Source organism: Silene latifolia, chromosome 5 (genome assembly GCF_048544455.1).
Source record: "Silene latifolia isolate original U9 population chromosome 5, ASM4854445v1, whole genome shotgun sequence".
Lineage (NCBI taxonomy): Eukaryota > Viridiplantae > Streptophyta > Magnoliopsida > Caryophyllales > Caryophyllaceae > Silene > Silene latifolia.
Window position 1 is genome coordinate 40,279,515 of NC_133530.1, and position 56,107 is coordinate 40,335,621.

Genomic DNA, 56,107 nt, shown 5'->3' on the forward strand with positions numbered 1-56,107 from the left:
ATTGTATCTTTACTCGATGAAATTATTGTTTAAGGAAACAATTGAAATTGAATGAATAAATTATAAATACAAGTTGTTGTGATTTATAATTGGTAAAATGTTTTGGTACAAGTAATTATGAATTACTAAGTCAATTTTTGTATATGACGTATTTTTATTAATACGTTGATTTTTAATATGTTAAAAATACATAACAATTTTATGTGACATGTGACATGTAACATATTGACAAATTGACAAAAATAATATGGAATCCATATTATCATATAAACCAAACATAGAAGAGAATAAACTCTTCCTCTTCCTCTTTATTTGCACGGTCCAAAGGGAGGTGAAGGGGTGTGCTTTTCTCTTACTTTTGCCTAATGTTTGCCTATAAATATACATGCTATCATTCATTCAATAATATGCTGAAAATAAGAAGTTTTAGTAAGCAAAAACTCTTCCTCTTTCTCTCCTCCAAAACCGTGCCATATAGAGCATAAGGAGACCATATTTTTGGTTCAATTTTCTCACAAAATTAATATTATCTAGTCTTCATAATATTGGTTTTAATTAAGAGAAAGCTTTGGGTATAAAGCCTTGGGAGAGATCCTACACTTGGGTCTTTGTTCTTCCATTAAGGATAGCTCAAGAACAAAACAGAAGGAGAACTCTTTTGTGCCCATATATACCGAATATCAATGTAAGAACATGATTTCTCCTCTATTTTATCTTTTGTTTGCATGCATAAGATCATTAGTTAATTTTATGACAAATTAATTTAAGCATATATGAGTATGTTGTTAAGGATATAGAACCACCTTTCCTTCAATTGGTATCAGAGCAATGGTTGTTTGCATGCAAATCGGTTATAGTTTTTCCGAGTTATACGATTAACATATAAAACTTGTGAATTTGTGTTATTATGATATATCACAAAATTAATTCATGCATGATAAGTTTCTGGTCCTAAAATGATTTTTAGGATTTTTGGTTAATTTACGGATTTTACTGTTCATATTATATAATATTGGCATTAAAATGTGATTTTTATGATAAAAATGCCATTTTTGGACGAAAATTAGCTAAACTTCGATTTTTCCAGTTCTTTTTGGATATGTTTTCACATATATTATTATTAGATGATCTGGAAATTTTCATAATTTTATGAGTTGTTATGCTCGAAAAATGATTTTTTCATTATTAAATTCGGATTTAGGTGAAAAATAGGTTAATATGAGATAAATTTCGAATCTGGTCATAACAAATTTAGTATGTTGTCACATGCAATTTTACAAGATGTGTGTAAAATAATTGGCTATATTGAAGTCTTTATGCATGATTTATGGATTTTTGATGAAAAATAGCATAAATAGTGACTTAATTAGTGAAAATTGCTAAAACATACTTCATGACTAAGGAAAAACGTCACATGTTGCTTTTTATTATCTTTTTCAGATCTAAAATTGAAAAGTTGGTGAAAATAATTTTTCTCATATTTTTATGATTATTTTAGTTAAAACCGATAAACCGCAACATTGTTTTTCCGGATAAAATTTCGAAATTTTTAACCTAAGTTTTTGAACATTATGAGTGTCATGGTATTTTTCCAGAATGTTCAAGAGTTTAAATTTCAAATTTTGAATTTATTTGAAATTTTATGATTTATTTGAAGGTTATAGCATTTTATTATAATTTTAAGTCCATTATGAACAATTATGAGTTAATTATGGTCAAATTATTAGTGAAGACTAAATTTTGAGTCCTAAGAGGTTAGGGTAATTAACTTATACATAAATATGAATTTATGTATTTTTGGTGATTGTAAAATGTTGAATCACGCAAATCCGTAAAAACCAAGTAATATATGATATTGGCAAATTTAAAGGCGATTTAGCATAAAATTGGGCATGTTCATACATATTATAATGCTGCATATTTCAATTGTTGAATGTCTTTTATTTATATAATTTTTGAATTATGTAATTTTGCTTAGTATGGCCTTAGTTTTAATTGGTATTACCCGAAATGAATGGGAATATCGATTCGGTTGTAATTTTAATGTGATCTCGTATCACCGTCTTGTTATTTAATAGATTTATTTTATTATAGTTACAAATGTATAATAGGAATTATGTAATTCATTATGTAATTTTATTCATTTCGGAGTTCCTAAAGACGGAGTTCCTAAAGATGGCGATACATAAAGACGGTGTTACCTCGAGATGCGTGCCACAACCGAAGTTCAAGGGACCAATGGAGTTGGTTTCCGAATATGTAATAGTTAAAAAGTTTTCTATTTTAGGAAGGCCATACTAGGATTTTTTATGTTTTGCATTTTATTTATGTCGCATGCATCGCTAAATCGCCATAACTAAAACATGCATCATCGTTCTAATCGAGTCCATCGACCGTGTCAATTACAATTATCGTAGTTCACCGCTTTAGTTCACTTAAAACGTGATAGATAATAAATTGACATGACCTCTCGCTAAAACAATCAATTGAGATATAGCCTTACCAAATAGTAGAAACCATGAAAACCTATTTCGTGAGGGAGTGCACTGCCACACCGGTACAAACCTTGTTACGTAGGGGAAGTGGGTGATAAATGTCTATCCACCGAATTCATGTTGATGAGGGTTTCATCGGCCACACCGTGCCCAAGTTAATGTGGGTTTGGATCATGGACACATTTATTCGAAATTTGGATTGAACTCAACAAAGTTTTTCGATAAGGGTTTCATCGGCCACACCGTCCCCTTGTTGAATGTGTTTTGGGCTAAAGATAATTATTAGAGTAATTTTATCGACCAAGAGTTCTAAAAGTAGAATCGATTAAAACGTTAATCCACCGAGTTATATCGACGAAGGTTTCATCGGCCACACCGTGCCTAAGTCGATATGAATTTGGATCTTGGAATCATTTCATATAGTTGGGTAGAGGTCACTATATAAATGCTCATATCTTGCTAATTAATTTACAAGTATGATTTAAAAAGACAAATGTTAATATTTCCTTTTACTCCGTACTTGTAGTGCATTACAATGAATCCACCGATGCTACCGCACCGATAACTATTGAGTCATACCATAATGTTTTTGACGACGTTTGCTCCAAAAATGATTTCGACACAACTAGAGAAATTCATTTTGGGATAGGTTCGGATGGAAACCTTAACTTCATCACTTCTTCTAAACCACCCACTACTATCAGATCTCGTATGAGCACGTCTCAGAAGACTACTCACACAATCTGTAGGATCTTTGTCTCGGGAAGATAAAGATGCCAAACCTAGTGGGAGCTCAAGCAATCAAGCTCTTGATTCAAAGGGCAAAAGGTTCAAAAAGAAGGGAAGGAAAATCAAAAACTTCAAGCAAGTTAATGATGAGTGACATTATTGCTATGGCATGGGACATTGGCTTAGGAATTGTCCCGTATATTTGCGAAAATATAAGGAAGGAGTTATCACTCCAAAAGGTAAAATTCCTAAGGAAATTTATGTTATTGATATAAATTATACTTCCACTACGACATGGGTACTGGATACCGGTTGTGGTTCTCACCTTTGTAATCATTTACAGGGTTTAAGAGATGTGGAAAGGCTTAGCAAGGGAGATGTGGATCTTCGCCTTGGAAATGGAGCTCAAGTAGCGGCCGAATCCAAAGGAACTTATGTTCTAGCTCTGCCTAATGGATTTGAGTTGTATTTGCATAATTGTTATTATGTGCCTACACTCTCTAAAAACATTATCTCAATCGCCATGCTGGACATGGACGGTTTTTGTTTTGTCATTAAGAACAATCGTTGTACTATATCGAGGAACGACTTGGTTATAGGCCAAGCTTCCTCTATAAATGGCATTTACATTTTAGAGACCTCAAATCCGACTAATGATATTTATAACATTCAGTCAAAGAAACTCAAATCAAGTGACCCAAGTGAAGCGTTCATTTGGCATTGTCGATTAGGTCACATAAACGAGAATCGCATCAAAAGATTAATTTCGAGTAATGTGATTACACCATTTGATTATCAATCATATGGTACATGCGAATATTGCCCTCGGGCAAAATGACTCGTAATCCTTTTAGTGGTAAGGGACACGAGCTAGTGAACTATTGGGACTCATACACACCGATGTATGTGGACCAATGAGTATCACGTCGTGGCAATTATGACTACTTTATAACCTTCACCGATGACTTGAGTAGATATGGGTATATCTATTTAATGAAGCATAAGAGTGAAGCGTTTGAGAAATTTAAAGAATTTCAAAACGAAGTAGAGAACCAATTGAACAAAAGGATTAAGGCACTACGGTCCGACCGTGGTGGAGAATACCTTAGCCTTGAATTTTATTCACACTTGAAAAGTCGTGGTATTATATCACAACTCACTCCACCCGGAACACCACAACTCAATGGTGTTTCCGAAAGGAGAAATCGAACCTTACTTGTTATGGTTCGATCAATGATGAGTCAAACCGAGTTACCGAATTCGTTTTGGGGATTTGCGATTCAAACCGCAATTAGATCTTTGAACAATAGTCCCACTAAATCCACCGAAAAGACTCCATATGAGATGTGGACGGAAAAGGTTCCCAATATATCCTATATGAGGATTTGGGGATGTGATGCTTATGCAAAGCTAAGAATGACAACAAGCTTGCCCCAAGATCCGTAAAATGCATCTTTGTAGGTTACCCTTTGACCTCTCGAGGTTACTACTTCTACAAACCTCAAGAAAACAAAGTGTTTGTGTCTTGCGAGGCTGTCTTCTTAGAAAGTCAATTCATTTCTAAGAGACAGAGTGGGAGAGATTTTGAACTTGACGAAGTTCAAGAGCCACAAACCGATATAGAGACGCAAGAAGATGTTCCTTCGTCGTCTAACACGGTTGTCTCTCCTCCACTAAGAAGAACGAGTCGTGTTATACGCCATCCCGATCGATATGTGGGACTTATCGAAGAAGATGGAACGCTCGATGTGTTGCTTTTAGAAAGTGACGAGCCCGCCACTTACAAAGCCGCAATCTCTAGTCCTAATTCTTCCTTATGGCTAGGAGCCATGAAATCCGAAATGGATTCTATGCTAGAAAACCAAGTTTGGGACTTGGTAGATTTGCCTAAAGGGGAAAGACCCCTTCAATGCAAATGGATATTCAAAGTCAAGAATGGCATAGAAGGACATGACGATGTCTACAAAGCTAGGCTAGTGGCAAAAGGATTTACCCAAGTCCAAGGTCTCCATTATGATGAGACCTTCGCCCCCGTAGCCATGCTAAGATCCATACGGATTTTGTTAGCGATTGCCGCATTTCATGATTATGAAATATGGCAAATGGATGTCAAAACCGCTTTTATAAATGGGCATTTAGAAGAGGAGGTGTACATGATACAACCCGAAGGTTTTGTCGATTCTAAAAATCCTAACAAGGTGTGCAAGCTTAAGAGATCCATTTATGGTCTTAAGCAAGCATCAAGAAGTTGGAATCATCGATTTAATCATGTGATAAAAGAGAATGGTTTCACTCGAAGTGTTGAGGAACCATGTTTATACATGAAATTCAGTGGGAGCAATGTTGTGTTCCTAATCTTGTATGTAGATGACATACTACTCATTGGAAATGATATTCCAATGTTGTCTTCAGTTAAGAAGTGGTTAGGTAACCACTTCCAAATGAAGGATTTAGAGAGGCACAACGCATATTAGGTATCCGGATCCATAGAGATAGATCCAAGAGGATATTGGCACTAAGTCAAGAGTCTTATGTTGATAAGATCCTTCGACGATTCAGCATGGAAAATTCCAAAAGGGGTTTGGTACCTATGGTAACCGGGACGATATTGAGCAAGACTCAATCTCCCTCCAAACCCCATGATGTTGAACGCATGAATGAGATCCCTTATGCTTCCGCCGTAGGATCTATCATGTATGCCATGATATGCACACGTCCTGATGTCTCGTATGCTTTGAGTATGACGAGTAGATATCAAGGAAATCCAGGTGAGAGTCACTGGATTGCCGTCAAAAACATCCTTAAGTACTTGAGAAGAACTAAGGACTCTATCCTAGTGTTTGGAGGAGACACTGAGTTACGTGTTACTGGATACACGGACTCAAGTTTTCAAACAGATAGAGATGACATGAAATCACAAGCTGGTTTCGTTTTCATGCTCAATGGTGGTGCCGTAAGCTGGAGAAGCTTCAAGGAAGCTGTAACCGCGGATTCTACAACGGAGGCTGAGTACATTGCAAAGATCGGAGGTCGCTAAGGAAGTCGTATGGATCGTGCAATTCATGGAAGGTCTAAAAGTAGTACCTACCGCCAATGATCCGATCACTCTCTATTGTGATAATAGTGGGACAATCTTCCAGGCTAAAGAGCCAAAGTCTAGCAATAAATCTAGACACGTACTTAGAAAATTTCATGTAATAAGAGATTTCATAGAAAGAAAGGAAATTGCGATTTGTAAGGTTGGGACGGATGACAACATATCCGATCCGCTCACCAAGCCTTTATCGCAGGCTAAACATGATGGACATATGACGTCCATGGGACTTAAACGTGTACCAAGTCTATGTTAGATTTTTAAATGAAATAGAAGTGTTGTTCATGTTCATAATCACATTTGTCTTTTATCTTAATTATACTTTGTTACATCCAAATGGGTTGTAGTGACAATTGAACCCCGTTAAAGTGAACACGGATTAACATAGTATTTGCCCATAGTCACTTGTATGAGGTGACGTCTCGAAGTGACTAGAGTGTGATGCGATTGATGGCAAGTTCAAGTGCCATGAGGTCATGTGAGATGACTAGTCGATCACATAGGCAGATCGTTAAGAACATTTTGTCGGGCCTTATGACCGCTTATAGAGTTTTGGCAAATTTATATAGCCTGGTCGTGGTAGAGAGCGCTATAGTATTCAAATGAGTCGATTCTTTTGACTAAAGACTATTCTCCTAAGATGGCACAGTTTCAGATTAACTTTGATTTGTGTTACTACGACCTTCGTAAATGGGGTCAAATGGGCATATTTTGGGTTATGATGGTTGTGGCTAGTCAAAGGGAATGAGTGCGATAGGAATTGTCCACCCCTTTGTCTTGGTTATAACAATATCTCAGGGCCACTCGAGGAGTAATGAACTCGAAATGCGTGGCCACGCTCGGAATGTATCCATGGTGGATAAATCCGGTCAATCAGTTATTCTCCAGATCGAGGAAACCACTCTTGATATGATCACTTGCAAGTACGACCTGAAAGACACCTTGCATTGAGTGGGAGATAGTAATAGGACAAGAGAATTGGTGACGCACACTTGTCGAGGACAAGTGGGAGATTGTTGGGAAATGTGTCCTCAACAATAGTGCGATCATATGATTTAAATATCATTATTAAATCTCATTTTAAAGAATACATTTGGGAAGTATTTTTTCGTCAATGGTCCACACATATCGGTAATGATTGGCCGACTAGAGTTTGACATTATCGTCGTGCGACGGTGGTGATCGTTGATCCCCTAGGTCATACCTATAGGGCAACACTCTTAATTGATTATTTAATTAATCGTATAATGTTACGAGTTAATTAAATTACTTGAAAATTGACGGACGATTTTGGAAGTAAAATTTACGTATCGCATTGGAATTTGATTAAATGAGATACTGATCGAGTAATCGAATGTATCTTTACTCAGATGAAATTATTGTTTAAGGAAACAATTGAAATTGAATGAATAAATTATAAATACAAGTTGTTGTGATTTATAATTGGTAAAATGTTTTGGTACAAGTAATTATGAATTACTAAGTCAATTTTTGTATATGACGTATTTTTATTAATACGTTGATTTTTAATATGTTAAAAATACATAACAATTTTATGTGACATGTGACATGTAACATATTGACAAATTGACAAAAATAATATGGAATCCATATTATCATATAAACCAAACATAGAAGAGAATAAACTCTTCCTCTTCCTCTTTATTTGCACGGTCCAAAGGGAGGTGAAGGGGTGTGCTTTTCTCTTACTTTTGCCTAATGTTTGCCTATAAATATACATGCTATCATTCATTCAATAATATGCTGAAAATAAGAAGTTTTAGTAAGCAAAAACTCTTCCTCTTTCTCTCCTCCAAAACCGTGCCATATAGAGCATAAGGAGACCATATTTTTGGTTCAATTTTCTCACAAAATTAATATTATCTAGTCTTCATAATATTGGTTTTAATTAAGAGAAAGCTTTGGGTATAAAGCCTTGGGAGAGATCCTACACTTGGGTCTTTGTTCTTCCATTAAGGATAGCTCAAGAACAAAACAGAAGGAGAACTCTTTTGTGCCCATATATACCGAATATCAATGTAAGAACATGATTTCTCCTCTATTTTATCTTTTGTTTGCATGCATAAGATCATTAGTTAATTTTATGACAAATTAATTTAAGCATATATGAGTATGTTGTTAAGGATATAGAACCACCTTTCCTTCACTCACATGGCAACATAGGACACCCCTTCCTCAAACATGACTTTAAATTCATCGCTGCAATCATCTTTACCTTTGGTTTTGTAACATGATCGAGTCCATTTCGTTTCACAAATTAAGCATATGTGGTCGTTGGTCAATGGTCGATACAAAACACAATTTATACTTCACAAACAACTCTACAATTAGTAAAGAGGCAAGTAAAGGTCGGATCCCAAGGGACGGGTATTGAAATGAGAATTCTATTGTAACTAGTAGTGTCTAAGGGGTGTCACAAATTGGGTTGATGTAGAAGGTTACTAAACTAAAATAGCAATGAAAATAAACTAGCAAGATGAATAAAATAAGGGGTGTAAACAATTGATTAAAGGCACTAGGGTGTCATGGGTTCATAGGGGAATCATGGGATATGATCATACAAACATGTTCTCAAATTATAAGCAAGCAATTATTGTTGTGATGGATTGAGTTGGGTTATATCTTACAATCCTAGGAAAGTTTGGGTCCCGGCTTAGAATCGATTAGATTGTACAACACCTACAAGTCGACTTAATCTTTCCTACTCAACACATGCATGGTCTAACAAGACTCGAGTTGGGTTATGTCTTACAAGTCAAGTTGAAAGGATAGAAGATGATAGTAAATGCAAGGATTCATAGGCTTAGCATTTCATCAAATATAACATGTGCATGTATTAAGATCAAAACAAGCAAGCAAATAAGATATGAAAGCATATTAATTTAAGCATGAATCATTCCCCATGTTGGTTTCCCTAATCACCCATTAAACCCTAGCTAAGAGACTACTCACTCATTATCATATTGATCATGCTAGAAAGGTTGTCAATCATACTAACATAATGAAACATGATGAATAAATGAAAGTAATTAGCAATAATTAAAAAGGGATTAAGAGATTATACTCCTAATGATTCCAATAATGAAGCAAGAATAATAGAAGTACTTGAATCCTAGATTGAGAGGTTGTCAATCTCCCAATAATAACCCAAATAATCTTCAATTACCCAAAATAAAGTAAGAACAAGAGAGATATTAAAGAACTAAAACTTGGATTAAAACTTGATTAATATTTGATTACAATATTGAAGAGAGATTTGATTGATATTAACTACACTAATTATTGATAAGAAGAACATGCTCCTCTAATTAGACTAATGGGGTATTTATAGTGAAAATTAGGGAGGATGCATTAGGGTTAACTAAGGGCTAAACTAGTAATTACACTTTTAAGTTGAGCAAGGAGACTCCGGTATTCTCCGAGAGAAGGGCTTCTCTAATCGTAGCTTGAAGAATGAAAACGTGCTGTACTGAAATCCGTGCGGATGGGAGTCGGGACGGCCGGATCTGGGCTGGAGAATCCGAGCGGATCCTTGGGCAAGACGCTCGGATTGGCGAGGGGGAATCCGAGCGGATTCCTTTGAGGGACGCTCGGATTGGGCTTGGGTGGACGGACGGATTGTGTACAATCCGTTCGGATTGTCTGGCAAAGATCTTTTCTTCTTCTTTTCTTCCCTTTTCTTCATGAATTCCTTGGGGATTTCCTTGGGGACTCAAGGATCCTTTTCTCAACATTGCTCTTCTACTATGCTATGTACAAAGGCCTTCTAGTCTTGTCTCTCCTTGATGCTTGGTCATTGAATATGATCAATTTAGCCTTGTTTTGCCATGAAAATGCAAGATTCTTACTCCTTTCCTACCAAGGGATCAAAATCTCAAAGAATATGCAAAACAAAGAACTAAAGATAAGAAATGACCCAAATAGGTACTAAAAAGCATGGAAACAATGGTAATTCGGGGGCTAAATATGCGCCAATTATGGTCACATCAAATATCCCCAAACCGAACCTTTGCTCGTCCCGAGTAAAGAGGTGACAAAGACTAGGACCAATACTAACCTAACCTAATAATAATAGCCGATATGAGACAATTAGCGGGTCTCACTCCGCCCCTTCAACTCACAACAAGACAACCATGAGGTAGGATGCCTTCTTGCAAGGCAAGGTGGGTCTTGCCAAAATGGCGACACATCCAAACATTAAGCACAAAAACACATAATGGATGCATCTACAAAAAGAATAGCCACTTTCCTCATCTAAGTGGCGGAAATTATCTACAAGGGAAGCAATTCAAGGGTACACAATCCTTCATAGATGCAATTTGTTCAAACTACTAAGCCTAGAAGGATACCAATAAATCACCTCCAAAATGTGTCAAGCTAGGGTACCTTTGTCCTCAATCGTTAAATGCTTTTGTCAAGAGTAGACTCCCTATGGTGTTAGAAACACTGGAGGATCGCGGAATTCCCCCTCTTGCCTAGACAAGAAGAAGGGTCGTCCCCTCTCTACCATGCACAAAAATGGATATGATGGATAAAGGGATCGATAGATATTTGAGTTTCACTTTGGGAGTTTGCTTTTATTTTTGTTTTCCCCCCAATTTCATTGGCATTTGACATTTGAGAACACTTTCTTTGCCATTTCTTTTGATTTTTGGCATTTCAATACTTGACAACTTTTTGAATTTCTTTTTGAACATTTTCAAAGTCACCCCAATTAGTAACGAGGGTGCCTTGTATTTGAAGCTTTAGGAGTCTATTTTTGCTCCTCTTTTCTTTTGATGCATTTTTGCAAACTTTCTTTCATTTTTCATTTCATTGAATTCAAATTGATTTCTTTTTGTGCCCATTCCCTTTGATGACAAAAATGTATGGTAGAACATGGATGAATGATAGAAGTATGCATGGTTTCAAGGGTCACCTTGGAATAAACGGATGAATGCCAAGGAGTTATCACACCACAAGGTACTCTTGAATAGGTAAACAGAAAATAAGTTAGCACCATGGTCACACCACAGGTACTCTTGACTAGGCCTTAAACCATGGGTCAAAGGATACTAGCATGACACATCCTAGGGTGTTTTACAAGTATTCTAACAAGCAAAGTCTTAAGAATAAAAAGCATCTACTAGGGCCTATATACACTTGTCAAGCTTCCCAAATAGACGGTTTCGCAAAATTTTTCTAACATGCAACTACATGCCATGATGCAACTAACATATAAACATCCTAATGCAAATGATTCTACCAACTAATATGACATATAAACTAAATGCAAGTCCTAAGTTCACATTGTTTTTACCGCATCAATCAAAATAAAGCCACATAGTCATTAACATAAAGAGGAAAAAGGAGATTGGAAAGATCATACCATGCGGTCTTCAATATCCTCATGTCTCGGATGTGGCGTAGTCAATCAAAGTGAACAAGGATAAACAAACACAACATATACAAGACAATATATACAAAGGAAATGAACTTGTTTTTGGTTTTTCAATTTTTCAAATTTTTATGATTTTTGAAATTTTTCAATTTTTATGGTTTTTGAATAAAAGTTAAGTGTTAGAATTCCCATCCCCACACTAATATGGGCATTGTCCTCAATGGCCAAAATGATGGAAATTATGCAAAAATGATGCATGATTTCTATACTAAATGCAATTCTACACTAAGCTATACTACATGATGCATGGTTTTTGTTATGACGGAGAGGATAATTTAGATTACCTCCCGTTGTGTATGCATTAACTTCCCCAAACCGAATAAGACACTATTGCTAATGTCAAAGCATGGGGGAGTTCATGCACACACTATGCTATGCATGAAACTAGATTGTCATTTTGGATTTTCAAAAATGGGAACAATAAAGAACACCTCGAAGGAACCGAGGTGTGAGTCCTTTGATGTTGCTAGGACTAAACCAACAATGATCAAAATGAAATAAAATACAAAGAGATATAGACAAACCATGGGAGTGTAGGAGTCTCCAAGGCTAGTCTTCCATCATGCTATTATCATCACCACTTCCCTCATGAGAAGCGGTCACATTGCCACTTTCCTTGGCACTTTCTTCATCACTTTCTCCATCATCTTGCTCATCATTATCTTCACCATCTCTTTCTTCATCTCCACTTGCTTCTTCCTCAATATTATCATCAATTTCTTCACCATTTCCAACAACCTCATTGTCTTCCACCACGTCCCTTGATGCACCCGGAAATAAGGCTTCTCTATCCGCCCAACTAGGCAAAGGACAAGATGGATCAAGGAGTCCTTGCCTAGCTAGATGTAGGAGGGGAGGATATTGAGCCAAATATGCATTCTTCCGATCTTCATAAGCTTGCTTGTGCATGGCTTGCATAAGAAGAGTGACATAGTCTTTTCCAATTTCAACTCCTTGCGGTTTGAACTCTTCATACACAAAGGGGTAAGGTGGTATAACAATGGAAGAGGAGGGATTTTCATGATCACCCTTTTGTTGTTGAATGATGTACTCGGCTTCTTCGGATAGGGGAAGTAAATAGTTGGTCCGGTGGACACTAAGACGACAAATCTTTGCGGGTAAAGTGAATGATCGAGCCTCACTAGTAAGCCACCCATACTTGGTATCAAGGGGATTGTGAGCAACCCACTTAAACTTGTTAATCAAGATGGACATATCAATAAGATGGCCACCATCCTTAGCCTTGTACTTGCTATCCTTATTGAAATTAGGATCAAAGTGCTTGGCTAGGACCGTGACAAGGCCGCCATTAACAATAACGGTTTGACCCTTCTTCCCACTATCTACATGGAGCCATCTATCAACCAATAGCCTCAAAGAATTGTAAGGCTTGGTGTGAATTCTTCCAATATTCAAAGTTGATTCAAGGAGAATAAAATCGAGTCCCGTGAAATGATTGGTGTCTTTCCTAGCAATTATGGTATTTCCCACAACTTTGTGCCATATTCTTATGCCCGGATGATGGACCAAAAGAGCACGACAAGCATGAAAATCTTCGAATTTCTTCCCGGAGATTGCCTCCCAAAGAGGCTCGGGATCATACTTCCCATATTGCTTATAAAATTTATGTTCATCGCTAAGACCCAAAATTTCACCCAATTCCGGAAAGGTAATGCGTCTACTAGTGTTAGCTAGACGAAACTCAATATTTTCCCTATTCTCAACTTTTGTCACTTTTAAAGAACTTAAGAATTCCAAGACAAGGGAGGGGTATGTTACTTCCTTCATTTCAAACAATTTCTTCAAACCCATGGCATTGAAAAAGACTCTTGTTTGCTCAAGAACACCCAACTTCTCTAAGGCATCTTGACATATGAATTTGGTGGATTGGATTTGTTTCATAGCAAACTTGACAAATTTATTTCTATGGGTATCGGAAATGAATGTTACCTCCGGAAAATGCAAGAGTTGATCGATTATCGGAGTAGAAGGTGATGCTTCCATATGAATTTGTTGTTGTTGTTGCACTACCAAGTTTGGTGTTGATACCACCATTGCCAAAGCTTTCTTTGCTTGTAGAGCTTTTTGCCTTTGAGAGAGAGCCTTTGCTTTTGGTGCCTTTGTTGCCCTTGTTGCTCCCTTTGTTCTTGCCATTTGATGAACTAACCAAGTAAAGAGTCAAAAATCTTCAATTTGTAGAATGCCCAAATCGATTTGAAGGTGAAAGGCCTTGCCTTTATAAAAACAAAAATCGATTCAAAGGTTGAAGAATTTGTTCTTGGTTTTGATTGTTAATGAAGATGGAGTGATTGATTTGTTGTTTGAAAGATGGTTTGATTTGATTTTGGTGGGTTTTGTTGAGGGTTTTTGTTTTTGAGATGGAGAGGATGAGGGTTTTGATGTTATGGGTAGTGTTTATGAATGAATGAATGAATGAGTGAAGGTGGGGTGGGTATTTAAAGAACTCGACAATTTTAGGACGCAGGGACAATCCGTGCGGATTTGGGCGCAATCCGTGCGGATTCTACTGCCTTCAAAATTTTCAAAATCCGTCTAGAGACGGGCGGATCTCGGGAATCCGCTCGGATTCTTCCGAGATGGGACGGGCGGATTTCGTGCAGACGGACGGATTTCAGTCCGCAGATTTTTCTTTGTTTTTCTTGACTTTGAGACGGGCGTCTTTTTCAAAAGACGGACGGATTCTGTGAGACGGGCGTCTTTCCATAAATCCGCTCGGATTCTTTGTGATCAAGAAAATTTGTAATTTCAAAGACAGCCCAAGACGGGCGTCTTCGGCAGACGCCGGATTTGCCGCAGACGGCGATTCTCGTGAATCCGCTCGGATTGGTCCCTGTGTACACGGATTCGATTCCATCCGTGCACCAACGCATTCCCTTATCATTCTTTCTTTCTTTCTTTCAAATCTTGTGTTCTTCATTGTGGGGGCACTACTAAGGCATGAATAGCCTAGGCAATTTCCATCCCCACACTAAGGTAAAGCACTACACATCAATTAAAATCATTAGTCCCTCCCTCACTTCTCTCTTACATGACAATTATTTTGATCAAAGTAAATAAAATCCAAAAATGACAAAAATGCAATACAAAAATTGAAATGTAAGTTAGGGAGTTAGAAATATTTACAAGTGGTGGTTTAGGGAGGACTCCACCAAACTCTCATTCTTGATGAGATGTCAAGGGGGCATGTTCAAGGTGTTGTTGATGTTGCTCAACACCTTGAAGAAGTAATCAAAAGCTTGTTCATTGTTATGGTAGAGGTCCTCAATAGACCGTGGCCCTTGTTGTTGATCATGATCGATGGCATGCCCAATGTAGGGATTAAAGATCCCTTCAAATTCGTCGTCCGAAAGACCACAAACTTCATTGAGTTGATCATTGAAAATCTCTTGCTTAGATGGAGACAACTCTCCCAATTTCTTCTCTTGGCCAATGAGGCCATTATCTTCTTCCTTGGTTGATTTTGATGAGCTTTGCAAGCTCTCCTTGTCACAATTCACTTGCTCTTTGAATGGAGCATCTTCAACTTTCTTCCTCCATTGGAGTTCCGATTTCTTCCTTTCATCTTTCCGGCTATAATGATCAATCATGAAACATGGCTCATGCAATCGAGGAGCTCTCATGGTTTTGTCAAGATTAAAAGTTATGCTTTCATCTCCCACTTCTAGAGTGAGCTCTCCATGTTTCACATCAATCACCGCACCCACGGTGTGTAGGAAAGGTCTTCCTAAGATGATTGGAATGTTGGAATCTTCCTCCATATCAACAATGACAAAGTCCACCGGGATGAAAACTTCCCACCCGCACGGGGACATCTTCCCATATCCCCAATGGTGTCTTCGTCGATCTATCGGCCATTTGAAGAGTGATATTGGTGCATTTAAGCTCTCCCATTCCCAACCTTTTACTTACCGAGTACGGCATGACACTCACACTAGCCCCTAGATCACATAAGGCTTTGTTGATTGTTGTGTCGCCAATGGTACACGGTATTGAGAAGCTTCCCGGATCCTTTAACTTTGGAGGTGAACTCCCTTGAAGTATTGCACTACTCACCTTAGTGAAGGCGATAGTCTCAAGTTTCCGGATCGACTTCTTCTTTGTGAGGATATCTTTCATGTACTTTGCATAGGCCGGAACGTGATTGATTAATTCCGTGAAAGGAATTGAGACTTCTAAGTTCTTCACAATCTCCATGAACTTCCCAAGTTGATCATCAAATTTAGGCTTGGCTTGACGACTTGGAAAAGGAAGTCTAATCACAATGGGCTCCTTTTCTTTGGCTTTGTCTTCATTTTTCTTTGAACTTTCTTCCTTTGATGATTCCCCTTCTTTGGGACTTTGCACCACAACTTCATTCTCACTAGCTCTCACAACTTCATCCTCAACTTGCTTCTTCGGTGCTTCATATCTTGTACCACTTCTTAAGTGAATGGCACTAACCGTTTCATGTCTAGGGGGATTACTTTGAGGTGGTAATTGCCCCTTTTGTCTTTGTGAGCTTGAAGATGCTAGTTGGGTCAATTGTGTTTCCAACATCTTGGTGTGAGCTAGAATGTTGTTGATGGTGGTGTCTTTTGCTTGGCTATCTTTTTGCATTTGGGTGAAAAATTCTTGTTGATTCTTTTGCATTTGGAGGACCGCTTTTTGGACATCAAAACCTTGGTCATTTTGGTGATTGTATGGATTTTGATTTTGGTAACCTTGGTTTTGATTGTAAAAGGGTCTTTGATTTTTATTTCTCATGGGTGGTGGAGTGTATGTTGTTTGAGGGTTTTGAACATTTTGGCTTTTGTATGAGAGATTTGGATGGAACTTGGTGTTTTCATTGTAAAAGTTGGAATAAGGGGTACCACTTTTGTAAGCTTGGAAAGCATTAACTTGTTCGGTTGTTCCCCTACATTCACTTGAGTCATGACCCAAGGTTCCACAATTCTCACATATCCCGCTTGGGATTGATGAGGATGCCGTCATGGCATTGACATGATGCTTTGATGATTTTGAGTTTTCCTCAAGTCTAGCCATAGCTTGTTCAAACTTCAAGTTGATTGTGTCAATGTGAGCACTAAGTTGAGCACCCAATTGAGTAACGGTGTCCACTTCATACTTTCCTCCTCTAGTAGCCTTGCGAGGCCTACTATATTGTGAATTATGGACCGCCATTTCCTCAATCTTGTTCCATGTTTGATTGTCATCAACTTCGGTGAACATTCCATTTGATCCCATATTGAGAATGTTCCTTGAATCTTCATATAAACCATTCCAAAATTGTTGCACTAAAAACCATTCGCTAAGTCCATGGTGAGGACATGAGCGACAAATACCTTTGAACCGTTCCCAAGCTTCATACAAAGATTCTTCATCCCTTTGCTTAAAACCCGTAATTTGAGCTCTTAGCATATTGGTCTTTTCCGGCGGGTAGAATTTTTTGTAGAAAGCTAGAGCTAGCTTCTTCCAAGAATCTATTCCAAGGGTGGCCTTATCAAGGCCCTTCAACCATTGCTTTGCGGTGCCGATTAACGAAAAAGGAAATAAGACCCATCTTATTTGGTCTTGAGTCACGCCCGTTTGAGAGATAGCTTCACAATAATCGCAAAAGGTTTCCATATGAGAATGAGGGTCCTCACTAGGCATTCCCCCGAATTGGCTCCTCTCAACTAGTTGGATGAAGGCGGACTTGGCAATAAAGTTTCCGGTAAGATTGTAACACCCCCATACTCCGAGTGCCTTACCAGGACCACTCAGGTATGAAGACATCACCATCTCGGTTGCCCGAGGTATGATAATCAAATAGACAAAACAGAAACAACATTTATTATAAGTAATTTAATGAATAAGTACAATCCTCGAAACCAAACTGAAAATACAATACATTATTCCAAACTATCTGTTCTCAACTGAAATGTAAATAAATACTAAACTACAGCGGAAGACTCTATCGTCATGTCGTGGCCATCCCAGCTATCCCAGTATCATCTCTATACCTGTTCAATATCTGCTCACCATCCCCGAATGGATCACCGCAGGTTTTACAAAACAACACCGGGGTCAGTACTAATCACACAATCAATATAGATAACAATAATAAGACAAACAGACAAATTGAATCACACACACACATACACCACCAACTCCCATCATCTCAATCGACCGTCCCTTTGGACCACCTACGCGATGGGGGACCGCAGCCGTTCCCACCTAAGCCCCGCTCATCGTACGAGCGATAACCCTGTCCATTAATGTGCACATCCCCTTTCGTGGCGGGTTCCACGAAGGGCGAAACTAGGGCGTGAGATCACTCCCGCAAGTGACCCCACTCAGCCGAGAACGCATCTCGAGAGCCACAGAAACCAATCACAATCACAATCACAATCATCATATCAAACAACTAATTACAGCACCTCACCAATATCCCATTATGGGACTAATACTGAGTAGGAAATCCTACCTGGAAAGCACAACACGCAGACGGTATCTACAGCTGTCTCAAAACGCCTCTTCTACGAATTCTCCTCCTAACATATAACACATAAAGACTACCAATTACTTACTATTCATAAAACCCCCAAATCCTAAATTAGGGTTTGACCAAACCTAGCAAAACATTATATAAATTATATTAAAAGCTTACCCTCGACGCAAGGAATCCAACGACACGAACTACAACACGAATCGACCGTCCGAACTCCGGAATTGTTAAGGATGCGATTAGGAAGATGATCGATCGCTTTCTCTCTTAAACAGGTTTTAGGTTTTGGTAAAAGTGAATTAAAACAACGACGATTATGTTTAAATACCCTAATCGCATAATTTAACAAAACCCGCGAAAAACTCCCCGTAAACCGGACACTCGATCGAGTACCCAAGGTACTCGATCGAGTACCCAGCTACTCGATCGAGTGCCCAACAGGTCAGAAACTATTTTGCTTCGCCACTTACCCTTACTCGACAGAGTAAGGCCTACTCGATAGAGTACCCCCAAGACTATAAATACGGAGTATTACAGTCTTCCCTCCTTAAAAGGAACTTCGTCCCCGAAGTTCAAACCACCACTAAACAAAGGTACTCCCATAGGCCTCCCGACTCGAAGGTCAAACAAAACACGACCTAAAACATGATACTAACCCCAACCTATCCCGACAATCATACCGACACAACATATAAGAGGTGTATATAGAACTCTTGAAAACTCTCGCGATCATCTCCTACCCCTCTAAAAGAAACAAGGTTACGTCCCCGTAACCATACATACCTGATCAAAAAGGAACGGGTAACGCTCTTTCATGATATCCTCTGCCTCCCATGTAGCTTCCTCAGTCTCGTGGTTAGACCAAAGGATCTTAAGCAGAACTGTCTCACCACTCCTGGTCTTTCTAACCTTTCGGTCAGGATCCGCTTAGGCACCTCCGGATATGATAAAGACTCATCCAGATTCTAAGCTCTCTCGCCTCCAACACATGTGACGGGTCACTCACATACTTCCGCAGCTGCGATACATGAAACACATTATGCACTCTCTCCAACGCAGCCGGTAAAGCCAAACGATAAGCCACTTCCCCAACTCGCTCTAAGACCTCATAAGGCCCTATAAACTTCTGACTTAGCTTGCCTTTCTTCCCAAACCTCATAACCCCACGCATAGGAGACACTTTCAGAAGAACCTTGTCCCCAACCTGAAACTCTATGTCCCGACGATGTAGATCTGCATAACTCTTCTGTCGATCCCGGGCTGCTCTCATCCGTTCTCGATCATCTTAACTGTTCCACCATCTCATGTACCATCTCTGGTCCTAAAACCACTTTGCCTCAAAGACTATCGTCCCAACAGATCGGACTCCTACATCTCCTCCCATACAAAGCCTCAAACGGTGCCATACCAATACCGGTGTGATAGTCGTTGTTGTAGGAAAACTCTATCAAGTCCAACCCTCGCTCCCGCCTACCACCAAAATCCATCACACAAGCTCGCAACATATCCTCAAGAGTCTTGATTGTTCTCTCTCATCGCCCGTCTCTGCATTTGCGGGTTGAAATGTCGTACTCATCTTCAAAGTCGTTCCCAACGATTCCCGCAACTCCTTCCAAAACCTTGATATAAACCTCGCATCTCTGTCGGACACTATGTCCTTAGGGACTCCATGTAACTTAAGCACGTTCTTTCGATAGGCCATAGCCAATTGTGCCTTAGTCCATGTATCTTTCATTGGAACAAAGTGAGCTGACTTGGTCAGACGATCCACTATCACCCAAATCATGTTGTTACCTTGTTGACTCTTCGGCAAACCCACAATGAAATCCATGGAAATGGATTCCCACTTCCACTCCGGCACCTCCAAAGACTGAACCTTACCTTGTGGTCTTCTCTGTTCCCCTTTAACTCTCTGGCATGTCAAACAACGGGACACAAACTCAGCTGTCTCTTTCTTCATCCAGTGCCACCAAAACGTTTTCTTCAAATCTTTGTAGAGCTTGTCTCCACCCGGATGCACTGAATATGGTGTGCAATGCGTCATGTCATGATTGTCTTTTTCAACTCCTCGTCATTAGGAACACACCACCTACCATCAAACCTCAAGCTACCATCTGTATGAATGGAAAACCGGGACACTGTCCCTTTCTCTACTCCAGCTCTCCACTCCACTATCTTAGGATCCAAAGCCTGCTTATCCCGAATATCATCATAAAACTCCATGTGTCTTTGTCATATCACCCATAGCATCTCCTTTCGCATCATATGAATCCCAAAGCTCGCTACCTCATCCTCGGCCCTCATCAAAGATAGAGCTGTACACAAGGAATGTACACTCTTTCTACTCAAAGCATCAGCAACAACATTGGCCTTCCCTTCATGGTAGATGATTTCCATGTCGTAATCACCAATCAGCTCCATCCACCTCCTCTGTCTCATGTTCAACTCCTTCTGCGTGAAGATGTACTTGAGACTCTTGTGATCAGAAAATACCTTAAAGATTGCTCCATAAAGGTAATGTCTCCAAATCCATAAAGGTAGTTCTCCTCATAAAGCTTCAACTGCCTAGAAGCATAGGCAATCACTTTACCATTCTGCATCAACACACACCCCAACCCATTCTTCGAGGCATCTGTATAGACCTCGAAATTCTCGCTCCCTTCAGGCAATGCCAAGACAGGAGCTGTGGTCAAACGCTCCTTTAAGGTTTGGAACGCCGTCTCACAACTCTCATCCCAACGAAACCTGTTCTCTTTCCTCATCAATGCTGTCATCGGTCTAGCTATCTTGGAGAAATCTTTCACGAACCGTCTGTAGTATCCAGCTAAACCCAAGAAACTCCTCACCTCAAAGAACATTCTTTGGTGCCTCCCACTTTGTCATCGCCTCAATCTTCGCCGGATCCTGACTACCCCATCTTTAGAGATTACATGCCCCAGTAAAGGCAACTTTCTCCAACCGTAACTCACACTTGGACAGCTTAGCATACAACTCATGATCCCTCAAAGTCTGCAACACGATCCTCGGATGCTCCTCATGCTCCTCCTTAGTCTTAGAGTAGACTAAGATGTCATCGATAAACACTACTACAAACCGATCCAAGAACGCTCAAGATCCTATTCATCAAATCCATAAACACCGCCGGCGCATTAGACAACCCAAACGGCATCACCACATACTCATAATGGCCATACCTCGACGTGAAAGTTGTCTTCGGTATGTCCACATCTCTAATCTTCACCTGATGGTACCCCGACCTCAAATCAATCTTAGAAAAGACTGTTGCACCACTCAACCGATCAAACAGTCATCTATCCTTGGCAAAGGATACTTGTTCTTTATCGTCACACGGTTCGGACTCCCGGTAATCTATGCACGTCTCAAACTCCCATCTTTCTTCTTCACGAAAAGAATGGTGCTCCCAAGGCGATACACTTGGTCTAATGTACCCCTTCTCTATCAAATCATCCAACTGTCTCCTAAGTTCCTCCATCTCCTTAGGACCCATACGGTACGGTGCCTTAGAGATTGGCCCCGTCCCCGGCTTCAACTCCACGGTGAAATCTATCTCCCTCTTCGGTGGCAACCCCGGAATCTCCTCTCCGGAAAAACATCTCGCAAACTCTCCCACCACCGGTATCTCATCAACTGTCGGGCTCTCTATCCGGTCATCTCTCACATGGCACAGGATCAAAGGACATCCCTTCCTCGGATACGACTTCAAAGTGACAGTTGCAATCAACTTAACTTTGGGTTTGACTAGAAACCCACGATAAGACACACTTACGCCCTTAGGACCTCTAAGGGACACTCTCTTTGATGACAAGTCTATCTTAGCCTTATACTTTCCTAACCAATCCATCCCAACTATCATCTCAAAACCATTAAAAGGAAACTCTAGCAAGTCTACAGGGAAGTCGACTTGCCCAACTATCAAAGATACATCTCTAAACAACCTCCCACACGATACAGACTCACCCGAAGGTATGAAAACTTGCTCCCTACCAGACTCATATACTCTCAAACCCAACTGTTTTACATGACTCGAAGACACAAACGACTGAGAAGCCCCCGAATCAAACAAAACAAACGTAGGAATACCATTAACAAGGAATGTACCGGTGATAACGTGCGCATCCTCCTCAATTTGCCTTCTTGTCCATCATGAACAACTTGCACATCGGTCTTCCGCCCACTCCCCGGACAAGACTAGCGATGCGGTCGGCTTAGCACCCGACCCTTGATTGTTGTTGTTGTTCATCGGTGTCTTCGCATAAGAATTACCGCCGTTGCGGTTGCCTCCACTGTAACTCGACCTCCCGGTTTGGCCATGCCATGACCCACCGGGTCCGTTGCTCGCAAAGCTCTGCGCAGGTCTCTGAAAGGATCCTGGTGCACTTGTGCACTCATGTCTCTTGTGGCCTACGCCACCACAACCAAAGCAGGTCACTCCCCAGCTATTGCTCACACTCCCACGACCTCGCCCAAAGGAAGTTCCAGCACTAAACCCAGACCCAGAAGAAAACCCCTTAGATTGATTGTGGTTGCCTTTCTTGAAATTAGATTGGCCACCACCCTCGCTCTCGGACTTCCTCTTCTCTCCACCGACCTCTCCGAGCCATCTCCACTAGTCTCTCGGCTCTCCCGGCCCTCTCATACGCTTCCTTCACATCGCAAGGACTCCCACGGGTAACTTATCCATAATCTTCGTGGTTAGCCCTCTCTCAAACCTCAAAGCAAGATTCTCCTCACTCAAACCCATATCCTCGGCATATCCGGATTTCTCATTGAACTACCCGTAGTACTCCGCCACGAGACATCTCTCACCCGTCATCTTAAACTTGTCGAACTCCTCTCTCAACTTACTTCTCACATGTTCTGGTACGAACTCCTTCCTCACAGCCCTACGAAACTCCTCCCAAGGTATAGCAGGTAACCCCTGGTTGGTATATATCTCCTTGGCACTCACTTTCACTGAATCCCACCATTTGCCATTTGCCTCCCTCGGATAGAATGCAGCTGATCCACTCTCATCTCATCGGGACATGCGAACTAAATCTAGTATGTTCTCCATCTCCCTCACCCAACTATCAAGATGGTTAGGCTCCTCAACCCCCTTGTACTCCTTTGGGTTAAACCTCGCAATATAGAGGCTGACTTTAGCATGGTCAACCTCCTTCTCCTTACTCTTATCCTTGTCCTCATTCACTCTCTTCGGGGTCTCGTAAGAGCGTCTGGTGTTCCAACATCTTAACGATGTCATCCGTAGTCATAAGCTCGGCTCTCGCGTACAAGGCATTTCTCTTGGGCGGCATCTTGAAGCTATATAAGAAAGGGATAAACATAAACACGCGTACTAACCTCAAAACACGAAACGCGCCGAGAACCTACTCGATCGAGTATCCAAACCCACTCGATCGAGTAACGGGCTACTCGATCGAGTGCCCCCATGTACTCGATCGAGTACCCAAACTTGTAACCAAACGGACCTTCGATCTCTAACCCACTCGATCGAGTATCTAGGCTACTCGATCGAGTGACTTCCTACTCGATCGAGTACCCCTAGTTACTCGATCGAGTGCCCCAAAACTCGATTCGGACTCAAAATCGCCAAAAACCTACCCGATCGAGTCAGCCTCACTCGATCAAGTACCACCAAAACGTAAGAGCTACCCGCATATTACGTCGTATACTAACATGCTAACTTTATAAATCACATTATATCATAACAATCATGCTATTAATTGCCACGTTGTAAAACATTCCATCATGCTATTATTTCATCAACAATGTCTATACATATAACATTACTTTTCTTTCATCTCATCAACTTCCAATTCGAACATCCAACCATCAACACATTCCATCACATTGTTACGCAAGTTACTAAGCACACACATGACTCAACACACATTTCCCCCATGTGACCGGTTCAAAGTTGTAGGGCGATCCCCGCGACTTTAGGACGTCTCCCAAGCCTTTGCACTAGCTCCTACAACTTTTACCCCGGGTTCATTTTAATTGACTCCCTATGTTCATTAAGTTCATTGGTTACAGGTTTCAGGATCGTCGCTCTGATACCATTTGTAACACCCCCATACTCCGAGTGCCTTACCAGGACCACTCAGGTATGAAGACATCACCATCTCGGTTGCCCGAGGTATGATAATCAAATAGACAAAACAGAAACAACATTTATTATAAGTAATTTAATGAATAAGTACAATCCTCGAAACCAAACTGAAAATACAATACATTATTCCAAACTATCTGTTCTCAACTGAAATGTAAATAAATACTAAACTACAAATGGAAGACTCTATCGTCATGTCGTGGCCATCCCAGCTATCCCAAAGATCATCTCTATACTGTTCAATATCTCGCTCACCATCCCCGAATGGATCACCGCAGTTTTACAAAACAACACCGGGTCGTACTAATCACACAATCAATATAGATAACAATAATAAGACAAAAGATAATTTGAACGTCACACACACACATACACCACCAACTCCCATCATCTCAATACGATCGTCCACTGGACCAGCCCGCCGATGGGAGACCGCAGCCTGTTCCCACCTAAGCCCCGCTCATCGTACGAGCGATAACCCTGTCCATTAATGTGCACATCCCCTTTCGTGGCGGGTTCCACGAAGGGCGAAACTAGGGCGTGAGATCACTCCCGCAAGTGACCCCACTCAGCCGAGAACGCATCTCGAGAGCCACAGAAACCAATCACAATCACAATCACAATCATCATATCAAACAACTAATTACAAGACACCTCACCAATATCCCATTATGGGACTAATACCGAGTAGGAAATCCTACCAGGAAAGCACAACACGCAGACGGTATCTACAATTTGTCTCAAAACGCCTCTTCTACGAATTCTCCTCCTAACATATAACACATAAAGACTACCAATTACTTACTATTCATAAAACCCCCAAATCCTAAATTAGGGTTTGACCAAACCTAGTAAAACATTATATAAATTATATTAAAAGCTTACCCTCGACGCAAGGAATCCAACGACACGAACTACAACACGAACTGACCGTCTGAACTCCGGGAATTGTTAAGGATGCGATTAGGAAGATGACTGACTGCTTTCTCTCTTAAACAGGTTTTAGGTTTTGGTAAAAGTGAATTAAAACAACGACGATTATGTTTAAATACCCTAATCGCATAATTTAACAAAACCCGCGAAAAACTCCCCGTAAACCGGACACTCGATCGAGTACCCAAGGTACTCGATCGAGTATTTTCTACTCGATCGAGTGCCCCGCCTACTCGATCGAGTGCCCAACAGGTCAGAAACTATTTTGCTTCGCCACTTACCCTTACTCGACAGAGTAAGGCCTACTCGATAGAGTACCCCCAAGACTATAAATACGGAGTATTACAAAGATGTTGTGGGGTAGGAGTACCATTTGGTAGATCCTCCTCGGTGGGTATAGAGTGTGACGAGAATTTAGGCATTGTAGGTGGATTTTGTGTGGTATTGTTTAATGGGTTCTCTTCTCCTTCTATTGCGAAAGGATTGACAAACTCACTAGTGGGTTGAACAACTTCACCAACACCTCCCAAATTCCTCCTAACAAGTCTCCTATTATTCGTCAAGGTTCTTTCGATTTCACGGTCAAAAGGTAACAAATCTCTTTGTAACCTTCTAGACATGCAAAATATCAAACAACTCGAAAACAATTAGAACAAACCTTGAGGAGTTTTACTTCCCAAGGTGAAAAAGACACAACTAAAAACAATAAAAGAAATCTTAAATCAATTAAACACCGTCCCCGAAGAAGCGCCATTTTTGATCGAGTCCATTTCGTTTCACAAATTAAGCATATGTGGTCGTTGGTCAATGGTCGATACAAAACACAATTTATACTTCACAAACAACTCTACAATTAGTAAAGAGGCAAGTAAAGGTCGGATCCCAAGGGACGGGTATTGAAATGAGAATTCTATTGTAACTAGTAGTGTCTAAGGGGTGTCACAAATTGGGTTGATGTAGAAGGTTACTAAACTAAAATAGCAATGAAAATAAACTAGCAAGATGAATAAAATAAGGGGTGTAAACAATTGATTAAAGGCACTAGGGTGTCATGGGTTCATAGGGGAATCATGGGATATGATCATACAAACATGTTCTCAAATTATAAGCAAGCAATTATTGTTGTGATGGATTGAGTTGGGTTATATCTTACAATCCTAGGAAAGTTTGGGTCCGAAGCCGAATCGATTAGATTGTACAACACCTACAAGTCGACTTAATCTTTCCTACTCAACACATGCATGGTCTAACAAGACTCGAGTTGGGTTATGTCTTACAAGTCAAGTTGAAAGGATAGAAGATGATAGTAAATGCAAGGATTCATAGGCTTAGCATTTCATCAAATATAACATGTGCATGTATTAAGATCAAAACAAGCAAGCAAATAAGATATGAAAGCATATTAATTTAAGCATGAATCATTCCCCATGTTGGTTTCCCCTAATCACCCATTAAACCCTAGCTAAGAGACTACTCACTCATTATCATATTGATCATGCTAGAAAGGTTGTCAATCATACTAACATAATGAAACATGATGAATAAATGAAAGTAATTAGCAATAATTAAAAAGGGATTAAGAGATTATACCTCCTAATGATTCCAATAATAAAGCAAGAATAATAGAAGTACTTGAATCCTAGATTGAGAGGTTGTCAATCTCCCAATAATAACCCAAATAATCTTCAATTACCCAAAATAAAGTAAGAACAAGAGAGATATTAAAGAACTAAAACTTGGATTAAAACTTGATTAATATTTGATTACAATATTGAAGAGAGATTTGATTGATATTAACTACACTAATTATTGATAAGAAGAACATGCTCCTCTAATTAGACTAATGGGGTATTTATAGTGAAAATTAGGGAGGATGCATTAGGGTTAACTAAGGGCTAAACTAGTAATTACACTTTTTAAGTTGAGCAAGGAGACTCCGGTATTCTCCGAGAGAAGGGCTTCTCTTATCGTGGCTTGAAGAATGAAAACGTGCTGTACTGAAATCCGTGCGGATGGGAGTCGGGACGGCCGGATCTGGGCTGGAGAATCCGAGCGGATCCTTGGGCAAGACGCTCGGATTGGCGAGGGGGAATCCGAGCGGATTCCTTTGAGGGACGCTCGGATTGGGCTTGGGTGGACGGACGGATTGTGTACAATCCGTTCGGATTGTCTGGCAGCATCTTTTCTTCTTCTTTTCTTCCCTTTTCTTCATGAATTCCTTGGGGATTTCCTTGGGGACTCAAGGATCCTTTTCTCAACATTGCTCTTCTACTATGCTATGTACAAAGGCCTTCTAGTCTTGTCTCTCCTTGATGCTTGGTCATTGAATATGATCAATTTAGCCTTGTTTTGCCATGAAAATGCAAGATTCTTACTCCTTTCCTACCAAGGGATCAAAATCTCAAAGAATATGCAAAACAAAGAACTAAAGATAAGAAATGACCCAAATAGGTACTAAAAAGCATGGAAACAATGGTAATTCGGGGGCTAAATATGCGCCAATTATGGTCACATCATAACAAACACCCGATATGACACTCTAACTTCCTTAGGACCTTTTAAGGACACTTTCTTTTGTTGATAGTCTATCTTAGACTCATGCTTACCCAATCAATCCATCCCGATTACGACCTCAAACCCATCCATAGAAAACTCAAGTAAATTAACTGGTAAGTCCACTTGCCCAACCACCATAGACACCCCTTTATAATACTTATGACATGACACCGACTCCCCCGATGGAATAAACACATTATCTTTTACCAAATCATACTCCCCAAAACCCATGGTTAAAGCATGACCTCTAGACACAAACGAACGGGCTGCCCCTGAATCAAGCAAAATGAAAGTCGGATTATAATTAAAAAGAAAGTATCAGTGACAACTTGCGCATCATCCTCGGTTCCTGTTTCGCCATCATAAAGAGTTCGCTGATGTTCTTCTAACCTCCCCCTTGGACAGTGGTCACCGATGCAATAGGTTTAGCCGCCGAATTCTTGAGTCACACTCTTGTTCGGGCGCTAATACGATCCACCATTATTGCGGTTATAACCGCCATTGTTGTTGCTCTGACCTTCCTGGTTGTTCCATGACCCAGTTGGCCTGTTAATTGCCATACTCTTACTCGGAGTTTGCGAATAATTCCCCTGTTAAGATCGCGGAAAGCCTTCTCTTCCTCCAACAATCTTACACTCAAACCGTTTGTGGCCTACCCCACCACAGTTGAAGCATTGCAAGGAAGAGTTGTCGCTCGTACTCCGACCGCCTATTCCCCCCACACAAGAAATCCCCCACTAAAGCTAGATCCTCCAGAATAATATCTAGCCTGGTTGTGGTTACCATGCTTATAGCTCGATTGATTGCCACCCTCACTCTCAGCTTTCCTTTTCTCAATTCCCTTTTCTTTGGTCTCCTTGGCAATATCAACCAACCTCTCTGCATGCCCCGCTTGCTCATATACTTCCTTTAGATCTGAAATCACCCAAGATGGTAGCTTCTCCATAATATTAAGCGATAGTCCTCTCTTAAAACGGAGAGCCACACTCAGTTGGCTCAACTGTATGTCCTCCGCATAGCGCGACAACTCGTTGAACTTATGATAGTATTCAGCCACGATCATGCTATCAGTCACAGAAAAAGTGTTAAACTCGGCCCTCAACCTGCTACGGATATGCTCTAGAACGAAGTGGTTCATCATCGCCTTCATAAACTCTGCCCAAGGAATTGCAGGTTTACCCAAGTTTCCATAGTACTCCTGTGCAGCCTCCCTCTCACGGTGCCACCACACCCCAGCCTCATCTCTCAAGTAGAACGCAGCCTGTTCCACTTTCATATCCTCCGGACAATGAACAACTTCCAACACACTCTGCATCTCCCGGTGCCAGTTGTCGAGCAGTTTAGGCTCGCAGGTGCCCTCATAGGTGGTACTTGGTAGGGTTAAAGCGGGAAATACTGGTGCTCAAACAGGATGCATCCACCGGTGTTTTCTTCCCTTTCCCCAAATTCTTTAGGGCCTCAGTGAGCGCTCTTCTTCGCTCGATCATCCGAGCGATTTCTTCTAGGCTCATCTCAGAAGCCTGGATATAAGCAGCAGATCTCTTTTGCGGCATTTTTTAGCTTCAATAACCAAGACAAATGTAAGCACATAGCCTAAGGCTTAAAACAAATACCACATCCGCCAAAGAGGTACTCGGTCCGGTACACGGAGGTAATCGGTCGAGCACGAGCCACTTGGTCGAGTATGCTGACTACTCGGCCGAGTGCTCAGACTCCAGTAGCTAATCTAAAATGCACATAAAGCATACTCGGTCGAGTACCTGTAACACCCCCGCACACTAGGACGCCTTACCAAGGACCATCCCAGTGTATGAAGGTGTCACCATCTCGGTTTCCCGAGGTAGTAGATCAAATAGACAATAATAGAACTTGTTAATACATTAATGGGGCCTATACAACGTAACTTATTACAAGTATTTATACAAAGGTGAATACTACTATAACTCATGATACAACACTTCTAGACTGGCAACGTGATAACTCGATCCCTCCCATCCTAGCAGCCACAGAGCAACAACCAACTGTACCTGCTAAGCCAACTGCTCACCATCCCCGAATGGATAACCACAGTTTTGAAAATATAACACGAGGTCAGTTACTGAGCAATCAAAATAAGATAAGTACGATAAATAACCAGCTGATCATCCAACAACCCCGGTCTCCCGATCTCACACAGTAACCGATTACACACCAAAGTGTGTAGCCCTGCCAGATTACCCATCGCAACAGGTAATCCTCGACGCTAGTGGGTGACCGCAGCCCATCCCCACCAAGTCCAGCTCCTCAATGAGCGACTAGCATTCCTTGTCCCTTAATATACACATCCCCTCCCGTGACGGGTTCCACGGAGGGCGAACTAGGGTGTGGAGCCACTCTCGCAAGTGACTCCACCACAAACACAACATATCCAGCCTCACAGCTGTCACAACCCCACAACCATCACAATACAACCACACCAACACTTTCACTACAACATCCGTACCCCGATGATCAACAGATAACGACAATCACAATACAATCAAGTCTTAAATCAATGAACAGTAACTGAGTAGGGAAACCCTACCTCGTCGCAAGTCGTGAAAGACATCCACACATAGCCAAGCAAGACTCCAAAATGCATCCTACAACGATAGCCATCCCCTATTATGCAACTATCCTCAAATCTATCAAAGAAGACAGAAGGCAGAGACTTACCTAATAACACGCATCGCCGACGTCGTAGACAACGACCACGCACGCAACCTTCCTAAGTGAATCTCGTCTTTCCCCCATGGTGGAGGTGTAGGCTACCTTATGAGAGTGTATAGAGATAGGGATGATAGGAGAGAGTGGCAGGCTAGGGTAAGAGAAAGAGGAACTGTCGAAGAAAATGAGGAAAAAAATTAAATGAATCTCGCGAACTTGCGTTTTATATTAACGCGTCGACAGCAGCCATACTCGGTCGAGTACTGGAGTACTCGGCTGAGTAGGCTCTACTCGGTCGAGTATAGGCGATACTCGACCGAGTAGCCTCTGCTAGGTCGAGTAAACAATCATATAAGGCTCATGTTACAAGGCTGATCCCTTACCCATTCATCCCTACGGTCTGTCTTGGTCAACAAGGTCGGTCAACAGAGTCCTTGAATATCCTGGGTATTACAGTCTTCCCCCCTTAAAAGAACTTCGTCCCCGAAGTTCAGCCCACACGTCACTCACCAGAAGGTTACGTACTATGACACCATCTACACACATAAAGGTATGCGAACTCTAGCCATCCTTGACACTACCACCACACCACATTATTCAAACAATAATCATACCATCACAGCTGTTCTTCCATGTGTTACCGGCCATTAACTATCACACACAAAACTTACGGGAAATAATCCCATCATAAATTCATAGCAAAATATGTTCCTATCCCCTACCACATGTTTTTCATCTACCATCTTGGTACAAGCAACACAACGACCAGTGACGATACACAACCACAAAAGTACACGTCCAACACACCCCTACAGAGTTGTTCAATGCACGTTCATATCACTTAAAATATAACATCGATACAACTTCAAAGAAACGTAAATGTAACTTCAATAACATGTAACATGAATGAAATTCCGAATACTAACACACATATAACATGCATGTGATTTCAAGTATTATAGGCATAATTTCATCATTTGTTTCCGCGACATTACTCTTCCCCTCTTAAAGGAACTTCGTCCCCGAAGTTCACCACTCATCACTTCCCGTACCCACAATTAACACATACCTCATAACTGCGACATTACTCACAAACTGTAAATGACTTTAAATCATGTTACAAAACTTAATCTATGACATTACCCAATTGTGATCCATAGCAACAGAAAGTGACGGCAATTAAGTATTTTATATACATCTAAAGATGTTGTTATCAAATAATAGCAGCTCTATGCATTATCTGTTATTTTAGTCACATACTAACCACCAGTTTCACTCACCTAGTCAGATCCGTTATAACTGTAGCCAAGCATAGACACCGCGAAAGGTTGCATTAAATAATCAAACATTTATACATATAAGACTCGTGAGAGCTACCACACTTTCCGTTAACATTCACCTATCATATATAGACTCATGCGGTACCTTGAACAAAGTTAAGTTCCTTTTTTTCAACCATAGCAATATGACTAACTTCCATAAATCGATATGTTATCCAAGCGCATACATACCTGTAACATGTCCGTAGCCCATTTTTAGACAATGGGTTACGCTAAGCGTCACTATGCAACACCCACGCACTCTGTCATACAAATGTTCACACAAATCTTAAAATTCGTAATTAGCAAACACATAAGGTCCCTGTAACAGTAATATTCGGCCGAGTATGAGTGGCTACTCGGTCGAGTAAGCTCTACTCGGTCGAGTATAATTGTATACTCGGCCGAGTAAGCTCTACTCGGTCGAGTAGTGTCTATACTCGGTCGAGTTGTAACAGGCATAGAGCTTTTGATGCAGTTCACACAATAAATTCACGAATTAACCTGCAACCAAACTCCCTACTACAATACCAAATATAACTAAATCCCACACGTCTCCACACGATAAGCTAAATAAGTAACGGCCTTATGGCCGAGTACAGTCACTCAACAGTAAGAAATAAATCCGAAAAATAAACATCCAACACAAAAGAAACCAATTCAAGAAATACAACAAAAGGATCAAAAGCCAGGACTCTCCTCCATGTTATCGTCACCACCTGCACCAAAAGTACCTGCACCTGAACTACCCGCTCCTGGAAAGCCTGCTGCTGCTGAGTAATCCCCTCCTAGCTGGATGCCGTAGTTGGCTCCCCATGGTCCCGCGAGGCAGCCAAACTCTGTCTCCTCCGGTGGCCTCCAGAAACCAGGATCAACTTCGTAGATGTGGAAGACTCCCGTGTCCACTCCAGGTCCTCTCCACCAGACAGGCTGTGCTAGCTGAGTCCTTATGCCCTGGTTATGGGCCATCTCGTGCATGTTACGGAGCACCAAAGTAGTGGAGATCCACTCAGCCAAGTCACTCGGCTGTATCCTGGGGTCATGCACGGTGGGATAGGGCGAGTATTGGTAAGAGTAGGTGTCGGGGGCTGAGTAGTGAGGCTCGGTCACAACCGGGTCTGCTCTAGACTGTCTGACCCTGCGGCGCTCACGAGGTGGGGGAGGTGCCTGCTGATGTCCCTCAGGCACGGCACGGTGACCGGCTCAGGTAGGTCCAAAAGAATGGTAGGATCAATCAGATAGGTCTGGGGCTAAGGACTAGGTATAGCACAGGGTTCCCACTCAGCCAAGTGGTCAACAACAGGGAGATGGGCGGGGTCAGGAAGTACCATCCACATAGATACCCTCACCCTCCAGGCATAAGACCCGTCATCCAACTTCCTCAACCATCTATTCTGACGCCAATACTGGCCGTCCATGGTAGGAACGGTCTCCACATACTCATCCCCCTCAGGAGGTGGGGCCTCAAAAACAGCCAGTCGCTGAGCTAGGCGGGTCACTATGGCCCCGCAAGCAATGTGTCGGGTCTCAGACTGTGCCATACGCTCCAGACTAGAGCACACTATCCCAGGAGCACTATAATAGAACGGCTTCCTACGGTGCAAGTTAAGGTAAGACATAAGTAACATGACCTCATGAGAATTAAGCTTACTCACATCATCTCTCGCATACAACAAACAAGTCATCATCCTCAGGAACATACAAAGGGAAACATGCTGCACATCATTGATCAGCATAGCACTGGCACTAGGGGCAGGTCGGCCAGTCAAGAAAGGAAGGTAAATAGGGGCACCACTACTCTTAGCCACATCACTCAGGTATCTCGTCCCCTCCTCCTCCAAACCCAGATGGTCCGCAAACTCATCCAAAGTCAGCTCGTGACCCTTATTCATGAGACGGAAGGAGACGGTCTTCTCCTTCTTATCATACTCGTACGAGCTCAAGAATTCTAAGGTCAGATGGGGGTAGGACTTCTTCCTTAAATGATATAACCCATTCATTCCCAAAATCTCAAATATATGAATTATGTCTCCTCTAATCCCCAAGGTCTCTAAAATCTCGGGGTTCACACACCGAGTAGGTCGAAAAGGACGCCTCATTAAGGCTACAAAGGCCTTGCGCTGCTTGAAATCGGAGAAAACTACCGATGGATATGCCTCCACCGATGGGACTACAGGTCCACTGCTTGACTGACCCCGTCTCAAGTTGAACGTTAGGACGGGTCCTCTTGTTGGGTAGACCTCTGGTTTTCACCATGCTGCAAAAGACAAGTCTTTAACAAAGGTGCTAGGCACACCAAAATTTTACCAAAAGATGGACCATTTTTTACTTGTATAAAAATTTTGAGACGAACTTTTAAGGAAATTTTCTCAGCAAATCACCAAGTATTTTACTCAAAACACCAATACTTTACTCAAAAACACCTTTACCAACATCAAGAGGCTTAAGACAGTGTGATAATCAAACAAAAGGCAAGGTATATCAATTTTAGCAAACCCTAGAACTCGAAAATCCAATTTAAACCAAGAAATTGCTTTAATAACGGTATAATCGAGGTTTATATATGATTAAATCCAAAGAATAACATGAAGAGGACTTAATTTCAGTTACTTATGATGAAAATTCGAAATATTAACAAAATCATATCATAATTTCGAAAATAAAGGGAGAAATTGAGTTAAAACCTTACCTTGAATTGATTTGTGGCAAGTATGAACAAGTTGAACACCAAGAATTTACCCAAAGAGCTTGAAGAAGGAGAAATATGGGGTTTTAGAGAGAAGGAGATGAAGAGTTGGGAGGCGGAAATAGGAAAGAATGGGACGAAAATAGGGTTTTTGTATAACCCGGTTGGTCCCCGATAAAATAGTAGTACTCGGTCGAGTACTTAGTATACTCGGCCGAGTATCGACTACTCGGTCGAGTATTCTACTTACTCGGTAGAGTTTTCGAGAACAGTAGCGATTTTAATTTCCACAAAATGGGCACTCGGTCGAGCACCTTCATACTCGGCTGAGTGTGGTCTACTCGGTCGAGTACGAACTTCTACTCGGTCGAGTTTCCAAGAATTGAGATAGAATTGAATCTTTAATGTTCCTGCAAAATAAATAGCATAGTTCGGAGTTTCGTGCAACCGGCTCGTCACTGATAGAGCTTACTTCTACCACATAGACACGCATCAACACGGATTTTTGCACATCCATTACCAATTTGATCATCATCTCCACCTACATGTCTTACTTTGCTATAAAAACAATCTACATGTCACCCTAAGCATACGTACCTATTGACTACTGTACCTGCAAAGTTTAACTCACATACCACATCCTTACACATCCCGCTAATCCCATTACACTTACCTTAAATCAAACATTTACAAGATAGCAATCATCACATAACACAACCATTATCAAGCACATTGACTGACTTACCCCTGATCACATCTTGCAATAATTCTTCACAATTCTAAACTTTCCCACGCACATAGAGACACATCATCTTAACCTCAAATGCACACAACGACCATCACAGGGTAACGACTCTTACTAGCTACCCTTTTTTCCCGTGTCTGGCTTAAGCTCGATGGGGCCATGATTTTGAAATGAAGGCGTCTACTCACCCAAAATCTAGCATCGGCTGGGGCTCCCAACGCACATGCATCAGGTTCATTTTAGTTGACACCCTACATTCATTAGATTCATTGGTTCAGGTTCCAAAATCGTCGGCTCTGATAACACTTTGTAACACCCCCGCACACCAGGACGCCTTACCAAGGACCATCCTAGTGTATGAAGGTGTCACCATCTCGGTTTCCCGAGGTAGTAGATCAAATAGACAATAATAGAACATTGTTAATACATTAATGGGGCCTATACAACGTAACTTATTACAAGTATATATACAAAGGTGAATACTACTATAACTCATGATACAGCACTTCTAGACTGTCAATGTGATAACTCGATCCCTCCCATCCTAGCAGCCACAGAGCAACAACCAACTATACCTGCTAAGCCAACTGCTCACCATCCCTGAATGGATCACCACAATTTTGAAAACATAACACGGGGTCAGTTACTGAGCAATCAAAATAAGACAAGTACGATAAATAACCAGCTGATCATCAACCAACCCCGGTCTACCGATCTCACAAAGTAACCGACTACACACCAAAGTATGTAGCCCTGCCAGATTACCCATCGCAACAGGTAATCCTCGCCGCCAGTGGGTGACCGCAGCCCATCCCCACCAAGTCCAGCTCCTCAATGAGCGACTAGCATTCTCTGTCCCTTAATGTGCACATCCCCTCCCGTGACGGGTTCCACGGAGGGCGAACTAGGGTGTGAAGTCACTCCCGCAAGTTACTCCACCACAAACACAACATATCCAGCCTCACGGCTCTCACAACCCCACATTCCCACAACCATCACAACACAACCACACCAACACCTTCACTACAACATCCGTACCCCGATGATCAGCAGATAACGACAATCACAATACAATCAAGTCTTAAATCAATGAACAGTAACTGAGTAGGGAACCCTACCTCATCGCAAGTCGTGAAATACATCCACACATAACCAAGCAAGACTCCAAAATGCATCCTACAACGATAGCCATCCCCTATTATGCAACTATCCTCAAATCTATCAAAGAAGATACAAGGTAAAGACTTACCTAATAATACGCATCGCCGACGTCGTAGACAACGACCACGCACGCAACCTTCCTAAGTGAATCCCGTGTTTCCCTATGGTGGAGGTGTAGGCTATCTTATGAGAGTGTATAGAGATAGAGATGATAGGAGAGAGTGGCAGGCTAGGGTTAGAGAAAGAGGAACTGTCGAAGAATATGAGGGAAAAAAATGAAATGAATCTCGCGAAATTGCGTTTTATATTAACGCGTCGACAGCAGCCATACTCGGTCGAGTACTGGAGTACTCGGCCGAGTAGGCTCTACTCGGTCGAGTATAGGGGATACTCGGCCGAGTAGCCTCTGCTAGGTCGATTAAACAATCATATAAGGCTCATGTTACAAGCCTGATCCCTTACCCATTCATCCCTACGGTCTGTCTTGGTCAACAGGGTCGGTCAACAGAGTCCTTGAATATCCTGGGTATTACAGTACCTCGGGTACTCGGTCGAGTACTGCCTCTACTCGGTCGAGTGGTCATATTCGAGTAGCTACTGCCAAATTCACAAATACCCTCACTCGGTCGAGTGCCAGGTTACTCGGTCGAGTACCTGCCACATTCGGTCGAATCATGCTAAAAGAACTCCCAACACATTCCCAGCAAGTATATAAATCCGCAACCAACAGCCTATTCACATATTCCTATAACCAAATATGACAAGAACCCAAACAATCAAAACATACAACATGTCTTGCTATCTCACATCAATTACTCTACACCATGTTCATCTAATTCATGTCAAACTATCTCCAACCACAACATGCACACACACTTTATTCACACATATATAAACACAAACATGCATCGATTCCCCCAAGACATACCCCGTAGTGGCCGGTTCGAAGTTGTGAAGGCCTTATTGTGGTTTTGGGACGTCTCCCAAACCTTTGTGGTAGCTCCAAACAACTCCTACCCGGGTCCATTTTAATTAGACACCCTATGTTCATTTGTTCATTGGTTTTAGGTTCCAAAATCGTCCCTCTGATACCATTTTGTAGCACCCCCATCTACCAAAGAGCCTTACCAAGGCCTACCTTAGCACACGGGAGTGCTACCATCTCGGTTACCCGAGGTAGTAAGCATCACAGATACCATAATGAAACGATAATTTAAAAAGTGTAATAAGCTTAGGTTACAACTCGAAAACTTCAAATGAAAAGTAAATACAACCAACTGTCATAAAAAAATAGTATACTAGTTACCAGTGGAAGCCATGACAAAAGCTAGACTCGGCGTCATCACATCCGTCCCGCAAGAGAGCTCAAGCAATCATAACTGCTAGATATCGTTTCACCATCCCCTTAATGGATCACCGCAGTGTTGTAACAATAGAAAAGGGCTCGGTCAACTGCACAATAAAGCATACTACAACAACAACAATAAGCATCCATTGTGAATCATGTAACAATACAAACTCCAACCTTCAAGTATCATTATCTGAGCCGTAGCCCAGATCTGCTAGGTAACCCATCGCAACAGGTTACCCACACCGCTAGTGGGAGACCGCAGTCTTGCTACCTAAGCTCCGCTCACCGCAAAGAGCGATCCCATATCATTAATGTGCACAACCCCTTGTGCGGGGAGCCACAAAGGGCGAACATGGGGTTGAAGACCATCTCCCGACAATGGCTTCACAATCAACAGCAATTGTACCAAAACAACCAATCTCCACAATAATATCAACAACAAGAACTACACAATAACACTTTACTTTAAATCAACCGTACAAAGATTGAGTAAGGAAATCCTACCTTATTCGCAAATTCCACAGACAACAACAATCACGCAAGCTAGAACTGCTCCTCTACGAAATCTCCACCTAACATTCATACACAACAATTCTAGTATCAAGATAAATACCTAATTAAACCATTCCCCTTAATTTCTCAGATTAAGGTTTATATTAATCTTAAACAAAAGTGATTAAACTAATTAGAGACAACAAGTACTTACTAACGTGGCAAAACACGGAACAACGGACTCAAATGCTTAAGAATCCACCCACAAGTTGCTAGGATATGATTAGGATGATTAGGGAGGAGATTAGAAATATTTTTAGGTTTCAGAAAAATGATTAACGACGTGCTTAGGAAAATATATAACTCCTTTATCATCCTAATTAAACCACGAAAATTAACCCGTTAGACCGGGTACTCGGTCGAGTACCTGAAGTACTCAGCCCAGTACGCCCTACTCGGCCGAGTTCCTCACAACTCGGCCGAGTTCACCCAAAACAATAGCATGTCTAAAAGCACTCGACGACTCACTCGGCCTAGAACAGCTTACTCGACCGAGTGTACTGTGACCAGAATTCTCTGGTATTGCACTATTGACCACAAATGAAGGATGATGTCATGGAGTACACAAAGACTTGTCTCATTTGCCAACAAGACAAGGCGGAGAAATAGAAGCCGAGAGGGCTACTAAATCCGTTGCCAGTACCGACACGACCATGGGAGAGTATCTCAATGGAATTCATAGCTGGGTTACCGAAGGTAGGGGAACTAAGTGTCATCCTTGTCATCGTGGATTGATTCTCGAAGTATGCCACTTTTATATCCATACCTAAGCCTTGTAGCGCCAAAGAAACGGCTAAAATATTCTTCAGGCATGTTGTGAAGTATTGGGGACTACCCTCAGTATAATAATTGATCGCGATGCTCGCTTCACGAGATTATTTTGGGGGGAGTTGTTCAAGCTGCTTGGGTCAAATCTTTAGATATCCTCCAGCTATCATCCCCAATAGGATGGCCAGACAGAACGCTTCAATAGTATATTGGAGGATCAAATACCTGGTATACCTTTGTGGGTGCAACTCAAATGGAGTGAGTGAGACTCTTTGATGTATGTTGCCCAGTTTTGTTTTAACGCCCAAACAAGCTCCTCTTCTAACAAGAGCTCATTTGAGCTTCTTACAGGTCATATGTCATTGTTGTCTCCCACTGTTGCAGATACCTACGCAGGGCGGATGAAGAAAGCACTCGAGTTTGCCAGAAAATGGAACGTGAATACCGAGATTGCCCGAGCTTACTTGGAGAAAGCATCCCGTCGTATGAAAAAGTGGGCAGATGAGAACCGAAGACCCCATGAATTCAATGTTGGTGACATGGTCATGGTGAAGTTGAACAAAGAGCATATGATATTCCTCCGGGGACAAGACAAGCGACTGATGCGAAAGTATGAAGGCCTCATCCAAGTGATCAAGCAGATTGGTGAAGTAGCATACAAGTTCGACCACCCTGCCTGGATGAAGTGCCACCTTGTCTTGCATATGAGCTAATTGAAGCCTTACCATCCAGATCCCGAAGTTCCCACCCGCAACAAGAGCAAGCATGCCAACATCCGTTCCAACCAACTTCCAGCGACATCAGCCGACTAATCCAACCCTGCATATTTCAAGCGTTGTCGAGGACGACAAGAGATTAGGTGGGGGAAAGTGTAAGAAACTGCATTTTAGCCGTAATTTAGCCTCATAATCCCTAAAATTGCACACGCGGTCCGTTCACTTTGAACCCTTAGATTTTTATTATACATTTATGTATTTTCGTTTCTGTTTTTATATTCTAGTAGTACTCTAAGATTACTTCATGTGTGTCGAATTTTGGAGCTAGCTCTTTAGTTTAAGATACGTTGTAGGCGTTTAAAAAACGTATCGCTATTCTACACAATCAATGTGTCATGTTACCAGACATGTAATATCAAATTTGCCTATATGGGAGGTACTAGTCAATCAATCTGCTTCCCACCAAAAGCTTTCTTATTTACTCGTTGCTTGCATTCTTATGAAATATTGCCTTCATTCTTACTAATGAGGATGTGTGTGTCGACCGTTGATGATCGAGACTAGGATCCTGACACACGCAAACCTAGGCTGATTACGAATGCATTATTGGGCGATCCCCCACTAATACTTGGCGTTCCCGCTTGCATTCTTGTCGCGAGATTAGACAAGAGTGCGTGGCATGTTACGGCTCAAAGTACCGGATCGTGACACTTGTGACCACTCACCAGAGTTTAAACAATGATAAGAAAAAAAGAAAGTGGTTATGAGATGTCACAAGTACCTTTGTATCACAAGTAAGAATAGCGGTTACTTTTATCATTTTGCATAGGATATTAGAGTCTGATGATTGTTAACGGTTAACTATTTCATCAATCAAACTCGTAAAGTCGTAAGTAATGAGATTACACATTCGTGGACTTTGTGGCATTTTCGTTGGACTAGCCCATTAGAAAAGGGTAATGAACTACCACGTTGTAGATGGTTGAACTAATAGGCAGTATAATTTAGCGCTAAAAGGTGAATGATAGATATTATTCTTTTAATCTAAACACATGAATCTTTAAGTATACTTATATGTCATGAAAATACCAATTACACTGGGTCAACAGAGTCTTTACAAGAGTATTTGTGGATGCTAAATTACAAACTAAGGTATAGATGACTAACTACCTTCATTGAAAGATGACTTTACCGTGCTAATATAATCTAAGATAGACTAAATAAAATCTGAAGATAGACTAAGTTGCAGTTGTTTGAGTTGTGTGTATTGTCTTTTACTCTTGGAGGAATGCTTCCTTATATATGCATTCTTTACCGTTTCCTTGCAACTACTTTCTTATTGGAGAGCAGTTGAATAACCGTTGATAACCCCTCATATGTCTTCTGAGCGCTTCTGACTTCTGTTTGACCAACGGTCCTCTTATGACTTGACCACGCTCAATATCTATTCCTTAGATAATGAGCCCAATTACCCTTAGAGTAATAAACTTAGTACCCTAACTAAATTAAGCGTTAACAATTTTAATTTTGTTACTAAACTCCAACGCATGTTACAAAACAAAATGAAATCAACTTGAGTGCTATACAAGTGGCAAAGTATCATTGGATCCTCCAACATATATCATGCACATTTGTACAAAACAAATGTAAAACAAAACTTTAGAGCAATGTATTTAATGCTACTGGGGCCAATTATTTTCTCCATCCCAGTTCTCCTTCTCTTCGTTTTACTGTTAGAATCTCCATCTTCATGGAGATTTTCTCCATAAATACAAGACCCATAAACCTTCTCGCCATCCTATCTATGGAGAAAAAAATTCTCCATGGATAGAGATGGTATAACAAGTTACAATAGAGTATAGCCTTGATATATGAATAAATGTATTTATCTAGAAAATTTTGAAAGTTGGGGTTATCTACTCATCTAGGATTGAAAAAAAATTTATGTATAAAAATATTCACTATCGAAAAAAAAAGCATGGAGTATGGAAATACAAAGTTCATTTTCTAAAACAGAAAATAAAATCAAATCAAATGTGCGGAAACACAATGTCACTCACAATACATAAACAAAGACATAAACCTAGTCTCGATTGTGGATTAACCCATAATTGAATCAACTTCTTGACTTGACAATTAAGCCAATCTGAAATACTCTGAAGGGAACTCGCGTGACTTATTTTGACTTTTAAGTCATATACTTTATTAGATACATTAAAATAACGAAAATTTCCAATTGTACCCCTTAAGTTTGTCATATTATCCATGGTACCCCTACTTTTAAGGATCCGCCCATGGTACCCTTAAGGTTTCATTTTTGTGTCTGTGGTACCTTTTAATGTAACGACTGTTAACGGAACGTTAACTTTTGATGACGTGGCAATAATTTTTAAATTAAAAATTAATAAAAAATATGAAATAAAAATAAAAGTATGAACATTTCTCATGATATCCATATACTTTACACATTTTTCCCGAGATATCCCTAAGTTACAAGAAAAGAAGCATCATGTTATGCCATTAAAACTCATCACCCAAAAAATTACCAAGGTTATGGATTTAAGAAAAGATTATATAGAAAACGATCCTTACTTACATGGCTATGTTAACTCAGTACAAGAAGCTAGACAAATGTTCAACATGGCTATGTAAATTAAAAGAAAGATTTGAGGAATTAAGTTAATGATGACATGAAGACAAAGATGATGATTTTTTTCACACTCTTATATTTTACACAAAAACATAAAAGTAGCATTAATTATGTGCATGTTGATGTTGAGTTAGAGTAAATCGAGATGATACACAGATGATAGCAAAATGACCTCCTTATCAAGCTATTACATTGCTTAAATAAGGAATGTATATTGGGATACCTGTATAAACTCAAGGGTACTATGAGAAAATTGTTACATCTTAGAGATATCTGGGGAAGAATGTATAAAGTACACGGGTACCATGGGAAATGCCAAACTTTTATTTTTCTTTCAGATTTTTTTTATTAATTTTTAATTTAATAATTATTGGCACGTCATCAAAAGTTAACGTTCTGTTACATTAAGGGGTACCACCACGATGTGGACAATGGTCCACAGGAGCGCTTGGGAAACAAACGTTTGCATTTGTGGAGTCGCCACCAATTTTTATGGGAAATTGGAACCGTTCGAATACCTCGTGTCATGTCAACACACAAAGTAGTGACATGAACACTAACCAATCGTTACCCTTAGCATTCTATGTCCAGAATGACTCTCGTGGATGCCAATGAATGCGGATGTTCACAGAGATCTGGAGTAAGAGGTGAGGGTACGTATTAGGAAGCTCTTTTGATTGAACACCTAATCCGGCCCGCCTCGATAGCAGCCTTTAATAATGATTAGGGAAATCGTCTAAACTTGATATATCGTCGATCATATGCATGCAATGCAACATCCAAGTTTTAATCCTAGCATGTGAAGATTTAACTAAGTCGGTGAACAATTAATTAGCAAACAATTGGGTCAAAGTAGGAATTTAAGATTCAATTACATGTGAAAACATACAAATGATACAAAATACAATGATAAATACAATAGGAAAATTACGATAATAAAAATTACAATAATTACAATGGTTTTAGCGATTTATGTCGAAAATACCTTTAAAACGGATAAATTGAGAAAAAGAATAAAAGAATAAATTAACGAACAGATGATTAGGCGATAATACGGTTAATAGTTAATTATACGTAAACTAATTAAACAGGTCAAGGCAGAACGGAAGTTCAGAGATAGAAATCAACCTGGAACAAGCGCAAGAGATCGCGCCCTTTGGAAGAAGCAAAGAATTGGTGCTGTCATTCAAGGGTGAGTTCTGGTCGTGAAGCGGAATCGCTAATTGTTAATATTAATTGGTGAATTTAATGGTTAATTACGATATTTACACAGATGAAAGTGATTTAATGAATTAATTACATACGAATGAGTCATAAAAGCGATAAAACATGGACGAGACGGAATTAAGATGAATTATGAATGAAGGATTGATTAGTGACATAGGTGAATTAATTAGGTTAAACATGATGAATTAACGACAAATTAATGACGAATATGCAATGAATATGATGATAGACAGATGAAAATATATCAAAGGTCGAATTCCAGAAATTCAATATGAACGAATCGATTTTCTACAACCCGGATTGAGTTTAATGACGAAAACCCGCAAATATGAGATTATAAGGGATTTAAGTCGGATTTAACGATGAATTATATACTAATGAACGATAAATGATATACATGTGAGACGATTATGATTGTATGTCAAAGAATTAGCAAAAACAAACAAAGCAAATAAAACGAACGAATTACAGAGGACGAAGGAAGAGGAAAGGAAGCAGGAACTGCGGCAGCCTCACGAAGAGGCGTAGCAGGCACTGCGCTCCTTCGAAGAGGCGCAGCAGTTGCTGCGTCCTTTCCCGACGGTTATCTTCGGGTAATCCGAAAAAAGGGTTTTAAACGAGGTTTTATAAATCGGTTTTAAGAGATGTTTTCGACATAAACCTTACATTAATGATACAAAAAGTAAAGAACAATAATAAAAGAGAGATTATACACCCTCAGACTTACATGTTTGACGAAACGAGATGAACTAAGTTATCGATTAGTGATGCTCGACTCGAATGTAACGAAAGTGCCCTCGTAAGAGGAAAACGATTAAGATTAGTTAAGTTGATTGATGTGGAGTTGGTCAAATTGGTCAGTCATGCAACCGAGGATGGTACTCAGAAGGATCCGAGCTTACGTGGTCGAATGTTCAAGCACGTAGACGCCAAAAAGTAAGAACGTGGTCTAGAATGCAAAGGGAGAAGAGAAGGGCGGACACTCGCGTGAGAAATATGAGGAGTGAAGGCTCCTATTTATACTAATCACGTGAAGGAATAGGGTTTTCGGAGAGACTTTGGAAGTGAATCTCGAAAAGATATGAAAAAGATACGAAAAATACGCAGAAAAGGACCTGGGAAGAGGCGCGGCCGATCCATCTGCGTCTCTTGGAAGAGGCGCAAAGACGGCTGCATCTGTTCCCAAGTGGTTTCCTCCTGCGGAAGAAAGATTTCCGTGTTTGGTTTATGGAATGACGGGATAATCTTATTTTCCTTAATATTTTGTATGAATATTACGGGAAATTATTTACCAAAGAATAAAAGATTGTGAAATATTTATAAAATATGGAATAGAAATATACGGAACATTCCAGAACATTCTGACTTGGGATTTAGCGGTTATCAGAAAATGAAGACGGTTTTAGGCCTGGACTCCAAATGTACTCTAATTATTGTTAAAACGACCGTATCGGCGCGTAGCTGATAACTAAGAGGTAGACATCAGTGTTTGAGCAATCACTTGGCGATAAACTTACGAACTGTCACCAATCGTTCCGCGTACCAAACATGCGGCCCAATCATCACCGGGTGGTTTGCGGGAGGTGCATAAATGAGGTATCTACAGAGCCCCCACTTTGACTAAGGCTTGGACAAGGCGAAAGTCAAAGTATAGCCATCAGTTCAATCGAAGATTACAACTCGACGACTATGGCGACGCGAGGCGGCTCAAAGTGCGCCAAGGACTGTCGTCGGAAACATTTTAGAGTCTGTCGACTATCGGGGAGGGTCGTTTAAAGTCCATTAGACTACGTAAGGAAGCTCGCCATCCATAAGAAGAAACCATACCTGAGACACCCCTGGGTGAAACGGGACTGAAGACGCTTCGGCAAAACTCTTTGGTCTGAAGATAACTTGGTGTCTGAAGGCATTAGGGGTCACAGGGATTCTGAAAGGGGTCGTCTGAGGAATAATGATTTTTAGGGAAGATAGCAGGACACAGTCTGGAACCGCTGGGAGAAATTTGTTTGCGTTCAGCTTCAAACAAATTTCGGAAGAACTCGGGATCGATGTTGATCTCCATGTCTTGAGAAGAAGTGACTGTCGGTCGTGAACTCTCGTTGGGGAACTTAATCAGGAACTGATCTTCATGTCTCGAGAGGGAAAGTCTATCCGCTTACTCTCGCTGGGGAATATAACGAAGGTGTGTCGAAACACCTGTGAAGAAATACCTGCTCGTTGTGACAAGCAAGGTCTTGGAAGCGATAAATAATGTATAACAGTCTGCAGTTGGCTTAGAAATGCGGGTCTGAACGAAGAATGATCGTCAAACATACCAAAAAAGATAAAATGGCATCGGGGAAGAGGCGCCCCAAAGATGGGCCCACAAATAACGAACCCATAACGAATTTTTGAAAACTCGTATGGAGGGAACTTCAGGAAGAGGCGCAGCAAGAGCTGCGTCTCTTGGAATAGGCGCAGCGGCCTTCTCGTTCATTCGATTCGTGTTTTTTGCGTAAAAACGCGATAAACAGAGGGATTTCAATTCATTTGTTCGAAAACACAAATTAACAATTTCTCTCTCAAATCTTAACCATTTCCGCCAAAATTTGATCCAAAAGCTTGCATTCATCATGACTAATCGAGGTATGTATATCGTTCTTGCGTTAATCTTCTGCATTTTGCTTAATTTGGATTGAAAAAATTAGAGTTTTCAACCCAATTAATTCGAAAATTTGGGGCTTTTCCCCCAAATGGATTTGCCTTGTAAAATTGATACTGGAAATGGTTAATTGGTAATATAAGGATCATAACCATGTATTTGTTTCGAATTTTCATTGATTTTTGAGCATTTGAGTGAAATTGAGACGGTTTGTTTCACAGCTAAACCGTAAATTGCTTCGAAAATGGCCTTAGGATTGCCCATTTGCGATGAAACTTGATATTTGGGATCCTTGGATGATGGGTAAACTTCCTACCATCTCGGAATTTTGGTTTGTGATGGCTTTTTCAGGGCACTTTTCTAGGGCATAATCGTCGTTATAACGAAATGCTGCCGAAATTTCGACTTGAACCCATGACTAGGCTTCAACTTAGGCTTGACTTGACCCTAACTACCACATGAGTGATCGGGTTTGTGAGAATATAGCCAAAGATGGCGAGAAAAGAGCGATTTCAGGGCTTCCGAAGGCTCGAAAATCCCTAATCCAAGCTTGTCGTCACGTGACGCGGCCTAAATTTACTTTAACGTTGCAGGTGATGAGGCTTCTACTTCTGGGAGAGCTCCCATGGAGATAGACACTGCTGTTGACCCTTCTCGTGTCATCGAGGAGGCTTTGGAGGAGGCTTTCACCGCTGCTGTGATGGCTGCTGGTGACGAGGTCCATGAGGAGGAGGCTGTTGAGGAGGAGGAGGCCCCAAGGCGGGCTAACGTGGGACGAGGAAGTCATCAGCTGAGGGGAGCACCTGTGTGGGCTGAGACTTGGGATAGCAGGCACTTGCTTTGGGCTGCAGAGGGTCACTTGTCCTACAGGATGGTGAAGAGCTTGGTAATCACTCATCACTCATCTTCTTTCATTTCACTTGCTCATATCTTTTCCAATTTTCATTCAAAACTAAAAATAACTTTTGTTTCAAATCACAATAGGAGGCCGGGAACATCAGGTCGTTCTCGGGTTACACGACAGCGATGGAGTGCTACGAGAGGCTGTCGGCTGAGGAGCGCGCCATGATCGAGCGTGGAGCGTTTGGTGCCTTGGTGCAGGCCTGGAGGGATATCGCGAAGAGGAATCTGCGGGCTAACCTTAGCCTGGTCAGCGCTTTCTTGGACCGATTCTGGGACACGACTTCCACTTTTCACATGCCTTTCGGTGAGGTGGGAGTCACTCTGGAGGACTACGGCATGATTTCTGGTCTGCCGTGTGGAACTGAGGCGGTGGAGTAGCCGGAGACTGCCATGAGGGTGGACTCGGCCGAGGCTAGGAAGTTGATCGGCTGGAACTTATCGCCGAAGGCTGTTACAGTGCATGGTTTGGCGCCCAGTTCCTATGTCCGAGACTACTTTGCGGGGAAGACCTCGGCGCTGGTGGTGATTGACGGGAGAGAGACGGCTCCTCCTCTTTGTACAGCTGAGCAGAGGGCCCGTTTGTGGCTTTGGTGGTTTCTGTCTTTGATCTACCTCGGAGACAAGGGAGAGAGGCTGTCGACGAAGCTTCTTCCCTTCCTTTCTGACCTGAGCTCCCTAGGACGTTGGGACTGGGTCACTGCTGGTTTTGCGGTCCTCATCCGCTTCATGAGGGCCATGGTTCGTCCGGAGTTGATGGAGAAGGGGACTTCTCCTGGCGCTGTCGGCCCTGGACTACTGCTGGAGGTATGAACCTCCATTTAGACTAAAATCAATTCTTTTCCTTATCAAATTATGAAAGATCGTTATTGACTATATTGCTTCACATGCGTGGGTGTACTCCTACTTTCCGAGCCTCTCGCCTAAGAGGACGGAGCAGCTGGAGAAGGCATATCCCGTCGTGAGGGATTGGGTGATGTGTCGGATGAGGAGCAAGAGTTCCTCTCACGGTGTCTACCGGCGGGACGTGAACGCTCTTCAGCTGGACAGCGTGAGCATCTCACTTGTATTCGTTTTGCTTCTTTACTACTTTTTAACCGATCATAAGAATGATTCCTTGTTTGTCTTTTCCTAGTGGATGCCAAGGCCTTGGGCGGAGTACACTGGAGTGCCTCCTTTCGTGGCTGAGGTCCTTCGTCCTAGGAGCTCGAGCCGGCTGCTGTTGAGGACGTCGATGGGTCCTGTGTGGTACTTGAGCGAGCGCTTGGCTCGTCAGTGCTCTCGGGATGTCTTGACGGTTCCCATCGATTCTCCTAGGACGATGTTCAGGGAGCCTTCTGAGGCTGAGAGAGAGGCTGACTTGGCTGGCGTTGGTGATGACGCCCTCCTTTTTCCTGGTGAGGACTACTCGGCGTTCCTCTACGGGAGGTTGGCGTACTGGCCGGTTGTGGTAAGCATCTTTATCCTTCTTTATTTTTTGATTTTGGGAATATGATGAAAGATCATCAAATAACGAGAAACTTTTGACTTTGCAGGAGGTTGAGGCGGCGGGCATCGAGCCCCCAGAGTACCTCGAGACCCTCGAGTATACTGACGCGACCGGGAGGACGACGATCTCCGAGCTGCGTGACTTTGACGTAGCCGTGACGGATCTTGGCCGGACGGCGACAAAGATCTCGATTCGGAGGGTGAGCCTCTAATTTGCGTGATTTTTGTGTAAGAACATATTTGAATGAACTTATTAATTATTGAGAACTTCTTTTTGAAAATGCAGGTTGCACCGTCTCGGTTTGTGGCGTTATGGAGGGTGGCCAACCGGCTGCAAGCTACTGTCGTCGAGGCACTTGTCGGCGGTCGAGGTCGTCAGGTATGAACCTTTCGCCTATTTCATTTTGAACTTTGATTTTCCGACTTTCTTTGTAATTGCTTGAAATGATTGACATGAGCCAATTTTGTTGTTTGCAGGGGGGTCGCGAGCTGGAGCGAGAGTTGGCCCAGTCTCGGGAGGAGACAACTCACTTGTTGAGGGAACTCGAGGTTCGAGACGCCGAGGTTGCTGCTCTCGCGGCAAGAGTTGCGGAGCTAGAGGGCGATCGGCAGTAGTTTTGTTTAGTTGTTGTTTGTATTTTGCACATTTGTACATTTTGGACCTTCGTTTTGAACATTTTGGACTTTGCTTGGGGCTCGAGCCCCCAGTTTATTGTACATTTCCTTTTTTTTGGCTGTATATATGATGGCCTGAGTGCCTTTGCTGCTGGGTTGCGTTGCTTGTATCTGCAGGTTAGCTTTGAACAGGTTTGGTAGATGACGGTTTATGCCGTCATGCTGCCGAAATTTACATAGGAATCACGCAAAACATACATTTGTATATACATATGGCCTAAATTAGCGCAAAACGAGAGACTCAACAAGGATGCAAGAAATGCAAAAGTGTCAAAATGCAAAAAAATTGCTGAAAATGGCCGGACGGTAGGGAGGGTTACCCCCCAAAAAAAATGAAAAAATATAGACCTATAAGTTAGAAATGTAAATGATTAAAAGAAATAAATAAATATAAATGAAATATATATATGTTTTGAAATAAATGACATTAAAATGAAAATTATTTCCTAAAATGAAAATATACAAGTGTGTTAAAATGACGAAAATGCTGATATTGCCTCGAAATGCATGCCCGCGGAATTAGGAAACACGAAATATGGCAATTTTCACGTATTTACCAAAATAATAACCCGTATGAATAGGAAATTATTTGCCAAGGAATTTAGGAAAGATCCAACGCGGAAAATCACAGAAACCTTGCTGAGGAAGAGGCGCGACAGACGAGCCGCGTCCCTTTGAAGAGGCGCAAAGAGGGTCTTTGCGCCCTGTTCCCTGTGCGTGTCTATTCGGCGATTTTAGGAAACAGAGTTTAGTATAAATAGAGACGTTGATAGGGGTTTTATTCACACAATTCTTCCGTCTCTTCTTCGTCTTATTACATAAAACTCTCAATACCACTTATCATGAATACTTTGGAGATTCGCCTAAAAGAGTGGACCAATGAGTTTTCCAACGTGGAGAAACACGATATGGGTGCCTATAATCTTGGATCATTGTTGAGTTTGAAGCTTATCAAGGTTGTCAAACCATTCTTAGATGCTTGTCTTGATTGTTGGGACCCGAATTATCATGTTTTTGCGTTCCCCGGAGGCGACATTTGCCCATTTCCTGAAGAAATTGCTGCGATCGGTGGGTGGGACCCAGAACACTTGCCTACCATTCCTTCTACTTCGCAAGGGTATAAGAGCAAATTTAGAGACTTGCTTGGGTTGACAAGACTTGAGGTGGACCGTTTAGTGACCTCAAAAGGAGTGCGAATGTTAGACTTCATTGACCGATTCATTAACAGGGCCAATCCCACCGTTTCTTATGTTGCTAGGCGAAGAGCCTTCGGATTTTGCTTGTTGCATGTATATGTCCTTCAAGGGCATGTTGATGAAGACTTGAGAGGTGATCCCCGTCTCCTGGGCCTAGTTGAGCAAATGGAGCTGCGCAGGAGCCCGGCTTGTTTATGCTTAGGAGAGATCCTTTTGGGCTTGGATAATAGGAAAGCCAACCGCGACCTACCGTACTTGGGAAGTCCCGTTATTCTGCAGGTAAAAGAACATTTTTCTCTTCTTTTTTTTTTCTTTTCGTTTTTTTTTTTTTTGCTTTTTTTTCTTCTTTTTTTATGTCTAATACCTGCTTTTTGGTAGGTTTGGCTTATGGAGCGCCTTCGGTTGATCGAGCCCCCAGTTCATGTTCCTTCTTATCATGCTCGTTCGATCGCAATGAGGACTAGGCTGTACATGGTGGACTTTACCCGAGTCTGCAATTATTGGGAGAACAAACTGAAGAGTGATGATGGCCCCTTGATTAGGTGGATTGTACCATGGTGGCACCTCAAATCTGTCACAGGAGTATCATCCTTGGATCCTACTTGATCTGCGCGTATTCCTGGCTTGGAATTCATGGTATGCGGCTTCCCGGAGAGGTTGATGAGGCAAGTTGGAATGAAGCAGATGATCCCAAAGCTTGACACCGTCCCGCAGACTGCCGTGGCGCTTACTACTGAGAGCCTAAGGGAGTGGGCCATGAAATGGGCTCAAAGAAATGTATGGTTCTTGAACTCTTCTGTTAGCGCCTTATGGGTGTCGGAGTCCTATCTGCGATGGAGGAAAGCTACTACTCCGGAAGAGCGCGAGAGATTGAGGAAGCACGAGCCTGTTGACTACAAGGTGCGCGAGGTGGAAAAGGAGAAGGAGAAGCATCTGACTGAGGGAGAGGAGGAAGCTGGGTTTCGAGTTGTTCATCCTTCGAAGAAACCGAAGACCTCTCTGGTCGTGGACAAAGTGATTGACAAGAATGGGAAGGCTAGGCCTCGAGAAAGACCGTTGGTTATTAGGTCCGAAGTGGCGCAAGAGCGTCCGGCTCGAGGTCGTGACAAGAAATATGACAAGAATGACAAAGGCAAAGGGAAGATGGAGGAATAGCCCAAGTCTTTATTATTATTATTGTAATAAGAAGGTGGGATTTTTAGAATCCTAGCCTATTTTTATTTTTAATATGATTTTATTATGTGACGTATTATTATTATTATTAGAGAGTGAATGAAATAAAAAAAAAAGGTTAATTGGTTATGAAACCGTTGTGATTTTCTTATTTATTATTCTTGTCGAATTCCAAATGCAATGCAAATGTCCTTCTATTTACATTTTGAAATTAATGGGTTGTATCCCGTGAAGGATGGCCTACGTATTCATTAAGAAAATGAAATCAAACCCTTGCGCGTAGTTCGAGTAAATGTAAAAGAATAATTGTTCTAAGAAAGAGCTTGTAATGAACTTTAGAAAATAAGCATGAGTTTTTACTTACTCTTAAGGTGCAAATTTAGCTTATTTGATGATATGAGGATGACAAATTTGTCAAAATGCAAGAGCAGAGTGACATTAGCTTATTTTAGCTTGGCCAAGGGCCGTTTATTTAGTGCCACAAGAGCGACACGTGAGGTTACGCGAGGCGCGTTTTTTGTTCCTATTCTAGGCATAATACCGCTTTAGTTGGTCGAGGTTTGTTGGGTTGGAAAATTCATTCCCATCTAGGTCTGTGATCCTAACCGCACCCCCTGGAAGTATGGACTTGACTAGAAATGGCCCGGCCCAATTAGGTTTGCATTTTCCCCGTGGATCGACAGGTAAAAGAGCTCTAACCGATTTGAGTACTAAGTCTCCTTCCTTGATGTTCCTTGGCTTAACCCTTTTGTTGAAAGCTCATTTGATACGTGCTTGATATGTTTGGACATTGTGCAAGGCGTGTAGCCTACGTTCATCCAGGAGGATGAGTTCTTCATATCTATCCCTCTTCCAGTCGGCTTCCGGGATTTGGCTTTCGAGTAAGATACGCAATGATGGTATTTCTAACTCGACTGGTTGTACAGCGTCCATGCCTTAAGTCAAATAGAAAGGGGTGGCCCCAGTGGGCGTCCTAACTAATGTGCGATAACCCCACAAAGCAAAGGGTATCTTGCTTGGCCAATCTCGATAGTTGTCAATCATTTTCTTAAGAATTGTGACAACGTTTTTGTTTGCTGCCTCTACCGCGCGATTAGTCTATGGTCTATATGGCGAAGAGTGGTGATGCCTAATTTTATACTTGGCTAGCAATTGCTCAGTCTCAGCTTGGAAATGTGATCCATTATCACAAATGATCTCATGTGGGCAACCGTATCGACAGATGATGTTGTTCTGTATGAACTTTGCCACGTTTTTAGCCGTGAGACTAGTGTAGGAAGCCGCTTCTACCCATTTGGTGAAATAGTCGATTGCCACTAGGATGAAACAATGACCTCCTGTTCCGGCTGGGGTTATCTTCCCGATTATATCAATTCCCCAGGCAGAAAATGGCCAAGGAGATGTCATCGTATAGAGCAATGAAGGAGGGACATGTTGTACGTTCCCGAAGATTTGGCAGTTGTGGCAATGCCTTACATATTTGATGCAATCGGATTCCATTATGGTCCAATAGTACCCCAAACGTGTGATTTTCTTTGCCATCATGGGCCCACTCATGTGAGGACCGCATTCTCCATCATGAACTTCTTCCATCACTTTCCGCGCCTGTGAATGATCAAAACAACGTAGGATTACACCAAGAGGTGTTCTTTTGTATAACTCTCCTTGCATGAGAACGTATTAGGAAGCCAGTAGGCGTATAGCACGTTGTCCCCTTTTGTCCATATCGGGTGGATAGATACCGTTGAGCTTGAAATTTAGGATTGCTTGGAACCAGGGTTCCTGTGTGATTTCCTCTTCATCGGTGATTTGATGGACATAAGCCGGTTCTGACCGTCGTTCGATACATAAAGGCATTTCCATCATGTCATCTGGCATATTAATCAAGGATGCAAGTTTTGCAAGAGCATCTGCAAATTGATTTTCTTCCCGAGGTAGGTGTAGATATGTCACGTGATCAAAGAATTGGGCAACTTGGTCTATTCTGGCTTGATAAGGTGCTAAGCTTTCGCTTCGGATTTTCCAAGATCCCGTAACTTGATTGATGATCAGGGATGAATCCCCATGTACTCGGAGGTTTTTAATGCCTAAGCTCACTGTCGCTTGTAGTCCAATGAGACAAGCTTCGTATTCTGCAGCATTGTTTGTCACCTCGAAGTCGAGTTTGACAGAGATTGGTGTATGCTCACCTTCAGGAGAAATGAGCAACACTCATATTCCAAATCCTCTTAAGTTTGAAGCTCCATCAAAGTAAAGGTCCCAGGAGTCTACATCGGTTTGGAGTATATCCTCGTCTGGAAATGACCAAGTGTCTATTGTTTGTGCATCATTGATGGGATTTTCTGCGAAGAATTCGGCAACGGCGCACTCTTTTATAACTTTCAGCGGCACGTATTTGATGTCGAACTCGGAGAGTATCAAAGTCCATCTCGCTAGACGTCCGTTGAGGACGGGTTTCTCGCAGAGGTATTTGACTGGATCCATTCTAGAGTATATTTTGACGGAGTAGCTAAGCATGTAATGGCGTAGCTTCTTCGTCGCCCACACAAGAGCGAGGCATGTCTTTTCGAGTTGTGAGTATTTGCACTCGTACTCCAAGAACTTCTTACTAAGGTAGTAGATAAGCCTTTCTTCTTTTCCTACGGTTTGAGCTAGCATGGCACCCATGGCTGTTTCAGTCACTGTGAGATACAGACCAAGAGGTTTATCTCGTTGAGGTGGCATGAGCACTGGTGGTTTAGCCAATATCTCCTTGATTCTGTCAAATGCCTTCTGACAGTCATCATCCCACATGGTGTGATCCGTTTTCTTGAGCTTCTTGAAGATAGGTTCACAAATCATGGTAAGTTTCGATATGAATCGACTTATATATTGTACTTTACCCAGGAATCCTCTGACTTCTTTTTCTGTTTGAGGTTGTGGCATTTCGATCAAGGCTTTGATTTTGGAAGGGTCTATTTCTATACCTCATTGGCTAGCAACATATCCCAGAAGTTTGCCAGATGTTACTCCGAATGCGCACTTCTGGGGATTGAGTCTCATGTTGTACTTTCGTAGCCTTGCAAAAAAATTGCGAAGGTTCGCAATATGCCCTTCTCTATCCTTGGATTTGACAATGATGTCGTCTACGTATACCTCAACTTCTTTGTGCATCATATCGTGTAAGAGTGTAGTTGCGGTGCGTTGATATGTAGCTCCGGCGTTGATTAACCCAAACGGCATAACCGTATAGCAATAGGTTCCCCATTGAGTGACAAACGCGGTCTTATGCATGTATTCTATGGCCATCTTGATTTGGTTGTAACCCGCATACCCATCCATGAAGGATAGTAACGGGTGGTCTGTGGTATTGTCCACCAATATGTCGATATGTGGTAGAGGAAAGTCATCTTTAGGACTTGCTTTGTTTAAGTCCCTAAAATCAACACAAACACGGATTCTCCTATCCTTTTTGGGTACAGGTACTATGTTAGCTACCCAGTCAGAATACTCGTAAAATTTGATGAACTCGGCTTTGAATTGCTTATCGACTTCTTCCTTAATCTTGAGAGCCCATTCTGTTCTCATTCGACGAAGCTTCTGTTTCACAGGCTTGAAACCTGGCTTAATTGGGATTCTATGTTCAGCGATATCCCTGTCGATCCCTGGCATGTCTTTGTAAGACCAAGCAAAGACGTCTTTGAACTCGTTTAGGAGGTCTATGAAATCGGCCCTTTCGGTAGAGCTCAAGGTAGTCCCTATCCTAAGTTCTTGGGGTTCTAGTTCGGTTCCTACATTGATGGGTTCGGTGTTCTCTATTACTGGTCCCCCTTACCCTTCTTGTAGTATTTCTTTGGCTACGTAGGGAGGTATCTCAATTGAGTCTGGGTCTTGGTCATCCTCAGTATCATCGTAAACAGAATTGCACTCAAGATAACACAAAGAGTAAGCAGAACCTGATTTATTCATATTAAAGTTTGAGAAAAGTTGAAACAAAGAATCCATATGATCTGTTGTCAGTGGCGGTAAAGGGACAGTTGTTGGGACATTTCCCGAACTACTGTTACTATTTGAGGCTAAGTTAGGAGAAACAAAGGGAATGGGGATGAGGACAGGAGGAGACTCCTTAGTGACTTCTCTAGATTCCGACTCTGACTCCGACTCCGACTCTGACTCTGACTCGAATTCATCGTCTTCTGGTTCTCCTTTGTACATATCTCCTTTTCCAGTGGTGAGCTTGAAGAGTCTTCCTTGATTGTTGGTCCACTTGATTGATTTTCTCCATCCTTTCTGCTAATTTGTGTTTG

General features: G+C 41.6%; 1 non-coding gene across 1 annotated transcript; it reads left to right on the forward strand.

Annotated features, from left to right (window-relative positions):
• The first annotated feature begins 17,090 nt into the window (after positions 1-17,090).
• LOC141658037 (small nucleolar RNA R71) lies at positions 17,091-17,197 on the forward strand. The gene has a single exon (XR_012548948.1). It is a non-coding gene; the product is annotated as a small nucleolar RNA R71 (small nucleolar RNA).
• Positions 17,198-56,107: the final 38,910 nt, after the last annotated feature.